Raw genomic sequence first — 52,880 nt, 5'->3', positions numbered from 1 at the left:
ACTGGGACCAGGGAAACTAATTTCGTTCCACCTCATATTATTACGTGTGAAATGACAATAAAGCTCCTTGAATCCTTGAATCTTCCTTGAATCCTTACCACTCTGTACAGCTACTACCATTGTTATTGTTACTGATATTGCTATCATAATCACCATAGTACCTTCTGTATACTTCATTGTCATTATCATTATCTACAGTTCCAATACTTCAGGTATTATTACTGCTGCTATGCTTCTCAGCAGGACCTGTATGATGGTAAGAAGCTAACGCCAGCCCAGCCTCCACCCAAACAGCTTTTACCAGCAGTGCCTGCATGTATGAAGGAGATGAGTTGTTACTGGCCCAGTCCCTTTCGGAGCAAGCTCCCAACCAAGGCTTGTTCCAAGCTGGAGATTCATGGGATGAGTGAGCTGCAGCTGACCGAACCCCCAGCTGTGGAGCCTTCAGTACCACCTCCATCTTAATCGCAGGTCAGTCTCAGCTTCTTCCAGCATTTCTCTGCCCAGTGAATCAGATTGCCTCACCACATCTGTTTACCAGGGGATGTTTAAGTATGCAGCACAGTCTGCTCCCTCAACGCTGTCACTGCTGTCAGTTTCATCAGGCTGAGATACTGGAGGAGATGGGTTGTCAGCTGGATTCACAGGCTCCAAACCCCCTCCTCTGGGATGAGATATGTGTGGTAAATGATCTTTTCCTATGCTCCTCCAAGGGGAGCAGTGCAGGGATGTAGCTGTGTCATAGGGCTAGCAGTCACAGGTTAGAGAGCTTTGTGGCTGAATTTGTCTGGCTTGAGTGATTCTCGGAAAGCTGAGATCATGGATGCAGCATACGACCCCACCAAGGATCTCTTTGTGCCAACTCTGGAGAAAATGAGAGAAACAAGCACTCACAGGAAGCGGGGGGGGCATTCAATCTATGCTTACCATGCAAACCCCAGCCACGCCCATCACAGCCTCCCAGTGCTGGCTTCCCAGATACAGCAGTGAGGAGGTCCCCAGGGGTGCAGAAGCCTGAGTCAACATCCTTGGTTTCTCTGTCAGCCTTTGCAGCAGTGGCTGCAAGGAACAGGCCGTCTTCCCACCCTGGGGAAGGGAAGAAGCAGCGTGCAACCTAGCGCAGTTCCCTCAATTTTTCCCCCTCACACAAAAAGAAGAAGGAAGTTTGGAAGCTCCTATTGTTCCCTGTTCTTCAGGAGCTCTCCTTCAGTCTCTCCACACAGATCCTGGGAGAGAAGACCCAGGGGCAAGTTACGCAGTGTCACTAAGCACTCACACAGTGTCACCACATGTTCCCAAGGTATCTGTTAGTACCACCAAAGCGAGGGAGACTGCATTCAGACAATGTCTCACACTTTTTCAGCTGGGAAATGTGGTGACATTCAGACTATTGCACCCCCTCCCCCCTTCTCACTGCGACAGACACTTTGTGATGACGTGGCCTGGAGCCTTGGAGCAGAAAGACTATTTGGACTTTGTGGCACATATACACGCGGGGGTGTTTGTAGTTCTTTATGGTGTTGGTTATGGAATATTTGTTAAAGTTATTGTGTGGTGTGTGAATATATGGTGTGTGGGTAAATGAAATGGTGCATTCTTTATTTTGGTATTATTTTATTATGATTAATAATATTGTATGAACCATTATGATTTTCGGTGACCTCCTCGATAATGGTTTGAACCAATTGGGCTCAACCAGCAGCCCTATTTAAGGGAGCCTCGTTTAGCTTCTTGTGATCTCGGAGGGAAGTACTATGACCTGCTGTGAGTTTATAAAAATAAAAGCCTTTTGCTTCCTAGCACCTGAAGCTTCCCTGCCTTCTGTTTCAAACCTCTTCCACCTGATTCTGAACTTCCCTAGATCCCTTTATTGGGGGAGACCACTCTGGTCCCTCACATTTGGTGGCAGCGGTGGGATCTGTGGCCATCGGAGAAGCTGGCGAGAAGAGGTAGAACAAGAAGATGAGCGGGGAAGCAAGGCCGTGGGGTGCAAGATGGCTGAGCTGGGGTGAGAATGGATTGCCCCAGGCAGACCCCAGATGAAAAAGAGGAGGAAGAGGAGGTGCAGACAGACAGACCAGCCCCTGCACCAAGAACCTGGTTCAGTACGGCGATCCCCACATTTGAGGAGGGGGATGACATCGAACAATACCTCACCACCTTTGAGCGGCTAGCCATGGCTTATCGCTGGCCAAGAGAGGACCGGGCAGTGATCCTGGTGACCTACCTCTCCGGCAAGGCACGTAGTGCATATGTGGCCATGGACATAAATTATGCTATGGACTATGATTGTGTGAAGGAGGCCATCCTGAATAAATATGAGATCAACGAGGAGGTGTACTGGAGGAGGTTCCGTGAACCAGATGTCAGGCCAGGAGAAATGCCTCAGGAGCTGTACACGCGCCTCAAAGATCTTTTAAACAAATGGATTTGGCCAGCAATGAAGACGATTGATGACGTGACAGAAATCCTTGTCTTGGAGCAGTTCCTGCGTACCCTGAACCCCGACATCATTGTGGGTGTAGGAGCACAATCTGCAGGATGGCCAGAGGGTGGAAGAACGAAGAACTGGTGGAGAACTTCATGGCAGCTCGGCGGGACCACAAGACCTTCCAGATGGAGCCACCACCAAGACCAGCAGCTCGAGGTAGGTCTGAGGGGTTTGGTCATGGGAGTGGTTCAAAGACTTGTGAACCCAGTAGACTGCCTGCCCGAGGTCCGTTGCCCACAGTTAGATCCGGAGATGCCCTTGAACAGAAACCTACAGCATCAGTGGTGTGCTATTACTGCCATCAAGAGGGCCACATTACGCCCGAGTGTCCTAACAGGATGCCCAAGCATTCCAGCCATTGCTGTTTCCCGAGATTAGAAGAGGGTGACACAGAATTTCTGTAACAAGGGCCCAGAGCTGGGCACAGGGTCCTGAAGAACCTGCTGATGAGGCTGAGTCCACTAGCCTGTCAGAGCTGCCATTTGCCAAGGACAATATCACTCCTCCGGCCAGAGTGAGGTGCAGGAAGACCCGCAGGCAGCGCCCGCAGGATAAGCTAGTGGGGACGGTACAGAGATATGAGGAGCTAACCAGCTGGATGATAAGTTGGGAAGATAATTTTGTCCAGACGAAGTCCCTCCTGCTTTGTCTGGGGAAAGTTATGTAGTGAGAGATGGACCGTTATATCATCAGCCATTAGAAGGCAGAACTGAGCAGCTAGTGGTGCCCAAACAGCTCAGGGAACAGGTGCTAGCTGTGGGTCACAAAATCCCTTGGGCTGCTCATCTGAGCAACACCAAAAGCAGTGAGAGGATTGCAGCCAGGTTTTATTGGCCAGGGCTCTATGGTGACGTGCTAAATTATTGTAAGACCTGTCCTGAATGCCAGTTGACGAGCAGCAGAAAGACTAGCCCTTATCCCCTTCAACAACTTCCTGTCATTGCTTTTACCCGCATTGCGATGGACATTGTAGGCCCCCTGGAGAGAACACAAGACTTAGACTTAGACTTTCTTTACTTAGACTTAGACTTTCTTGTCATTTGGATTTTCATCACAAACGAAATTTCGGTACAGTGGCTCAAGCATAGCAGGAATTACCGACATATTCTTTTTAAAAGAAAAAAAAGTAAAAAATATAATATATACACACAATAAATATGCAGTAAAAAAGTACTTGAAAGTGAGGTAATTTGTATAAAAGTCGGTCAGCATATATACATATGTAATTATTATTGCACAGTGAGTATTTGTAATAAATAGTACAAACAGGCTACAGATACATTCTGGTCGTCTGTGATTATGCTACCCATTACCCAGAGGCCTTCCCTCTGCGCAAGATATCGGCTCACCCCATAGCACAGGCATTGTTACAACTCTTCTCCAGAGTGGGCATCCCACAGGTCAGAAGGTTCTGCTTCTTCTGCCCACCACCAACAAGCTACTTGCCAGGTGGCAGGGGCCCTATGAGGTGGTGTGGAAGATGGGTCCAGCCACCTATGAGATTGACCTTCCTGGGAAGAGAAAACCCAGGCAAATCTTTCATGTAAGTCTTTTAAAGGAGTGGCATAAGAGGCAACCGGAGTTGCAGCTCACTATGCAGGCATTGGCGAAGAGGGAGGAGAGTCCTGAGTTCTTCCCCATCAGCCAGTAGTCAACCACTCTGGACCTGTCGCATCTGACTTCCCACCGGCAGAGAGAGCTGGAAGCGATCATCCCCGTGGGCCTCTTCCAAGAGAGACCGGGCTTCACGACAGTGGTTGAGCATTCCATACCCCTCAAAGACACAACTCAGATGCAACTCCGGTGCAGCAGCGGATGTACCGGGTGCCTGAGCGTCTCCTGCCATGCCTCAAGGCGGTGGTGGAGGAGATGTTGTCCTTGGGGGAGATTGAAAAATCCTCCAGTGAGTGGAGCAACCCAGTAGTGGTGCAGTTAGGGCTGCTTATGATGAGGGATTTTCAGCGATGGGTGGCATCTTTGCATCTCTGCTCTCAGCACCATTTACAGTGCAGTGCATTGGCACAGTGCATTGCAGCATACGTCTGGGGCGGTGTCGTCCAGGGTAACCATGACAATAGACGCCTCTCTTTTGGGGTGGGACGTGACATTATTGGGCAGGGCAGCCAACAGTGTGTGATCCAAGTGGATGGCACGACTTCACATAAATGTGCTACAGATGCATGCAGTGTTTTTGGCACTCAGACATCTTCTGCCTCACCTGTATTGCCATCATGTTAGTTAGTGAAGACAACTGCCTTATATCTTATATCAACTGTCAGAGTAGCACTTGCTCTCTGCAACTGCACACTGCTGTGTGGAGCAGTACATGGTTCCTGTCCCTCAGAGCAACCCATATAGCGGGGATTTTGAACAGGGGAGCAGACTTATTGTCCAGGGGTAACCCACTGTTCAGAGAGTGGAGGCTCCACCCACAGTTGGTAGCACAGATTTGGCCACTGTTTTTTTCCGTCAGGCATGAGCACACCACTAGGCGTGGATGCTCTGGCCCTTCCTTGGCGAAATGTTCTGCTGTATGCCTTTCCACCTCTCAGCCTGATTTCTCCAGCTCTGGCCAGAGTGCGAGCAGGGGTTGTCCCTAATTTCGGTGGCCCCTCAGTGGCTGTCCAAATACTGGATAGCAGAGATAATACAGCTTCTGGCAGATGAGCCATGGTCACTCCCTATACGCAGGGACCTTCTTTCCCAGGCTCGGGGTGAGATTTTTCACCCTCACCCGGAGCATTTGTCTCTTTGGGCCTGGCCAGTGAGAGGTGGAACTTGAATGCAGCAGGTCTGCCTCCTGAGGTCATTGACACTATTCAGAATGCCAGAGCCTCCTTCAACCACTCACTTTACAGTGGTACAGATTTTTGAGGATTGGTGCCAGGTTATTGGCACTATCCCTTTTCAGTGTTCAGTGGTGAAGGTGCTTTGTTTTCTACAGGAGTTGTTGGATAAAAGAAAGGCTTTCTCCACAATGAAGGTTTATTTGGCAGCAATTTCGGCTTGTCATGTGGGTTTTAGTGACAAGTTAGTGAGTGGGGCAGCACCCTTTGGTGTTTTGCTTTATGAAGGTGGTCCGCCGCAAGCTCCCAGTGTCTAGGCCACTGGTGCCATTGTGGGATTTGTTGCTAGTACTGGATGCCCTTTCTAAACACCCTTTTAAGCCCATTGAGGTGGTGGGGTTGAGATTTCTTTCAGTTAAGACTGCTTTGTTTCTGGCTCTGACCACTGCAAAGCACATGAGTGACTTACTGTACAGGCTTTGTCAGTCCATCTGTCTTGTTTGCAGTCAGCCAAGGTGAACAACAACTCCGGTTCAGTTGTTTGGATTAGGCCAAGGCTTGCCTACGGCCTAATCCTGTCATGCCTGGTGGTTTTCTGTCATGCCTGGTATTTTTTGGTTATGCTTTGTCTTTTGATTTCTGTCCATGTGCCATGTTCCATGTTTGTCTTGTGCTTCCATGTATTATGTTCAAGGTTTTTGTCATGTCCTGTTTTATTTTGAAAGTGTCTCTTCCCCTGTGTGCCCTGTATTCATGTAGCTTTACTTTGGTTTTCCTGATTGCTTTCTCCCTCCTGATGTGTGTCACCTGTGTCTCGTTGTCTTGTCTATTTAGTCCTTGTCTTCCCAGTCACTGTTGTCAGAGTGTCTGCATTTCTTCCCCATGCCATGCCAGGAACGTTTTTGTTGTTTTTGCCTTGCCATGCCATGCCATGCCATGCCATGCCATACCTTGTATTTTTGTAGATTTTCTGCCACGGTAAGAGTGAGCCTTTTGTTGGTTTTTGTTCTATTTAATTAAAAGACATTTGTTTTTGGACCTCCACCTTGCCTGCCAGCCTATTTGACTCTGCATCGGGGTTCAGCTATTTTCTGCGTCAGCGACGCCCGCCAATCGTGACAAATCCAGCATTCGTGCCTAAAATAATGCAGTCTTCTTTCAGATCCTCAACTTTAGAGCTGTTGGCTTTTCACCCTCCACCATTCACCTCGGAGGAGGACAACCTATGCCCCATATGGGCTCTGGGGGTGTATGTTAATAGAACGGCTGGGTTTGGGAGAACTGATCAGTTATTTGTTTCCTGGGCCACTCCTCATAAGGGTAAGCCATTGTCCCAGTGAGACTGTCACACTGGATTGTGGAGGCCATCTCTGTTGCTTACAGATGTAAGGGCTCTCAGCCTTCTCTGGGAGAGAGAGCCCACTCTACCAGAGGCATAGCCTCATCATGGGACTCAGAGGAGTGTCGGTTCAGGACATTTGCACAGCGGCAAGTTGGGCAACGGCTCACACGTTTTTGCTTTTTTATAGGCTCAGTGTTGTTCATCAGTCACTCTCTCATGGTGTGCTGGAGGCAGGTGTTACTGATCTAAGGTATAGGTCTCTCTTTAGTCATCAAGGGTCACGGCGTCAGGGAGCTGATGCAATTCGGGAGTGGGCTATATCTCCCATGGTGAAACACAGAGCGAAGCTAGAAAAAGAATGTAGGTTTACTTGCATAATCCCTGGTTCTTTGATAACAGAGTGAGGTCTTTCACCAACACTTCTCCACTTCTACTCCTGCACATTCCTTGCAGGGCACGGAAAGAAACCTGCTTAGAATGAGTAAGAGTGGTAGGCCAGCCGTGTTATTAAAAGGAGGGCGGGACTCTGAGCACAGCTCGACCGGTCTGTCACAGACAGATGTGATGTCATTGATGCTTCCGTAGTTGGTCATGCCCAAGGCAATTTCCCATAGTGACACACCTTACTCTGTTATCAAAGAACCAGGGATTATGTAAGTAACCCTACAATTTACAAGGTTCTTTCTGCAACGAGAGATCTGTTAAGTATGTAGGATCTAACCTGTTGAGTGATTTATGGACAACAAAAGATCCAGAGCAGGACTCTGGATCAGATGGGGGTATTTAATTAGTATCTCAAACACACCCTTTAACACTCCATGGTAGTTGTCCAGTCTGGTCAAGATAAAAAAAAAAGTTTCTCTATATCATGTTTTGGCATAAAGTCTTGTTTGTGTCCCCCTGCAGCATAGGCCTATAGCAGCATAGCTATGATAGAGATTAAAGATTAACAGTTAGTCAGAACTATTCTACCTGTGGCTATCTATATATCAAGGAGATGGAGCTATATCAAGGAGGAGCTATATCAAGGAGTGACTGTAACTATGCCTACCAGCCCTACACACTTTGTCCATACCCTGAATTTTTATTGGAATTTTGGAGTTTTTACCAAGCCCAGTCCTTAAAACAAATAAATTATTGTGGGTGATTTTAGTATCCATGTGGACAATAACAGTGATAGCCTTTGCACAGCATTTATCTCTTTATTAGACTTGATCTTCTGTCAGTGTGTACATAAACCAACTCATTGTTTAAATCCAGGGACGTGCAGAGACCTCCGGTGGGGCAGGGGCTCAGTTTTTTTCTTTACGAGGCATCTTTCCACTGCAGAATTCAATGTGTTTTATAGGTCAACATATAATGCATAAGAAACCTAGACACACTATAAACTAACTTGAAATTCTCCTTTATTAGCTAGACATCTTGGGCTTGACTTTTTTTTTTTTTTTTTTTTTTCTTTTTTAGAAATTTAGTAATATGTATTATGCTATTTAAATAATGATGACAGGATAGGGCTTTTTGACTGTTTGCAAAATAGTTGTATATGGGCTACTGGTGAATATTTTATGGATGTTCATATCCATGCACTTGGAAGAAGAATGAGCAGAGCAAAACCTGTTGTCAGTGCAAGATGAATCAGGGTATTACTAATAGCTGGTGATAGCTATAGACTGTATAGTAGCAGGGCATTGTATCTTAGTGATTTTTCAGAACCACTTTTTAGCCTTGTCATAGCCAAGTTCCAACTAGCTCTGTTGATAAGCTGGTGTCACAGTTTCACGTGATCCTATGTTCGTGACAAAGACGGGACGTGCGTAATGGAACAGAACAATTTGGAATCGGGTTCATTCAACTGTCATGCGTGCAGATTATCGTGTTATGGCGATTTAGAAAAGGTTTGCCTACTCCAACTGCTTTATGAATTAAGTCAACTAACTTAAGGTTAAGTCAGGGCTACTATAAAATGGTAGTAGAGCCTGGTTCATCTTTTAGAATATTCGAAGCTGCCACATTACTAAATCGATGAGGTTGCTCTACATTACACAACCCAATGCAAAAAACAGCCCTAAACAATGTATTAACTTGTCCTTTCACGAATCATACAACATGAATGGTCAGAAAAGGAATGAACACTGTGATTCACTGCGACCTTACCATGCGCCTCTCCTTCTTGCATCGTCTCACTTGATGGCCGCGTGCACACGCTTTCGATGGGTTTGCTGACCATGTGATGTCATGAATCGTGGCCGCAAGGTATTTAGGTGTAAAACGTTTTTCCCCCCAAATGTATAACTTCGCATATGATTTAGGAGACATTGTGGAGAACTTAGCTGTTGGAACTCATTTATTTATTTAAAAAAAATAATAATAATAATTAAAAAAAAAAACAAAACAAAAAAAAACAGCCCTGTCAAAAGGGCACTTTGAATGTCCATCAGGAAAAGGGCAGGTGCCTGAGCCCCTGTAGCCCCCCTTATCTGCACGTGCCTGTTTAAATCACGTTCTCGACCTTGTTCTGACATATGGCATTGACATAGAACAATTAATAGTCTCTTTTATCTGACCATTGTTTAGAAACTTTTGAATTTCTATTACCTGACTACAAGCACTTGGGAAAAATCCTACACTAGACATCTATCCAATAGTGCTGTGGAAGAATTTAAGGAATTGACGCCATCTGCATTTACTTCAGTATCATATCTCAGTATAACCAAACACGAGATTAGAAGAGGGTGACACAGAATTTCTGTAACAAGGGCCCAGAGCTGGGCACAGGGTCCTGAAGAACCTGCTGATGAGGCTGAGTCCACTAGCCTGTCAGAGCTGCCATTTGCCAAGGACAATATCACTCCTCCGGCCAGAGTGAGGTGCAGGAAGACCCGCAGGCAGCGCCCGCAGGATAAGCTAGTGGGGACGGTACAGAGATATGAGGAGCTAACCAGCTGGATGATAAGTTGGGAAGATAATTTTGTCCAGACGAAGTCCCTCCTGCTTTGTCTGGGGAAAGTTATGTAGTGAGAGATGGACCGTTATATCATCAGCCATTAGAAGGCAGAACTGAGCAGCTAGTGGTGCCCAAACAGCTCAGGGAACAGGTGCTAGCTGTGGGTCACAAAATCCCTTGGGCTGCTCATCTGAGCAACACCAAAAGCAGTGAGAGGATTGCAGCCAGGTTTTATTGGCCAGGGCTCTATGGTGACGTGCTAAATTATTGTAAGACCTGTCCTGAATGCCAGTTGACGAGCAGCAGAAAGACTAGCCCTTATCCCCTTCAACAACTTCCTGTCATTGCTTTTACCCGCATTGCGATGGACATTGTAGGCCCCCTGGAGAGAACACAAGACTTAGACTTAGACTTTCTTTACTTAGACTTAGACTTTCTTGTCATTTGGATTTTCATCACAAACGAAATTTCGGTACAGTGGCTCAAGCATAGCAGGAATTACCGACATATTCTTTTTAAAAGAAAAAAAAGTAAAAAATATAATATATACACACAATAAATATGCAGTAAAAAAGTACTTGAAAGTGAGGTAATTTGTATAAAAGTCGGTCAGCATATATACATATGTAATTATTATTGCACAGTGAGTATTTGTAATAAATAGTACAAACAGGCTACAGATACATTCTGGTCGTCTGTGATTATGCTACCCATTACCCAGAGGCCTTCCCTCTGCGCAAGATATCGGCTCACCCCATAGCACAGGCATTGTTACAACTCTTCTCCAGAGTGGGCATCCCACAGGTCAGAAGGTTCTGCTTCTTCTGCCCACCACCAACAAGCTACTTGCCAGGTGGCAGGGGCCCTATGAGGTGGTGTGGAAGATGGGTCCAGCCACCTATGAGATTGACCTTCCTGGGAAGAGAAAACCCAGGCAAATCTTTCATGTAAGTCTTTTAAAGGAGTGGCATAAGAGGCAACCGGAGTTGCAGCTCACTATGCAGGCATTGGCGAAGAGGGAGGAGAGTCCTGAGTTCTTCCCCATCAGCCAGTAGTCAACCACTCTGGACCTGTCGCATCTGACTTCCCACCGGCAGAGAGAGCTGGAAGCGATCATCCCCGTGGGCCTCTTCCAAGAGAGACCGGGCTTCACGACAGTGGTTGAGCATTCCATACCCCTCAAAGACACAACTCAGATGCAACTCCGGTGCAGCAGCGGATGTACCGGGTGCCTGAGCGTCTCCTGCCATGCCTCAAGGCGGTGGTGGAGGAGATGTTGTCCTTGGGGGAGATTGAAAAATCCTCCAGTGAGTGGAGCAACCCAGTAGTGGTGCAGTTAGGGCTGCTTATGATGAGGGATTTTCAGCGATGGGTGGCATCTTTGCATCTCTGCTCTCAGCACCATTTACAGTGCAGTGCATTGGCACAGTGCATTGCAGCATACGTCTGGGGCGGTGTCGTCCAGGGTAACCATGACAATAGACGCCTCTCTTTTGGGGTGGGACGTGACATTATTGGGCAGGGCAGCCAACAGTGTGTGATCCAAGTGGATGGCACGACTTCACATAAATGTGCTACAGATGCATGCAGTGTTTTTGGCACTCAGACATCTTCTGCCTCACCTGTATTGCCATCATGTTAGTTAGTGAAGACAACTGCCTTATATCTTATATCAACTGTCAGAGTAGCACTTGCTCTCTGCAACTGCACACTGCTGTGTGGAGCAGTACATGGTTCCTGTCCCTCAGAGCAACCCATATAGCGGGGATTTTGAACAGGGGAGCAGACTTATTGTCCAGGGGTAACCCACTGTTCAGAGAGTGGAGGCTCCACCCACAGTTGGTAGCACAGATTTGGCCACTGTTTTTTTCCGTCAGGCATGAGCACACCACTAGGCGTGGATGCTCTGGCCCTTCCTTGGCGAAATGTTCTGCTGTATGCCTTTCCACCTCTCAGCCTGATTTCTCCAGCTCTGGCCAGAGTGCGAGCAGGGGTTGTCCCTAATTTCGGTGGCCCCTCAGTGGCTGTCCAAATACTGGATAGCAGAGATAATACAGCTTCTGGCAGATGAGCCATGGTCACTCCCTATACGCAGGGACCTTCTTTCCCAGGCTCGGGGTGAGATTTTTCACCCTCACCCGGAGCATTTGTCTCTTTGGGCCTGGCCAGTGAGAGGTGGAACTTGAATGCAGCAGGTCTGCCTCCTGAGGTCATTGACACTATTCAGAATGCCAGAGCCTCCTTCAACCACTCACTTTACAGTGGTACAGATTTTTGAGGATTGGTGCCAGGTTATTGGCACTATCCCTTTTCAGTGTTCAGTGGTGAAGGTGCTTTGTTTTCTACAGGAGTTGTTGGATAAAAGAAAGGCTTTCTCCACAATGAAGGTTTATTTGGCAGCAATTTCGGCTTGTCATGTGGGTTTTAGTGACAAGTTAGTGAGTGGGGCAGCACCCTTTGGTGTTTTGCTTTATGAAGGTGGTCCGCCGCAAGCTCCCAGTGTCTAGGCCACTGGTGCCATTGTGGGATTTGTTGCTAGTACTGGATGCCCTTTCTAAACACCCTTTTAAGCCCATTGAGGTGGTGGGGTTGAGATTTCTTTCAGTTAAGACTGCTTTGTTTCTGGCTCTGACCACTGCAAAGCACATGAGTGACTTACTGTACAGGCTTTGTCAGTCCATCTGTCTTGTTTGCAGTCAGCCAAGGTGAACAACAACTCCGGTTCAGTTGTTTGGATTAGGCCAAGGCTTGCCTACGGCCTAATCCTGTCATGCCTGGTGGTTTTCTGTCATGCCTGGTATTTTTTGGTTATGCTTTGTCTTTTGATTTCTGTCCATGTGCCATGTTCCATGTTTGTCTTGTGCTTCCATGTATTATGTTCAAGGTTTTTGTCATGTCCTGTTTTATTTTGAAAGTGTCTCTTCCCCTGTGTGCCCTGTATTCATGTAGCTTTACTTTGGTTTTCCTGATTGCTTTCTCCCTCCTGATGTGTGTCACCTGTGTCTCGTTGTCTTGTCTATTTAGTCCTTGTCTTCCCAGTCACTGTTGTCAGAGTGTCTGCATTTCTTCCCCATGCCATGCCAGGAACGTTTTTGTTGTTTTTGCCTTGCCATGCCATGCCATGCCATGCCATGCCATACCTTGTATTTTTGTAGATTTTCTGCCACGGTAAGAGTGAGCCTTTTGTTGGTTTTTGTTCTATTTAATTAAAAGACATTTGTTTTTGGACCTCCACCTTGCCTGCCAGCCTATTTGACTCTGCATCGGGGTTCAGCTATTTTCTGCGTCAGCGACGCCCGCCAATCGTGACAAATCCAGCATTCGTGCCTAAAATAATGCAGTCTTCTTTCAGATCCTCAACTTTAGAGCTGTTGGCTTTTCACCCTCCACCATTCACCTCGGAGGAGGACAACCTATGCCCCATATGGGCTCTGGGGGTGTATGTTAATAGAACGGCTGGGTTTGGGAGAACTGATCAGTTATTTGTTTCCTGGGCCACTCCTCATAAGGGTAAGCCATTGTCCCAGTGAGACTGTCACACTGGATTGTGGAGGCCATCTCTGTTGCTTACAGATGTAAGGGCTCTCAGCCTTCTCTGGGAGAGAGAGCCCACTCTACCAGAGGCATAGCCTCATCATGGGACTCAGAGGAGTGTCGGTTCAGGACATTTGCACAGCGGCAAGTTGGGCAACGGCTCACACGTTTTTGCTTTTTTATAGGCTCAGTGTTGTTCATCAGTCACTCTCTCATGGTGTGCTGGAGGCAGGTGTTACTGATCTAAGGTATAGGTCTCTCTTTAGTCATCAAGGGTCACGGCGTCAGGGAGCTGATGCAATTCGGGAGTGGGCTATATCTCCCATGGTGAAACACAGAGCGAAGCTAGAAAAAGAATGTAGGTTTACTTGCATAATCCCTGGTTCTTTGATAACAGAGTGAGGTCTTTCACCAACACTTCTCCACTTCTACTCCTGCACATTCCTTGCAGGGCACGGAAAGAAACCTGCTTAGAATGAGTAAGAGTGGTAGGCCAGCCGTGTTATTAAAAGGAGGGCGGGACTCTGAGCACAGCTCGACCGGTCTGTCACAGACAGATGTGATGTCATTGATGCTTCCGTAGTTGGTCATGCCCAAGGCAATTTCCCATAGTGACACACCTTACTCTGTTATCAAAGAACCAGGGATTATGTAAGTAACCCTACAATTTACAAGGTTCTTTCTGCAACGAGAGATCTGTTAAGTATGTAGGATCTAACCTGTTGAGTGATTTATGGACAACAAAAGATCCAGAGCAGGACTCTGGATCAGATGGGGGTATTTAATTAGTATCTCAAACACACCCTTTAACACTCCATGGTAGTTGTCCAGTCTGGTCAAGATAAAAAAAAAAGTTTCTCTATATCATGTTTTGGCATAAAGTCTTGTTTGTGTCCCCCTGCAGCATAGGCCTATAGCAGCATAGCTATGATAGAGATTAAAGATTAACAGTTAGTCAGAACTATTCTACCTGTGGCTATCTATATATCAAGGAGATGGAGCTATATCAAGGAGGAGCTATATCAAGGAGTGACTGTAACTATGCCTACCAGCCCTACACACTTTGTCCATACCCTGAATTTTTATTGGAATTTTGGAGTTTTTACCAAGCCCAGTCCTTAAAACAAATAAATTATTGTGGGTGATTTTAGTATCCATGTGGACAATAACAGTGATAGCCTTTGCACAGCATTTATCTCTTTATTAGACTTGATCTTCTGTCAGTGTGTACATAAACCAACTCATTGTTTAAATCCAGGGACGTGCAGAGACCTCCGGTGGGGCAGGGGCTCAGTTTTTTTCTTTACGAGGCATCTTTCCACTGCAGAATTCAATGTGTTTTATAGGTCAACATATAATGCATAAGAAACCTAGACACACTATAAACTAACTTGAAATTCTCCTTTATTAGCTAGACATCTTGGGCTTGACTTTTTTTTTTTTTTTTTTTTTTCTTTTTTAGAAATTTAGTAATATGTATTATGCTATTTAAATAATGATGACAGGATAGGGCTTTTTGACTGTTTGCAAAATAGTTGTATATGGGCTACTGGTGAATATTTTATGGATGTTCATATCCATGCACTTGGAAGAAGAATGAGCAGAGCAAAACCTGTTGTCAGTGCAAGATGAATCAGGGTATTACTAATAGCTGGTGATAGCTATAGACTGTATAGTAGCAGGGCATTGTATCTTAGTGATTTTTCAGAACCACTTTTTAGCCTTGTCATAGCCAAGTTCCAACTAGCTCTGTTGATAAGCTGGTGTCACAGTTTCACGTGATCCTATGTTCGTGACAAAGACGGGACGTGCGTAATGGAACAGAACAATTTGGAATCGGGTTCATTCAACTGTCATGCGTGCAGATTATCGTGTTATGGCGATTTAGAAAAGGTTTGCCTACTCCAACTGCTTTATGAATTAAGTCAACTAACTTAAGGTTAAGTCAGGGCTACTATAAAATGGTAGTAGAGCCTGGTTCATCTTTTAGAATATTCGAAGCTGCCACATTACTAAATCGATGAGGTTGCTCTACATTACACAACCCAATGCAAAAAACAGCCCTAAACAATGTATTAACTTGTCCTTTCACGAATCATACAACATGAATGGTCAGAAAAGGAATGAACACTGTGATTCACTGCGACCTTACCATGCGCCTCTCCTTCTTGCATCGTCTCACTTGATGGCCGCGTGCACACGCTTTCGATGGGTTTGCTGACCATGTGATGTCATGAATCGTGGCCGCAAGGTATTTAGGTGTAAAACGTTTTTCCCCCCAAATGTATAACTTCGCATATGATTTAGGAGACATTGTGGAGAACTTAGCTGTTGGAACTCATTTATTTATTTAAAAAAAATAATAATAATAATTAAAAAAAAAAAACAAAACAAAAAAAAACAGCCCTGTCAAAAGGGCACTTTGAATGTCCATCAGGAAAAGGGCAGGTGCCTGAGCCCCTGTAGCCCCCCTTATCTGCACGTGCCTGTTTAAATCACGTTCTCGACCTTGTTCTGACATATGGCATTGACATAGAACAATTAATAGTCTCTTTTATCTGACCATTGTTTAGAAACTTTTGAATTTCTATTACCTGACTACAAGCACTTGGGAAAAATCCTACACTAGACATCTATCCAATAGTGCTGTGGAAGAATTTAAGGAATTGACGCCATCTGCATTTACTTCAGTATCATATCTCAGTATAACCAAACACGCCAATGCTAGGAAGAGTCTCAGGCTAATTACAGTCCCTTTTAAACTGATCTTTTTATTGACTGTGCTGCAAGCTCTCTGAGAATGACACTCGACTCTATTGCCCCCCTAAAGATGAAAAGGATAAAGCAAAAGATAACTCTTAAAATCGCAAATTAAAGCTAGATATGCAAAAACTTGAAAGGAAACAACAAACTAGAGGAATCTTGTCAAATCTGGCACGACAGTCAAACATGTTAAATAAATAAATAAAAGTGCTAAACAATATATACCAAATATAAAAGATCAAGAAAGGTTGGAAAATCTCAGTGATAGGTGAAAAGAAGTGCTGTTTAAATTACATAATAAGATCTGGGAAGAAGGATCCTTGCCTTCTCAGCGGAAAGAATCCATAATTGTCCCCATGTGCAAACCAGGTAAAGATCTACACTTGGCTGAGAAAAAGGCCAATAACTCTAACCACCCATGTAGGCAATGTTATGGAAAAAAATGATAAATGAAATATTATATTATCAAAGTAGCTTTAGAAAAAGGAAGAAGCACTACAGACCCTGCTCTGTGCTTAGAACATGAAATCAGGAAAGCCCAGGTAAACAAAGAAAGTGCGGTGACTGTATTTTTTAATGTTAAAAAGACTTATGGCATGATGTGGAGGAATTGTTATTAATCAAACTGTACGACAAGGGCATTAGAGGGAAAATGTATGGTTGGATCACAGTATTTAACTGATAAGATGACTTCAGTGTGAGTAGAGAACCACTGTAAAAAGTATTTAGTAGAGAATGGAACCCCTCAAGGTAGTATTGTAAGTCCAGTTTTGTTTTTGGTTATGATAAATGAAATATTTAGCAGTGTAGATATACCCACTGGAATCTCATTATTTTTAGATTATGGGGTTAAGTGAAAAAGGGGACGAAACATAACATTAATATTTGGGAAGTTACAACAAGCAATGGAGAAAGTACAAGCCTGGCCGCTGGAATGGGGTTTTAGATTTTCAGCTGCAAAAACAAAGGCAGTAGTTTTACAAAAAAGAAAATAGTTAATCAAATCAGTCTTAAACTGTATGTGCAGAACCTAGAAGTAGAGTAAGTGTAAAAAAGTAAGTGTAAAAAGATACAAAATACTATTAGATGTCTGAGGAGTAGAGAGCGGAGAGCAAATAGAGACAACTGTACACTGGCCTGGTTAGATAAGTTCTTGATCGTGAATGTATTATATGAGTCAACATCAAAAACATTGCCATAAAATTGGATGTAATAAAATGTCAAACTCTGAGACTGTGCTGTGGGGAATTGAGGACTACTCCAATAGCAGCATTACAGGTGGAGATGGGTGGAATGTCCTTGGAAATATGAAGAAAATGGATCGCATTAGAATATCGAGCAAACTTGAGGGAACATGAGGAGAATCATTCATGAGAAATACAGAGTTTTATGTGGACAACTGAGAACCGGACTGAAGAAGTTGTTCACCATGGACACTGGAAGAGTAATAAAGTCAGGAAATACACTGAAGAAAATTATTTACAGTATGTTAAAGTATATACAGATGGATCTAAGTCATTGGGTAATACAATAGGAGTAACTTTTGTAATTCCATAATTAAATGTAGTGTCAAGTAAGGGACTCAGTGATAATCTGGCAGTATATGTAGGAGAGCTGCTGGCTATTCTGCTGGTATTAGGTTGGACAGGAGGAGGAGGTCAGACCAATCAAAGTTTTAATATGATCAGACTCCAGCAGTGCAACAAGCATTGGAAACATCCACTCAGATAGAAGACAAGATACAGTACTTGAAACAGCTCAAACACTATTCAGAATTAAGAGGGCAGGAGTAGAAGTTCAGTTCATTAGGTTCCCAGCTCATATTGGTGTGGAAGAAAATGTACTGGTAAATAAGTTGAAGAAAGAAAAGAGAAATAGTGTGGCCATAAAGTATAGTCAGGCTGATATTAAAAGTATCATTGAATCAGAAAAGAAGAAAAATGGCAGGTAAAGGGGACTCAAGGAAGTAAAGGTTGACAACTCTACAATATCCAAAAAGTAGGAGAAGTAAGGGAAAGCAATAGAAGCAAAAAGGAAGAAAACATCATATGAAGGATGAGATTTGGTCATGCCGAAAAAAAAAAAAAGAAACACATTATACACTATGACGAAACATGCTACAGATAACTGTGAACACTATGAATTACAGGAAGCAGTGGTGGAGCATGTATTCTTGCAATGTCCAAGTTATCAACAACAGAGACAAACTCTCAAAACAGCACTCCAGAGGAACCAGGTGACTCTAAATTTAAGAGAATTGTTGCAAAGGAATTTAGGTGCTGTGGAATAGAGGGCTATTTCAGGTTTTTGAGAGCACAGAGATTATCTGAAGAGAGAGAATTTGAGGTAATTATGTAGTGTCTGCTCTATTCCATGCTCCAGTCCAGAAGGTGGTGGTAATGCATTTAAAAGTTGTTCACCAACCACCATTAAACATCAAAAGAAAAAGAAGAAAAAAAAGAAAAAAGAAATATGCCATTATTATGTCTAGTACACAGCTCCTCTATGGACAGCCTGTTCACTCGCTATTAATGCCATTGTACCGAAACTGGCTGCAAGTCACCTAGAGGCCACTTGCAAAGTAGTCCTCAATGAACGGGAGTGAATGAAGCTAACTGGTTAAAATAATTATTTACACCTACTGCTGGACAAAAAAAATGTTACGGGTGTACCCCGCCTGGACTGATCGCCAGTCAATCGCAGGGCCAACACACACAAAGACAGACAACCACACACTCTCACACCTAGGGGCAATTTAGAGTAGCTAATTAACCTAATGTGCATGTTTTTGGTATTGTGGGAGGAAGCCGGAGTACCCGGAGAAAACCCACGCAGGCACAGGGAGAACAGACCGGGATTCGAACCTGGAACCCTCTTGCTATGAGGCGACAGTGCTAACCACTGCCCCCCTAACGTACCATGGCTAGTCCTAAATCTTTAACCGACCAATCAGCATTAGCAGAATGTTTGTGCTTTATGAGCAAATCCGTCTGTCCTGTAAGAAAAATGAACAAGCATTAGTATTTTTTCTTTTCTGATATATAATCGACATTTCCAAAAGCTAAAATAGAATTTAGTTTTTGTCTAGAAGTAGGCATAAACAATTGTTTTAGCCAATTAGGTCCATTCACTCCCGCTAATTGCGGACTACTTCGCGAGTGTCCTCTAGGTAAATTGCAGCCAATTTTCAGTACAATGGCATTAATAGGGAGTGGACAGGCTGTCCTTAGAGGGGCTGTGCATAGACATAATAAAGAGTAGACGCCATCTTGAACCGGTCATTCTACCGTAAACTGCCACAGCAGCAAGATGCCTGAGCACTGTGCGGCATATTGCTGTACAAATCGGCGGACTATTGAAAACAGGGCTCAGAGGATTACTTTTCACAAGTAAGATTGAACATTATTATTGGTTGTACTTTATGAATAGAATATTACTGTGCTGTATTTATGCCCACCAGCAAAATCAGACAACAGAACATCTGACTGTAGAATAGTTTGCAAACTAGCTTACTCACAATTCCAGCAGCTTTGGTTCATTATCAACATCAAAATAGGAGTTTTGTTGAAGAACGTTTGAAGACATTTGAAGGAAGAAAATAGGAAGATGAAGTAAATAGGAATAATTGGAAATAGGAAGATGGGATATAGAAAAATAGGAAGAAGAAGGCAGAAAATAAGCTTGACTTCCTTTGTAAAATGTTTCTTCCAAATTTCCCATTTTCATTTTGAAGGTTTCCCAAAGACGAAGACATGAGGAAGAAGTGGGAAGTGGCTTTGAGGAGGGAAAGATTCACTGCAAGTGATTCATCTATGCTTTGCAGTGAACATTTTAAGCAGGAAGATTTTGATAGCATCGGTCAGATTGTCCGACTCAGAGATGGCGTTATTCCATCCATCTTCAGTTTCTCAATTCATCTTCAAAGAGTAGGTGTAACATCATAAGGCTATTAGCATTCATAAATGTGAATATTCTATTATCAATCATATTACTTTTCAAGTATTATGATTCTTCATTTTAGTTGGAAAAGGGCAGGACTACCTCCAGAAGAGCCTCTCAGGAGGCCCCAATAACTGCAACCTCACACCCACCACCTCAGCCTAATGATGTGAGTATTTCTGTTTTAAACATCGTATCATAATGGTCCTGAACATACTGAAATCTCACTTATTTGCTGCCACTCATGTTAAACACACTCACAAATAAACCTACACACACAATTGAAGACATGCTGAGCATGCATTCTTGGCACACACACACACACACAGGCTGGCAGTGGCTTTGACAGGTGATGACTATAAGAATGTGGGTCATACTCTAGTGGTGTCAAATTGATGTGTGTGAAGTGAGACAATTAAAGATTAAATTAAAGTGACATATTTTGTCATTGGAGGGAACTCACTCCAACGAAATTCGTGCTCTGCATTTAACCCACCCAAGTGACGTGCACACACACACAGCAAACCCGGGGCAGTGGGCGACCGCATGCAGCGCCCGGGGTTAGGTACCTTGCTCAAGGGTACCTCAGCCATGGACACCGGGACGGGGAATCGAACCAGCGATCCACCGGTTACGGGTCCGACACCCTAACCGCTGATCCACGACTGCCCATGTCCATCCCTCTTTCTACTAGGATCATGGCTATGCCTCGCCTGCCTCTCCTTTAACTCTTAAGGCCAGAGTCAATGAAGCCTTAGCAAGAGTAGAAAGTTCCAGACTTTCTACTACGAGAGAAGAACACCATGGCAAGAGAAAAGAGAGCAAAGATCACAGCAAAGAGTCTTTTGGGGGATTTGAGAGAAAATTTTAAAAAAATTAAAAAACTGTCATGATTAAAAAAAAAAAAATTGAAACTTTCATTAGCAACTTTGTGCATGTGTAAACATGGTTTGGGGCGAGGGGGCGTCAATTTCTTGTGTTTAACTTGAGAATCTACATTTTCATTCTCGTTCCATGTGTCTTGTATCACAGCTACATGTATGACGTTTGCAGCAAAAAACCTCGTCAAAATCAGTGAAGTATTCAGAGAGTTATGATTGATTAAATGACACTTCACTGCGCCTGCCAAACAGATTACACTGAGCGGAGCCAGCGGAGTGACCGGTCCAAGATGGCGGCCCCACGGCTCGTCAGCGCCAATAGGCAGTAGCTGTCTATGCGGCGTCTACTCTTTATTATGTCTATGGGGCTGTGTGCCATACCGAAAGAAGAACGGCGATAGCGTCACCCGGAAGTAGTCATCTTGGCAGGATAACCGGAACAAGAAGATGGCGGAGCATGAAGAGTTTCTGGTAGGCGAAAAGATACAATATATGTTATAATGTATAACATTATAACCATATCATGTTACGATCTGTTGTAACAAACAAAGGAGTTGAGATAGGCGCTTGGAATTGATAGGATAATACAGGGGACTTTTGTGTGAATGTGCATTTTCACATCAGACATCTTTTGTGTTACGTTCTTTAGCTGCAATGCTAAAGGTTTATCACTGGCCAGTCGCCATTAATTTCCTTGTTTACTCGCTGCAATTAGCTGACAACATACTCAAATATATTTTTGTTGTAGCCGCGTCGTAACGCTGTTATTGACGCTGTCATAAGTATGCAAACTAAGTTTTAAACGACTAAGTAATACGACCGATTTCTGCACGAAACTCATGACATGTAGCTATCGCAGTGAAGCAAAAGTGAACGCTGGGGTGCTTTACTATATTACATGGAAAAGTTATATGTAAGTTTACGCACGGGTTTAAAAGCCTTCTTTTCGGTTTTAACAATTCAGTGCTTACATCGTATACTTATGTCCAAACAGTACTCTTTTAATACGAAGAACACTTTTCAAAGACAAGGCTGAGTGAATTTCTGCTGCTCTTGAGATGATTGTTTACAAGCTTGCTTGCCGTCACATACCATTTAATTCAATATGAATGAATGCAGAAATAAATACATGTGCCTTTGAAATAAATACAAGTAAATCTGAATATTTAAATTAGTCAGTCCTTAAATAAATATGATCATAGAGTTTTGTCTCTATTAATACCTGATGTAATTATGAATGCTGTTTTATCTAATTAATGTCACTGTTTAATAAATCATGAAGCATGCTTTAAAATTGCTTCTAATATTATTTCAGTATGAACAGACTTAAAAACGAGGGAGATGCATAACTATCACTGGATACTGCTTTTAGGAGAGCTTTTACTCATCCTGGTGTCCCTTGTACATAGTGAGTGAGTTTCACCTCTAGGAAGAACAAATCAATCGATGTATGTTGAATAGGCCTGCATAGGGTCTTTGTATCATGTCTTCCAGGTGTTGTTTATTTCACAGATATGTGTTTCCCTGCATATTCTAATTGAATGGTTGCATTACATGCAGTTTTTCAGTGAAGTTACAGGACTGCACCCAGGAATGTCAATCCTCAATTGATTATCAGCATTGTTTGGCTTATTGCTGTCATCAACCCAGTCGTTAATTGTCGTGCTGATATTGTCAAGAAAATGCAAAGTTCTGTTTCCATATGCTTTAGCTGACTTACAGGTGTGTGAATTGACCTGGATATGAAGCATCCTGGCACAAAATAATTCAAGCTCTTCTCTCCTCGTGTTTTTTTTTTCTTCTTAAAAAAAAAACCAACAGCAGCAGTCATACTCAAGCAGGTGCACATAGGAGAAACACTGCTGTAGTTGGAGTCTTACTCAAAATCATTTAAAATGATCTTCACCATAAACAGCTACAACAGTAAAATCTTAATAATCTGATGATATAATACATATGTTAAAGTCGCACGCATTTTGGTATGTTGAGTACTTTTAATACCTAAGCGTATTTTCCTGATTTATACTGACACTTACTTTTAGAAAAATATGCATTCAAAATTTCTTAAAAAGTGAGTTTCACAACTCCGAAACTATCTTCAGCAAGCACTCAATCAGTGTGGAACCTGTGAGACGAAGTCACATTGGTGACATGCTTGATTACAGTTTTGATTACTTTAAAGGACTGTGATACGTAGAATTTTCGATACCGGTACCAATACGGATATCTTTACTTCGATACCGGTTCCTGAATGATCCTTTATTCGACACCAATTTTATAATATCAATTCTAACGAAAAGAAAATTACATTACACATTACAGTACAAATCTTGAGTTTTATTTTTCAGCTTTGGTGTTTTTCCACTCCAAGCAGTTTTCTTGCAAAAAAAAACAAACAACGAATAATTTTCAGTGCACAGTTGCAAAGGTGGAGATTTTGAGTCAGGCTGCTCGGTACGGTGGCTGACAAGTACAAATGCGCTGCAAACAGACAGGCGTTGCAAATACAGAAACGTGCTGCAAATAAGAAACAAATGCAAAAAGAAAACGCTGCATATCCAGTCATACAGCAGAAGTGCTTCAGGCTTCTAGGGGCAGTGCTGAGTGTCCACCCGAGAGACAGACAACGGATTGATCAATGTCAAAGAAAAAGAAAAAAAAATATGCAGTGCGTTTCTGTATTTGCAGCGCCTGTCTGTACATTGTGTTTGTACTTGTCGGCCTCCGTACGCTCTGGCTTTGTAACGTCCACAGGCGGACTTGAATGCTTAGAGGAGGAAGGCTGCGGTCCGCTCTTCTTGCAGTCAAACACGGAGCAACTTTCTGCTCTGAAATTGATTTCGTGCAGGGTCAGGTGCTTCATCAAATTAGTCGTGTTGCCGGCCTTAGCAACTATTACTTTTGTATATATTGCATCACGCGCTATTGGCATCAATCTTGCTAAAATGGAGCCACACCTTTGACCTCTGACATTTTTTTAACCGGCACACACAACTACAGTTTCCAACACAGATGCACTTGAACCCTGTCTGCATGTAACGTTACAGCCAGTCGCCGGCGGCATGATCAGGTCTTGATCACGTGATTAACGTCTGGGTACCGAAACTTGGCACCGAAAGACAAGGCATATTTCGATACTTGGTACTAGCGAAGCATTTCGGTCGGTGCCATAAAAGATCCGAAATTCGGTACCCAGCCCTACTCCTGCAGCTGTTTCCAAAGTTTCTGCATTTGGAGGTAGGTCAGTACCAGTTGAGGTTAGGAAATGTTGAATTTTGTCTCTAATAAATAAAATGTTATCATTAAAAAGGTCATAAAATCATGACTCCTAAGGGTTACAGGAATACAAGTTTCAGTAGTTTTATGACTGTCGATCTGGCTACAGTGCTGAAGAGATACCTGGGGTTGTTCTTATTTTCTTCAATTTATGCTATAGACTGTGATAGGCTATAGGCTACTATGGTACTCTGTAAGGCCTTTCTGTGTGATTTGAGACTATCATGCCAGAACAGAGTCGAGTGTTTTTCTCAATGAGCTTGCAGCACTGTCATCAGATCGGTTTTAGAGGGGCAGTAGTTAGCATGAGACTCTTCCTTAGCAGTGCAGTGTTGGTTATACTGAGATGTGGTACTGAAGTAAATGCAGATGGTATTACATCTTTAAATTTTGCCACAGTACTATCGGATAGACATCTAGTGTATTAATGTTTTCCTCGTGGCTTGTAGACGGGTAATAGAAATTCAAAAGTTATTAAGTGATTGTCAGATAAAAGAGGATTTTGTGGTGTGTGAAGACTATGCTATATGTCAGACCAAGGCCAAGAGTGTGATTAAAACAATGAGTCGGTTTATAAACACTGACAGAAGTCGATTTGAATCTATTAAAAAGATAAATGCTGTATTAAGGCTATCCTTGTTATTGTTCACATACATATTAAAATCACCCACAATAATTGGTATTGGCATATTGTAACAATTAAATTGGCTGCACTGTTTTTTAAGGTGAGTGTGAAAGGCTAAGAATAAGGCTCTCAAATGAATTGTGATTGAGAAATAGAGCCGTCGATTTCCAGAGTTGGTTTCTCAGCGGATTTGTCACTGAGTGGGGAAAATCTGTTCGAAACATGAACAGGTTGAGGGTGAACCGTGGGCTTTTGCTTAGGACTATACTTCCTTCGCACAGTTACCTAGCTTCCCTGACCCCTGGCAGCTCCCTAGCAGCTGGTCAACTAGGAGAAGCTGCAGTGATTTTGTTTCTATGGTGCCGACCCGGGTTTCCAATTTGCTGAGGCTCGCCAGCAACTCTTCTCCATTCCGGAGAGGGCAAATCCACCCTTTTCCGACTGAGAACCATGGCCTTGGATTTTGAGGTGCTGATCTTCATCCCAGCTCTGTCACAATCTGCTGCAAACCATCCCAGTGCGAACTGGAGATGACTGCTCGATGACACCAGTAGGACTACATCATCTACAAAAAGCCCTCCGCCACTTGGCTGCACCTAGAAATGCTGTCCGTAAAGATTATGAACAGAACTGGTGACCTAGGGCAACCCTGATGGAGTCCAATCCTAACTGGAAATGACTTTGACTTGTTGCCGACAAGTCCGCAAAACACATGTGGACTGGTTGGGCAAACTCCCATGACCCATCCAGCATTGCAAGGCTGTAGGACTGGTGCACTTATGTATGAACATCGTTTTAGTTATGGACAAACTTTGACTAGCACAGAAGTCCAATAACTGAACACCACACAAGTTCAGATCAGGCAGGCCGTTCCTCCCAGTCACACCCCTCTGGGTCACATTGTTGTTGCTCACGTGAGTGTTAAATTCCCCAGTAGAAGAATGGAATCCTTGGTAGGGGCATCTTTCAGCACCTGTCCCAAGGGTGGGTACTCTCTCCTCTCAAAGAGGCTGGTTCCAGAGCCCAAGGTGTGCGTAGATATGTAGCAGGTATCTCTCAACCTCTTGCACAAGTTCAGGCTCCTTACCCACCAGTGAGGTGACATCCCATGTCCCAACAGACTGCCAAGGTCTTTGTCTGCCACCCAATCCACACTGCACTGGACCCCTTTGACTTCTCCTGCAGGTGGTGGGCCCACTGGAGGACAGACCCATTTCGAAGGTCCGGCCAACAGGCGCTTGCCAATGGCCCCCTTCCCCAGGCCTGGCTCTGGGACGTGGCCCCGGTAACTCTCTGGGTAAGGTACACTTGTCCTTGGTTTTGCCATTCATAGAGGTCTCTGTGAACTGCACTTGGTCTCGCCCTTCCCCCAGGACCAATTTGTGTTGGGAGACTTTAGTAGGAGCAAAAAGCCCCTGACTACTTAGCTCCTGGGATCATTATTACGCTCAAACTCCACCACGATAAGGTGGTGGTTCAAGGAGGAGAGTTTCTTTACATGCTGCAAAATGTCATAGTGTACTGCAGGCCTTGAATGGTATCCTAGCATTCGTGACTTTTGAGTTTTCACTGAGAAAAATGACAAGCCGAATGGATTGCTTACCATAACAGTGCATCTTTTCGTGCTGAATGCAGTCAGTTTGATTTCTCAGTGGATGTGCACTGCGGATGTGTTGTACGTGTGCCTGGGGCGTATAGAATATAGTATATAGTAGAATATTATCTACTCACCTGGCAATTAAAAATCAAAAGTTTGGCTACGGTACTACGGTCAAGTCAGACTCAATCTGCAAAATGTGCCAAGCTGCTGTACACTACACAGGGAGTACCATAAACCTCATTAGTTACCTGAAACGACGGCACGGTGTGACTGTGGAGGCCTCCGCCAGTAACCCGGCGTCCCACGCAGTGGAGTCAGATGTGGCAGCTACGTCTATGAGCGGTGAGCGACGTATTGAAAGCTTTTTCCATGCTCCTCTGGCTAACAGCTCCGCTCGTGCAAGAACAATAAATGACGCTATAGCCTTCTTTATTTGTAAAGATATCCAGCCTTACAGTGTTATTGAGAATGAAGGCTTCAAATACCTCCTCGATGTCTTGGACCCACTGTACCAAATACCAAATAGGAACCTTTTCTCTGAAAATCTGCTCAATCTAGTTTACATGTTATGTTTTATAAGCAGCTATGGAAGCTCTCTTTGTGAGAGGGTAATTTATTTTCTTTTTTTAATACAAAGATGACTTAATTTTATTTGATTAATAAATAAACTTATGTAGTGCATCATGATTGAGTAGTGAGTAATATCGTGTTGCATCGAATCGCACTTTGTTGAATCAGATTTTGTTGAATTGCAGTGCACTGTGATCGAGTTGTGAATCGTATCATATCGCAATGGTAGGTGCTACACATGTATCTTTAATGTATCGGATTTGGACAGTGAATCGAGATGGGTATCGTATTGGCCTCTTGCCAGCCCTAATGTGCAGCCATCCTTTTTCCCCAGAGGCATTACTGTGTGGTGCTCAGCTGTTTTTGTAAAGCTTTGTTTTCAGCAAGTGTAAGCTTTGTTGAGCTTAGATCAAGAGGGTGCTTCTAAATAGTATATCATGGGTTCCAGTTTAAGGCAACACATTTTTCACTTTGGGCCTCTCACTGCTCAGCAACGACATTGAGCTTACACCATAGCTAGCTAACTTGTATTTTTAGCTTTTTCAAATGTCAAGTGCAGTGGGTTTTAGGCAGACAGTAGTTTTTTACACAAATCTCTCAAGACAAAATAAGTGATGTTTCATCATGTTAAATGATGATCTTCTTAGCCACCGGAAGGGTACACTTGATTTATCGTTCCCATTCTTGCTAAAGTTTTTTACTGCTTCCTTCCTCAGGATGTTATTTGCATCAGGCTGGTTTACAACAACAGTAGCAGCTAAAATCACAACACTATCTCTACAATGTGCTGTGCACTGTACTGTTGGATAAAAATGTAAATGTTTACCCAATGTCTTAAAATGTAATGACTGTCATTTATTACAGGACAAAGAATAACTATTTTAAATAGCATTACTTACATACTACTTGACATGGCTCCAGAGTGTGACCAAAAATTTTCAAGAATGTGACTAATATTTTTTCTAGGTTGCACTGGTGCACCTGATGCTGTCCCGGTGAAAACATAAATTAGCGCATCATCTCTCTGTGTTCTCCTGTGAGCGAACCACACTCATGGCAGGATTGTATCGTGGTCCAAACCAATAAGAGACAGAGCTCGGGCGCGTCTTTGCCTCTGATTGGCTGTCGTCCTGTTCACTGCTCTAAGTTGTGTGCGTTTTAAAATTTAGTTAGCGAGTTGCCGAACGGAAATCAAAAAGAAAATAAACGCAACATAATGAGGGAAAATGAAGAGAGGTTGATACATTGAAAGTTTTTTATTAAGAAAACTAAGCCTGCAACCAGCCCTACCATTGTCATTCAATCCATCCCCATTACTTCATCCAGCCAAGACATGGAGCTGTCAGTCCCTGGAGGTAATTCAATAGTGAGGTAGTACAGAGTGGAAGTAGTGTAAGTAAGTGAGGTAAGCAGTGCAAATGGTCAGCAGGTGGATCATGACATGAGCATAGATCAGTGACTGTACTGAAGTAGCTTAAGTGCAGAGCAGAATGTTAATCAGCTGGTGTTGAACAGTCCAACAGCAGAGGGGAAGAAGCTGTTCTTGTGGCGTAAGGTTTTGGTCCGAATGGACCGTAACCTCCTGCCTGAAGGGAGTTTCTCAAAGAGTCTGTGTCCAGGGTGAGAAGGGTCAGCTGTGATCTGACCTGCACACCTCAGAGTCCTGGAGATGTACAGGTCTTGGAGAGATGGAAGGCGCAGCCGATCACCTTCTCAGCGGAGTGCACAGCACACTGCAGTCTGTGCTTGTCCCTGGCAGTGGCCCCAGCGTATCACACGGTGATGGAGGAGGTGAGGATGGACTCAACGATGGCCGTGTAGAACTGAACCATCATCTTGACTGGCACATTGAGTTTCCTCAGCTGCTGCAGGAAGAACATCCTCTGCTGGGCCCTTTTGATGAGGGAGCTGATGGTCAGCTCCCACTTGAGGTCCCGGGAGATGGTGGTACCCAGGAAGCGGAAGGAGTCCGCCATGGAGATGGGGATGTCTGTCAGGGTGAGGGGGAGCGATGAAGCTGGCACTTTCTGAAAATGTATGATCACCTCCACTGTCTTCTGGGCGTTCAGCTCCAGGTTGTTGTTGCCACTCCAGGACACCAGACTCATTCCCGTCTGAGATGAGTCCGATGAGGGTGATGTCACCTGCAAACTTAATCAGCTTGACAGACTGGTGGCCGGAGGTGCAGCAGTTGGTGTAGAGGGAGAAGAGCAGAGGGGAAAGTACACAGCCCTGGGGGGTACCGGTGCTGATGGTCCGGGTGTCCGAGACATTCTTCCCCAGCCTCACATGCTGTTTCCTGTCTGTCAGGAAGTCAGTGATCCACCGGCAGATGGGGTCGGGCACATTCGGCAGGGACAGCTTGAGAGCAAAATATTTGAATTTTACATTTTGTGTTTAGGTCCACAGATATTGGAACAAGTTGAATTTGAAATGAAACACTCAAGATGTGAGCAATGGGAAAGGCTTTCAGCTTTAATTCAAGGGATTTAACAAATAGTGTGGCATTAACTGTTTAGGGATTACACCCATTTTTAGACTCCCACCCCTATTTTGATGGCTCATAAATGATGGGAGAAATGACTGACAAGTAGTTTCATGGCATGTTGCTTCATTAGTTCATGACAAATCAAGCAAATAAAGGTCTGGAGTTGGTTCTGGTTGTTACACATTTGCATTTGGTAGCTGCTCACTGGAACACTCAACATGAGGTCCAAAGAGGTGCCTGTTCAAGTGAAAGAGTTCAGCTGAAAATAGAAAAAACAACAACAAAATAAACCAGAACAAATAAATCAGAGCGATAGCAATAATATTGGGAGTGGCCAAAACAATAATTTGGAACATTCATAAAAAGAAAGAATTAACTAGCAACACCAGGCCTGGAAGACCACGAAAAACAACAAAAGTGAATGACCACAGAATTCTGTCATTGGTGAAGAAAAACTCTTTCACAATGTCTCGCCAAGTCAAGTGTTCAAAGCAAGAGAAATTGCTTGCGCAACATCCATTGCACGTCTGCCCATCCTGGGTGAGGGATCCCTCCTCTGTTGCTCATCTTGAGGTTTCTCCCATTTTTTCCTTGTAAAGGTTTTTCTGGGAGTTTTTTCGTAGTCAATGTGAGGGTCGAAGGGCAGAGGATGGTGGTATAATGTTATGTAAAGCCCTTTGAGACAAACTGCTTGTAAAAATGAGCTATACAAATAAAGTTGTCTCGTCAAGAACACTTTTGATGAGGTAGGTGTGTCATTGTCAAGAGACAGCTTCATGAATGTAAATAGAGAGGCTTCCCAACATGCAAACCCCCGGTGATGCTCAAGAACATAAGGTCAGATTAGATTTTGCCAGAAAACACCTAAAAAGCCTCCCCAGTTCTGTATTAAAATTCTTTGGACTGATAAAACCAAGATTAACTTGTACAAGAATGATGGCTATTGCAACTGAATTTTGTGAGTGGCTGATCTGGACGCAGGTAACGTATTTGGGGCCAGTGTACTCCTTTGTGTCTCCTCAGTGTCTTGCCACTTTGCTGACCATGGAGAGTCAGGAGCGGTTTGAGCAGATTGCGTGTAATTTATAGTGACTGACTTTTGTTGTACTGTTAGCATATTTTAATGTCAGTTTTATAGTTCTTTGTTTGTAGTATTTAGTAAGTTAATTAGCAATTTTAGATAGTTGTTAGGTTGTAGGATTTTTTCCCCCCATTTTAGTGGCTGTAGGTTAGCTTCAGCTCTTAGTTTAACTTTGTGTTTTTGAGAGCTGTTTTATTGAGCATCAGTTAGTTTTAGTTTTAGTATTTATTAGTTAGTGACCAGAATGGGTTGGCACTGTTGCTTTCTCTGCTCTAAAAACACCACTGGACTGCACAGATTTCCAGCCCCTCTGCCCTGTTACTCACTTTGTGCTGGTATATGTATTTTGTCTTATGTATTCCAGAGCAAGGTATCAAGTTTGAGTGCCCAAGTTTCAAATGTTACTGGGTATTCTTCACAACTCCCTCACAAACCTCTGAGGGATTAACATTAGCACTCTGAAGAGTGACCAGTGCAAAAGGGATAACTTGAGTGAATACTGGCATTTCTGTTAGCAGGAGTCAGTCCTGTAATGCGGCAACTTCAGCCTGTTGACTGGTGAAACAGCCCTGTGCCACAACACCAGAACCAGCATGAATCTACAGCAGCCGGCCCCTCTCATCCCCCCTGTCCACCCTGATGTGCAGATGAAGCCCCTGCCCTTCTATGATGTGCTGGACGTCCTAATCAAGCCTTCAAGTCTAGGTCTGTGGTGTTTTCTTTCTCTTTTGGTTTAGAGGACAACACTTAATCTGAGCCTTGTAACTCAAACCATCATGACATGGGCATGGGTATCGTGAAATTTTGAGTTTAAAAACATGTTTCTCAACATAGTACTTTCTCAAGTATACATATGTATATGTAAATATATATATGAGCATTTTTCCTACAAAATCTTTTTTCTTTTAACAATAAAAAACAATCTTCCAAAACAGACTTGGATGGTATCTATTTTTTCCGTACTGTCTTAGTATATGATGGTATTGAGGAAAGAAAAAAAGTTCATTGAAGTCATTGTAGCATGGATGACGTTGTCTTAGCCCACAATACTGTGTGTCCAGTGTGAAATTAGCTTCAGTCCTTATTAGAGATGCACTGATCGACTGGACAAGTAACTAAAGAGAAACTAAACCCCTAAACCACTTTTTTCTGCTGAAAATAAATTTAAATAGATATTTAGTAGTGCTACTGATTGATTCAGATCCAAATCTTGACATTTTAGTACAAAATATGGGAATTTTATGTTGTATGTTATAAATATGCATAGCGACTGCCCTCTTGAAACCCGGCTATTGCATCTGAATTTTGTGAGTGGCTGATCTGGAGACAGGTGACGTTTTTGGAAGCAGCCTGCGTCACCAACCACCCCATACCCCTCATCCATTTAAAACTATCCAAGTTAAGAGCGGTTTGAGATTGTGTGGATTTTAACTTGACTAACTTGTTTCGCTGTACTGTCTGCATGGATATTTTTGTGTCAGTTTTATAGTTAGTTCTGTGTTTGTAGTTTTGAGGAGGTTAGTAGGTTAATTACTGATTTTAGATAACAGCACTAGAATACATCAGCTTAATGCAGCATCTTCATTTCAGTTTCATAAAAAGAGGAGCTTCTGTGTTTTTGACCATTCTGGATTCTGGACCCTGATGTACTGTAATACCTTGATACTGCCCAAGCCTACTGCTTTTGGAAATGGCTGACCAGTAGATGATATTATCATATTAGAGTTATCATAATTACATGTTTCTGACAGAACTTTCACATCAATCTCCAAGATGCAGTTGTGACTGAGAAGATGTCTTTGAAAGCTCCATTATGTCCTATGATTTTGCACTTCTTTGACGACAAAACAAACATGGACTCCTCTCATCAGCCAGAGATTGTTGTTCTATGAAATTAAACCCAAATTTAATTGAAATAGAGTTCTATTGACATTGCACAGTATTTTGTCTGCAGTTCAGTAATAACACACCATCTTTATGATGTCTCTCAGAGATGAGAATGCACAGAGACACTGGGAAAGAAGTCAAGTTAGTGACATGCATTGATGGGACATTGATATGTGTGGAAGGAGAGTCAGAGGTGGAAAGAGAAGCTCAGTGCATCATGGGAGATCCCCGGCAGTCTAAGCCTACAGCAGCATAATTAGGGGCCAGTCTATGCCCTCCCTAACTATAATCTTTATCAAAAAGGAAGGTTCTAGGTCTACTCTTAAACCTAGAAAGGGTGTCTGCCTCCCGGCCCGAAGCTGGCAGATGATTCAAGAAGAAGAAGAAGAAGAAGAAGAAGAAGAATCAGCTTTATTGGCAGTATATATATTTTTACATGCACACACTTAATTCGTCTTCTGCGTTTGACCCATCCTTAGTTGAACCCACACATGCAACACCTGGCAAATTACATGTAGTGAAACACACACAGGAGCAGTGGGCAGCATCAAGCGCCTGGGGAGCATATTGGGGGGTTAAGCGCCTTGCTCAAGGGCACATCAGCCGGCTAATGGAGGGGTGGAGGCATTTTTTCGCATTAATCACTCCACCACACCCAAATTTTTCCTGCCCGTCCGGTGGGGGAATCGAATTGGTGACCCTCCGATCACAAGTCGCTTCTCCAACCTCTAGGCCACGGCTGGCCCCATAGGAAGAGAACTTGATAACTAAAGGCTCTGGTTCCTGTGCTACTTTTGCTGACTCAAGAAATCACAAGTAACCCAACATATACGTATAATGTCACCAATGGAGAGGATATATAGGGTGAATAATACTCTTCTAAGCACAGAACCTTGGGGGACTCCGTGACTGTATAAGGAGGAGTCATCATTAACTGAATGTCGATCTGATGTATAAGACTGAAACCAGCTTAGCCAGTCCCTTTGGATCACTGTTACACCACAATAAGCGGAGCATATCGTGCAGTGCCCCGCGCCGCTCTTGGTTTATCTCACCACGTCATGGTCCACCTGATTCCCACATACAGACAGAGGCTGAAGCTCGCCAAACCTGTGGTGAGAACATCTAAAAGGTGGGCCAGCCACCCCGTTGTTCCTGTTTGGATTCAACGGGGTCCAGGAGGGGCGCCGGTCTTCGGGTGAGACAGAACCAGGTGCTCAAATGACTTCATGACTACAGGCCTCAGTGCCACAGGTCTGTAGTCATTAAATCCAGTGATCCTCACCTTCTTGGGGACTGGAACTATGGTGGAGGATTTGAAGCAGGCTAGCATGTGGCATGACTCCAGAGAGGTCCAGAGAGTCAAGCAGATTGTGTAATCTTGCGTTCTCTGCTTCAGAGTTGAACTCCTTCTTCAGTGAGGTGATTTTCATTAGACTCAGCAAGTCGGATGTCAGAGCTGTGTATACACCCATTTTTCTTCTAATCTCTTGACTTGGTACAGTTTGCAGTTGTATGTTGTCAATTCAGATTGTAGTTTCTCAACCATGTCCATCATTTTGTACAGTTCACTCTCAGAGCATTCCTGCCTTAATGTTGTATGAGCATCTCTGACTTGGACCTTTCAGTTCTCATACACTGACTTGAATTTTCTTTCTCTTTGTGCTGATTCTTGCTCTTTAAACTCAAGAGTCTTAGGTGCCTCTCATGAGAGGACTTCCTTGTCTGGCCTACAGCCATATTGGGCATCACTACAGTCTTTTCTGTGCCAGCACTATCTTTAGCAAGATTCCCTATATTTTCTGTCTTTGTTGCATTAATCTTTGATAATCTGCTCAGCTAAATAATTGCTGTCACTATGAACTGACATTGTAGATTTCAGGTATTAACTCTTTCGAAAACAGGAGACTTAAACATAAGCATGTGAATTATAGCAATAGACAGTGAGGTACTCAGATTACACCTTAGTCATTGTAGTCTGTGACTTGAATGACAGTGGCTCTGATTGCACTCAAACAGTGATTTACGATGGTAAAAACTCTAACACCTGCCTGCATAGATATAGTAATAAGTAATAGTAATAATAGACGTTATAAAAGTTTGTCATCTCTACCGAAATATCACTAAATACAATTTTTAACATTTTTAACATTTAACACATTTTTTAAACATTTTTTTAACATGTAATAGTTTATGGCAACTTGAAGTACATAAATTGCACAAAATAAAATAAAAATGGACAGTAAAAAGAAAATCAACTTCCAATGTTATGGCAGCCTACATGCACCACTTTCATATCACCAGCTACAATAGGAAACCCTGAAAGTAACTTAATGACCCCTTATATCTCAAAGCACTTATCTGTTACTGTAGCAGCATGTTGGTACAGAAACAGCAAACCTGCGACACAGGCACACAAGGGTAGGGGGCAGTAAGGCTGTGGTTGTGCTTACTGAACTTTTAAAAAAATAGTAATGGTGCACTGACCAAGATTTGTTGGCCGCTTTCATCACTGTTGGCTTTGTAGTTGTTAGTGGCATACTAAAAAGACCATACAAAAGTTGAGGAAATAAATGATTATGTTTATTTTGTTTAAAAAAGAATTATCAGTAAATTGTAAAAAAAAAAACAAAAAAAAAAACAGACATTAAGAGAAAATAAATAGGACTCAGAATTTAGTAACACAGAAATTGCTAAAAAAAAAAAAACAGTTGTCTTTGCACTGTGCTCTGAAGCAATAATTAGTAATTAATAGTAACTATATTAATTCATGTGTCTATTGTTTGTCTTGATAGACAGAGGGACAATCAAGTACTTGGACTTTGCTTAAGAAAAAGTACTATGACCACACTGTGCAATTTACAATAATTCTGATCATAAAAATATTGGTTGAAATATGTTTTGAACGGTAAATTTATTTTCAGCTCATCAGCCATTACAGATCATCCAAAAAGCACATTTTGAACTATGCCCAGAAGTAGCTTTTTTCTGTTAGTGAACTAGGTAAACAGTGGAAATTTAAATTTTTTTTCATAACCGACTTGATTCTTACTTTATTACTGTTTTGCCCAGCTGCTTTCCTTTGAAGACCATTGCTAGTTTTATTTGGTTCATTCTTCTGCTAAAACTGGAATTTGTGCACTGTTTTGTTGTTAAATGAATAGTTTATGTTAATTGTGTTATTGTAGACTTTATCTGTTGTTATTACTGGTAGAATAAATGCTATACACATAAAGTTGTCCTCTTTGTTTTCTGTATTTTTACATTGGTCACTTGACGTGTGCTGATTCCTGTGCCTTTGATCTCCTGATTTAAAGCTAACTACCAGGTGGATAAAATGATGCTATTTATATGTCATCATATGTGTTTCCAGGTGCAAGTACTACACAGAGGTATCACCAAGAAAAATATTTTATCTTTGCCTTGACACCACAGCAAGTTCGAGAAGTATGCATATCCAGGTGGGACTGTTTGTCAATAGCCCGATTATTCGGGTTATTCCTGAGTAAAACATACTTTTGTCTTTGATGTAAATAACAAAATGATAAATACATGTTTTTAACTTTGTTTGTTTACAGGGATTTTCTACCAGGTGGCAGAAGGGACTATATGGTTCAAATTCAGCTGAGGTGAGCAGGTTGAGTTTTCTGACCATAGAATATTAGGTCTTGAGTTTCTTTTTTATTCTTTCTTTTTTTTTTTTTTTTTTTTTTTATAATTTATAGTGCAGTACACGGTGAGAACACATATTCAAACAATACAAGGGTGCAGCATATATAATCGACAAACCACAGCACAGAGCATACAAACAAGACATAAAATAGGCAAACAGATAGGACATTGAAAAAAAAAAAAAAAAACCCTCTCAAATAGTAATAATAATGAAGATAGTAATTATTGTATAATGAGAGACTCTAGTCTTGTGAGTTATATAAAAGCAGCAACCTAAGCCAGAATAATTATGACAATCAGCAATAGTAATTATAACTATTATAATGTTGTTCTGAAGCTATGATGTGTTGGGCGTGTGTGTGTGTGTGTGTGTGTGTGTGTGTGTGTGTGTGTAGGGGGGGTCTTTAGAAGGTTGATGACTGAAGTCCAAATGGAGAGGGGTTCAGTTGTATTGGGTGGAATATTCCATGGAGATGTAATTATTGAGTAGGTTTTTCCTTTTTCTTTTTTTTTTTGTTTGTTGGATTTCCAGTTTATGAGGATGGTTTTCTTGGCGATAGTTAGGGCAGTGAGGATTAATTTAGTATTTGAACTTATCAGTTTACTGTTGATGTGTCACCCAGTAGGCAGAGGGAAGGAGATAGGGGGATGTGGCAGCCCAGAAGATTAGACAGCGACTTGATGACCTCAGATCAAAATTGCTGAACAGGTGTGCAGTACCAAATAGCATAGATGTAGGTGTCTGATTTTTTTCCTTGCAGTTGGTACAACTATCTGAAGAGTAACTCATTTTTGACATTTTCTGTCTTGTATTATATTAACTGTAAGTTGTATTGTAAGTGTACTGTAAGCATTTTTTTGTGATGTGATGGATGTTTTGGGCAGATTTGATTCCAGAAATTGCCATCAGAAACAATCAATAAATCTTTTTCCCATTTGATTGTTGGTAAGGAGATTGTATTATCTGGGTGTGAAATAATTCTATATATTTTAGAAAGAAGTTTTTTTTGTTGATTGGATGTTAATTAGGTCTGGGCATGATGGGGGAGGATTCAGGTTATTAGTTATTATGTCAAATGCCATTTGAATTGATGATTTGAGTTGTAGGTATTCGAAAAATTGATTGCTCCTGATGCCATGTTCCTGGACCAGGTGCTCGAATGAAACTAGTGTGTTATTCTGGAAGATGTGATTTAAATGGGTGATTCCTTTTCTAAACCATGTATGGAAGAGAAGTGGCTTCTTGTTGCTAAGAAAATCAGGATTGTTCCAGATCGGAGTGAATTTAAATGGACCCAATGTAGAATTTGTGATTTTGTGGGATTTCCACCAGGCTGTCAGAGTTGCTGATATTGTCGTTATTTTGAAACGTTGGTGGTATTTAACAGAATGACTGAGAAGTGGTAGGTCCGAGCTAATGTTTTTTTTTTGCAAAAAGGTCTTGAGATTCTTGACAACTTAGAAAATAAAAAAGATATTGAGCTAGGAGGTTTAACCTCCATTTGTTAATATAAAGTGGTTCAAAGCAAAGCTCTATTTGCCTGCTTAGGTTGGTGATGTCATGTACAACAACAAAGTACATTGTGCGCAAAAGATCAAATTCTTAATTAAATCTTTTACAAGGGCTCTGAATGATTGTCGCCCTATTCAGAAGCTTTGAGATCCATCCTTGAACTTGTTTCTTTTTTTAACACAACAATAATAATGTCTTCCATGACTATCCATGGCAATCCATGATACCTCGAGAAAGTGCATCGACCAATCAGAATATTCATAACCTGTTCACCACGTAGTGGCGAAGTTTCTGGCTGTTTGGCAGCACTGTGAAATATCCTAATATCCTCCTATCTCCTATCCTCCTGTCTTTTGAGCTATACTATTAATGCGGTGTCTGAAATAACAAGGAGAACAGCATAAATGTAATAAATAGATTGTAGATTCTCCTTTGTGGATTTGGATGGGATTGTGAAGCACATAGAGCTTTCTTATTGGAATGCTGTCGTTGTTCAGTTACCTGCTCTTCAGGGGCAGTAATGTTTCACATGAACACTAATGCACTGATGGAAGAGCTATCATTTGAGTGCAATACCATGTATACGCTGTAGGCAGACCAGGCAGGTCAGTCAGACTACGCGCTGTAAGTGTAAGCAAATCACATTAAATAACTTAATGAATGTTTTCTTGATGACTACACCTTCCTACATGAATGTGTCAACATCTCCTGACATCACAGGTAATTTGAGTCTTTTTTTTTTTTTTTTAAGAAATATTCAGGCTCTTAAATGTTTCTTTGTTGTTTTTTTTTGTTTGTTTGTTTTTTTTGTCTAGATTTTGCTTGTCAGAGACAAGTTGCCCTCAAGAGGATAATTACCCTAACAGTCTTTGTATAAAGGTTAATGGAAAACTTTTTCCTTTGCCAGTAAGTGCTTCTTTTAGTCCACAACAGTAATAATATTCCAATATATAATTTAAGTATCCTGAAATTAGTATGCTAACAAAGTATTTTATTCCTGTAGGGTTATGCACCACCACCAAAAAACGGCGTGGAACAAAAGAAACCTGGAAGACCTCTAAACATTACCTCCCTTGTCCGACTGTCCTCTGCGGTACCCAATCAGATTTCAGTGACATGGGCACCTGAAATTGGAAAAGTGAGAACGTCACTGGAACTCTTGTCAGCTTGTTCTGTTTCCTCTTCTTTTTCCAGTCCTTGAATTGGACATCATGTTTGGGGACATAAGGAATGACATTTCTGTTGTTTGATCATATTGTCTTTCAGACCTATTCTATGTCTGTGTACTTGGTAAGGCAGCTGACGTCACCACTGCTCCTACAGAGGCTGAGGATGAAGGGTATCAGAAACCCAGACCACTCCAGAGCATTAAGTAACTAAAATCAAAACTTACATGACGTGAATCACCCATCAGTATGATTAAATGCACAAAAGAAATTAGGTTACACAGTTAAAAAAGTAACATAGGTAACTGGACAATACATCGCTGAAAATCTTAATACATCTAGGCCAGCGCCTGTCTCTTAAAAAAAGTACCAAAAAAGTGTCATCTGTATTCAAGATCAAGTGCAGAGCTGTTATGTGTTTGTTATTTAGCTTGGGTTCATAGAACTGGAAAGCTTAAGTTCTGTTTGGTTTGGTTTATGTTTGGTTTTGGCATGTTCTGTATGTAAATGATTTTTTTTCTTTTCCTGTGCTCTTCCCCTGCTTTCTGTGTTCCAGTTAAAGAGAAGCTAACAGCAGATCCAGACAGTGAGATTGCTACAACAAGCCTTCGAGTTTCACTTATGTGCCCGGTAAATGAACAATCATCTGACGAATGTTTATGTTGTTACAGTAAATTTCAAGTTACTCTGACAATATAAATTATAGTTTGTAGTGAAATGAAACGCCTTCAAAACAGGTTCACTGCTGCATACATTGCTTTCTGCCATAGTTTCTCTTTTGAATCTACCATTAGGAGTTCTCAAACTTAGAAAACTTGCATAACAGGCAGGCAGGTTGGAGCAGCGTCTGCTGTGATGTGGACACTGCACTGGTCTGTCATGGTGAAGAGAGAGTTGAACTGAAAGGTGACACTCTTGATTTATCGGTCAGTCTATGCCCCAACCCCCACTTGTGGTCACAAGCTGTGGGTAGAGACCATAAGAACAAGATCTTGGATCCAGGTGGTCGAAATGAGTTTCCGGCCTCAGTCTTAGAGATAGGTTGAGGGGCAGTTCAGGTTGTTCAGGCTCCTGGTTAGGAAGCCTCCCAGATGTCTCGCTGGGGAGTTGTGTCGGGCATGTCTATCCGGGAGGAGACCCTGGGGCAGACCCAGGACACGATGAAGGGATTATATCTCTCGTCTGGCCTGGGAACATCTTGGTATTCCCTTGAATGAGCTGGTGGAAGTGGCTGGGGAGAGGACAGTCTGGGCTTACCCGCTGAAGCTGCTATCTGGAATCAGATAAGCGGAGGAAGATGAGATGAGACACGACCTTTTTAGGACAGGATGCAGTAGCTGCCATATGAATATCTGCACAGATCCATACAGCAAAAATGCAGGGGCTAGATAACACTTAGGGTTTTCAGTCAGGCTTTAGTTGATCTGATACAAGCAGAATGGGGATCTGCAGTTGTGTGTGTATGTGTATGTATGTGATGCATAGATCATGGGATGATGGAAGTATATCAAAAAACAAACAAAGAGATAAATCAATAAATGCAGTGTAAGCTACACTATAGAGACAGAAGGATTAGGGCACCTGACCATACCAATAGGGTCTTCAGTGACATAGCATTCTAAATACGTAGACAGCTTTGCAACTGTAACAGCTTCCACTCTTCTGGGAAGGCTTTGCACAAGATTTTGAATTGTATCTGTGGGTGCAGTAGAGCAATAGTGAGGTCAATCACTGATGTTGGACAGAAAGGCCTGGCTTGCAATTTTTGTTCCAGTTCATCCGAAAGGTGTTTGATGGGATTGAGGTCAGGAATCTGTGGGCCAGTCAAGTTCTTCCACACCAAAATCGTCCAACCATGTCCTTTGTCCATATAGACATGTTGGATGGAAGAGCAATCATGCTGAAGCAGAAAACTGTTGCCACAAAGTTGGAAGCATATCATTGTTCAAAAATTCTTGGTGTGGAGAAGCATTAAGATTTCCCTTCACTGAAAGTAAGGGGCCTAGCCCAACCCCTGAAAAACAGCTGCATAAAGAGGTGTGTCTGGATACTTTTGTCTTTATAGTGTATGTAGCATTAAACTTGTGTTTATGCTTCAAAGTTTGCATTGCAATTAGTTCAGTGAAGAAACATTTGTACATTAAACACAGGGAGCACTGTACAGCACAGCATGCAATCTTTCATCACGTCATTAACTGGTAGTGTTAGCAAAGACCACTGTGATGCTACCAGGGTAGAGACGATAAGCCAGGCACACTAGCCTTCAGCGTTAATAAGCCCTTGTGATGTGTAACCAGTCAGATAGTCTTTTGAATTATTGTTCAATCCCTAACATCAAATCAGTACAAGTGATCGACATGCCACTGTTATTCTAGTGTCATTGTGAGTGATGTGGTCCTTTTGATTTTTGGCAATAATAAGCAGTATATCGTGTTCCATATACTGCTTCTCTGTGACTTAGAGCCCCATTTCCAAATAAATCAGGTCTCTACGTGAACATAAATAAAGATAAAATGGAGTCATTTGAAAATGAACTGTGTTTGCCAACAACAGATCTGCAAAGCCTTCCCAAGCCTTCTCCTTGTACAATGATCTGTATGTGGTGAACCTAATCCCTAGCTTGTGAATGACTGAGCCTTTTCTGGTTGCCAATGAGCCGGTTTATCTGCAGAATGTTCCAAATGGGTATAGCATTCTACAACTTTCTCAGTCTTTTCTCGCTTGTGTCTCAACAATCCTGAATTATTTTTGCTGCTTTGGTCAACCAGTACATGGCACATGAAAACAGAACGTCACTTGCTTTCCACTGCCAGTGCCACTCTCCAAGGGCTATGGTAATTTCTGGTTTATGCTTCAGTTGTGTACTACGTTGTTATGCCAAGCCTAGGAGGAACCTGTGCATAACATAAAAATGGACTCAGATGCAGTCTAAACAAAGTAGATTTAGTTTCATCTAACCATCAGCAAATGAAAACCCCTGTTTTGTCAAGATGAGCATGGCCAAAAAAAAACCCAAACAAAACAATCTTGAATAACCCAAACCGTCTTACCTACAAATACAAGCAGCTTAAATAGCCCCTTAACTGGAAACAGGAGAAAAAAGGAGAATTAAACAAGAAGGGCTTGCCACCCCTACAGCTAACTGGACTGCTTGATTTAAAGACCTTTTACAGTATGTACAACCCCCCCCCCCAAAAAAAAAAAAAAACAAGAAGTGTGAGAGTGTATGATTGTCTGTATTTGTGTGTTGGCCCTGTGATTGACCAGTCCAGGGTGTCCCCGCCTCTCGCCCGTAGTCAGCTGGGATGGGCTCCAGCTCCCCCACGACCCTGACGGATAAGTGGTATAGAAAATGGATGGATGTTCTGACTGACCTCAGCGTGTTTTGTCCTATAGCTGGGAAAGATGCGACTGACAGTGCCATGCCGGGCAGTTACCTGCTCTCACCTGCAGTGTTTCGATGCTGCCCTCTACCTGCAGATGAATGAGAAGAAACCCACCTGGATCTGTCCTGTGTGTGACAAGAAGGCTGCATACGAGAGTCTCATCATTGATGGGTTAGACTGAGATTTTGGTAGATCATCTAGTTAGTCAGGTGCCTTGTGCCTCTGTGCTTTATCTGAAAAATTCAGATATATACTCAGAGGTTCTTTCTGAATTTCACAAATTGATTTTTATTGATATTACATACATATCGTAATTTAATACCAGATATTTGCTTTGATTTTGGATATCATTAAATTGTGATATAGCAAAGTGTTGTTTTCTCCTGGTTATAACAGCTGTATTACAGTAAAGTGATCTTCTGAACTTACTTGACTGTTCTAGCTAGAAGGATTGGTATCTGATGAACTAAAGCAGATCAGTTTCTTAACCGAACTCTGCTATATTTCGTCCCCCTCACCTACTAAGCCTTGTTCTCCTTAATCCGTAAGCATTTCACTGCCCGCAAGACTGAAAATTAGTGTTAATGAATGTGAAAATTTAATTGGTTGCATCCATGATTGACTGTGTTATCTCTTCTCTGTTTTATCAGCTTCTAACTATTAATCGGTCATATCAGCTGTTGCTAATTAAACTTAATCCTGTGAACCATTGTGTCTATGACAAGGATATCAGCAGAGAATTGTGATTTGAGCACCAGTTTGGTGGGGACATCCCTGATGTAACAAAAAATAAATTAGTTTGTCTAGATTATTTGTTCTTATGTACATTAAAAGTCAGATGGGATCATGAAGTCCTAATTCAAGGGCAGTTAAATGTTCAGTTACTGTATGCTGTAGATTTGAGTGTTTTATTCTTTTCTTTTCTATTCTTTTTTTTCTTTTATTCAGTTTATTTTTAGAGATCCTGAATGACTGTTCAGATGTAGATGAAATTAAGTTCCAGGAGGATGGAACATGGTGTCCCATGAGACCAAAGAAAGAGTCCGTCAAGGTTCCCTCTCAGTCATTTCCAAAAATTGAGAGTAAGTATGTCATCTCTTAAATTGACTGTACCAACCAGCTAATTGTACAAGAGTAATAATAACTAGTATTTTGTGTGTATTAAAGCCTGATACACAAACACTGTCCTGTCCAAAATATTTGTTATAGGACTGCATGTGTGTTAATCTGGTGCTGAAATGAATCCCTAACAAATGCACTGTTTGAGTAATGTTAAGATGTTAAAAACTACAGCGGCCACCTCAGGGAAAGTACATTTATGGTTTTGGTCTTTTGACAGTAAAATATTTTTTGAACAAACCTTTGTCTTTCAGCATCAGCTCCTTTGCGGCAGTCTTCAGTGGTCCCCCATTCTGCTGAGCCCAGCTCCGCCAAGAAAGCTGATGTGATTGATCTTACTCTAGAAAGCTCCTCTTCTGATGACGAAGAAGAGGACACAGTCCCTCCACTGAAGAAACGATGTGTTTACATTTCCAAGAACGAGGAGATGCATGCAAAGGGGTGAGCAAGCCTCTCTGTGTTGACGGACACACCTGCATGTACTAACCTTTTTCCCAAATAAACAATAAAAAGTAGACGTGCACCGATTGCAATTGTCTTGGCCGATTCCGATTTCTGATTATTTTTTTTTTAGTTTGACCTGGCGATAACAATTTTTGCCAATTCCGATTTTCTTTCTAAGAACTATAATTGATTGACAGCATATACAAACAAAAATCAATTTTTCTTCAATGCAATCAGATGTTACTTTCCTAATAAAAAAAATTATTAAACTTTACAATTTCCTCTCAAGATACAGCAAATGGAAAGAGCTGCAAATAACAATCAACTGAAAATGAGCTGACACCCAACTTTATCAGACATATGCAGCAAATTTAATAACATAACAAATGTCAGTCAATTTACAATATGCTTATAAGTTCACCAGAGCTGACGTAATCTATCAGCTTTCTGAGCCCTCTTTTTGACCTTTTCTCTGCTTAGTTTCTGGACTGTCTGGGGCCAAAGTTAACTTCTGCTTCTGGGCTGACTCCTTCACTTTACAAACAGTGGTGAAACAGCACACGGGAGCTCTGCTTGTTCTTGAGAAGTCATAGTATTTATTTACCGACTGACCGTGACTTGCACCGGACATTTACGGTCAACTCGAGCTTATGGCTAACTGTGTACACTTCTGCTCTCCTGCACACATGCCACTCTCTTGTTCCCGCTCCACTACTCACTCGCATACGTACGTGCTACGTGCGCTATTTCTTAAAGGAGCCACGCTACTCTGGCAACACTATTCTCAACTATGGAGAATGGCTGTTCAAACTACAAGTTACTGCCTGCACCGCTGTGCGTACGACGTGTGCCACATGCGTAATACGGACCGGCTTGGGATCAGATATACAGCCCTTCTAAGGACAGCCTGTTCACGTTCTGTTAAAACCCACTGTACCAAAGGTGGGCTGCAGTTCACCTAGGGGGCACTGGCGAGATACTCCTCAGTGAACCAGAGTGAATGGAGCTAAGTGGTTAAAATAATTATTTATACCTGCTTCTAATCCAAAATGCCCAGATTTTATTTTAGTTTTTTCAAATATAATATTGATTATATATCAGAATTGAAAAGAAAAAATACTAATACCCATTGTTTTTTTCTTAGAGGGCATGCTGTTTTGCCTATGGAGCACTAGCATTCTGCTAATGTATGCTGATTAGTCAGTTAAAGATTTACGATTAGCAGTGTTATGTTATGGTAAGTAGTAAGGTATGGTACTTCAACAAAACCACAATAATATGGTTTCAGTTTTGTGTATTATAGTAGTATATATTATAGTATGTATTTTCCTAACGAGAGCTGCAGTAAATGTTAGAGGTGTAGTTAAAACAAAATACGAACTTGAGCTTGATTGATGTGTGAAACCAAAATGGCGAATGCCATAAACTGGCACATATGCTGCAAATACTTGAATAATCGCGTAAAGCCACGAAAATTTAAACTAATAGAACTGTATCAATTGTCTTTACCGTTCAAACCGAAAACACAAAAAATGTTAGCAGAAAAACTTTTTTTGCGCCATAAAAGTTATATTTTGGGGCTCCATCTCCATAAGCCGCCATTCATTTTGGACTATTAATATACTCTATATAGAAAGAACTCCCACTCTCTTACAGTTGCGGTTATCGTGGGGGGTGCTCGCAAAATAGTCCTAAATGAATGGGGGCCTATGGAGCTGTTGCCCCAAAATGTAACTTTCACGGTGCAAAAAAAGTTTTCTGGACTTTCCAGGCCAGGCCAAGTATGCAGAAAAGCTTTTCTGTATGGCGTAACGAATAATGTTTCCACATAAAGCATGTCCTCAGAGATTGTTGTTTTCTCTCAGAGTGTTGACCTACCAGCCTGCTGTGTGTGTGCCAAACGTCCAGGCTCTGGACCCATCGTATCTGACCTCTGCGCTTGCTGACTATGCAGTCCCCTTCCACCCTTCTACCCTGGGCACCATCCCGACAGACATGCAGAGTGAGTCATTTGGATGAAATGACTTCAGGCATTATAGCTGGCCACTATGTGTTACTGTCGATGATTTTTTCATTCTCTTTCTTCTAGGTCTGGATTTGTTTTCCTTAATTCAAGCAGATCCTCAGGTATGTTAGTTACAGTTTTCTGCTGTTAAGGCCTGTACAGTACATGATTTCTAGATCATCTTGTCTAAAGAACAGATTTGCCAACCTGTATGCATATTGCATAGCAGACATCAAAATATACTGGTATGATTTGTAACTCTAAACTATGCATAAAGCAGGTGCAGTGCTCAAGTCTAACTGCAAGAGGCGGTAGTATCTAGCCTGGAAAAAAGCAAAAGAAGAAGAAGAGTTTGACCGTCATATGGTCGTGGGATTCATTCCCCTGCCTTCAACCAAATTCCAAGAAGGGATGATCAGTAATCATGGTTGACAAATGCTTAACATCATTTCAAGAGACTGCAACCTAATTTTTTTATCCCTCTGTTGCCCTCCTCACTCCAGCTGAATGGTTCTTCAAATGGTCTTTAGAATTTCATTTATCCCCAGACTTGGGGATATGTGGAAAATTGGAAGACCTGCCAACAATTAACTTAATGTTACATAATTCGCTAGCTTGCTCGCTTATTTACCAGGCATTTCAGTTGGCAAAGTATTGTTATATTGACTTTTCATAATATTGTATTCATAATTATTTTTGCAGCCAAACCTGCAACCTTAAAGAAAGGAGCAGATCATGGCAGCATGAGAACAAGTGCATGTGCTGCAGAAAATATTACCTTGACATTTACAGAGGGGTGGGTGTGTATGTGTATCTCAAAAGTTCACTGGAAAATGTCAGGAGCAAAACTGTTGCATCATGCATTTTGCACATTGTGTAATTATGATTTTGACATTACCAAGAAGCAGGCAGATTTCTCAACTAACCATGTAGCTCGAAGTGACAAAGTCAAGGGATGGACTCAGTTTATCTGAGAGACGAGTAGGAGGGCTCCAACTGAACAAAAACTGGGGAACCACTCATGAGATATTGGCTGTTTGGTTTGACCTCTGACTCAGGCAGTTACCTGAAAGAACATGTTCTCGTAAGTCTTGTTGGACTAGTTAGTAAAAGGGTCTGTATTTTCCAGTTCACTATGATTCAATATTGGCATGTAGATGTCTTCAGCCTTTGACTTTTGTCAAATGTGAAATTTGGAACAGATCAAACCCTGTGGAGTTGAGTTACAGCAATTTTTTTCCACTGAATTTTGTCACACAAACACGGCAACACTGTTTGGTGAAATCTCACAATTTTCTCAATAAACCATCATCATGGTCTTAAAGGTGCAACATGTAAGATATGGCCAGAATTTTAGCTATAAACATTGATAAAAATTAACATTATCAACAGCTTGCAAAGGAACAACAACCTTCAAGGCTGCGAGAAAAAAAACATACTGAATTTTAGAGGCTTGCTTGCTTGCCATTTGGTGCCATTAAATCACTCAATAATTAAGGAAGATGCAGCGTCTTCTCAACTATGTAGTGTTACAATAATCTAACTTTAACCCAAAAACAGTTGTCCCAGCAGGCACACACAGCACAGTAGTTGTATTCTGAGTTAATGTTACATAGTAACTTTAACTCAGAATACATTTTAAAGTGCTTCATTTTGTTACTTTTCAAGCAAGTGCTTTTAATTGTAATTGTACTGAATATAATACTTCAGTACTCTTTGCACCTCTGGGTTTAGATTATGCCACCAAGAGGATTTTTTTTGTAGATCTTTAGGGGTACAAGCCCCCACAGGTTTGTACTCCTGGTAGTGCTGTCTTAACACCAAAGTTAATGCACAAATGTGGTTTGGCTGACGAAACAACATGAAAGAGGGATTACAAGTGAGAATGATAATTAATGTAACTATATTGACAGCAGGTTATGCCATTGAGTTCGTGATTAATGGTAATAACATGGTGAAATATTTTTGACTAAAATTTGAAAATCAAGATTGTAGAAACCGAATTGGTGGATGTTCAGGATTTACAGAACTGTCACACACTGAACAGGAAAAGTTGTACTGTAGCAGTAAATGATGTTGATCCCGATCAACTTGTTTTTACTGGTCAGCATTACCGGCCACCGATGTTCCTGGACAACCTGACAGGCGGCATGCAAAGTGCAGCTGCAGCCAGCACCAGCTCAACCCTGGTTTCTTCCTCCAGCAGCCATTATGACACTAGCACCCATGCTGCCAGCTCCATCCATGAGACCCGGGTCATCACAGGAGGAGGCGGGGGCACTGGAGGAGGGACTGATGGCAGCATATCAGATATCATTTCACTAGACTGAGCCACATCTCACTCAACCTTTTCAGGCCGGTTTTCCTGTGTCCTTTTTAGCCCAGATCTCATATGACATTACATGTACATGGCATGTTGAATTTTACACAGAAGCACCCAGATTGGTTTACATGAGCACTTTGATGTAGAGGTGCACTGATTGCAATTTTCTTGGCTGATTCTGATTTATTTGTGTGTGTGTGTGTGTGTGTGTGTATGTGTGTCTGTGACCTGCCAATACTGTTTGTTTTTTTTTGCCTATTCCTATTTTCTCTCTTATAACTATAACTGACAGCACATATAAACAAAAATCAACTTTTTCCTTTTTCATTTTGAATTTTCCTTTCATAATAAAAAGAATTATTAAATTTTACAATTTCCTCTTAAAATAAAGCAACTAGAAAGAACTACAAATAACAATCAACTGAAAATGAGCTTTACACTCAACTTTATCTGGCATACTTTACCAAACACAAGCAGGTGCAACAGATTTATATAACAAAACAAATATCAGTTATTTATGTCATTTTACAGTATGCTTATAAATTCACCAGGGTTGAAGTAATTTATCAGTTTTCTGAAGCCTGGAGGATGGCTGGTCATCCGTGGTCATAAATTCAATAATTTTCCTCATAATTGCTTTGGTCTTTTCACTACTCATACCAAGGAAAGATAGGAGCACTGCTGGCTTGTGTCTGGCACTGAGCTCTGGCTTTAACTTTAGCTTTAGTGGCTTTTCCTTTGCTGGCTTCTTCAAACTGAGTATGTTCAGCTGAGTGATGATGTTTTAAGTGTCTGATTAGGTTTGTTGTTCCAGACATTTTGTGGTTGTGAAAATCGGCCGATTCCTATCCCTGATTGGTCGATCATCGCATCTTGCAAATACACACCATCAATTTGGAATCTCATCTTTATATATTAGATCAGTGCACCTCTACTTTGATGACCTGAACTTTTTCACAATGTTACAAATTTTATCTAGGCATGTTTCCTTTTGCCCTTGGGTTTTTGCAATTACCTATCTGCTATGGTAGGGAATGGTTTGATTGCCAAGGATAACATTGCATTTAAGTGCCATTTCCTTTGAAGTTCTCTTGACTTCAGCATTTGGGAAATATTCTTTTTTGATTTAGGCTTTGTTACTTGCTTTAGCCCTGATTTAATCCAATATTCATGTTTTAGCCCTGGTCTGCCATATACTTGGGAAAATCTCTAGTACAAGATGGTAAAGTTACGCCATTTTCCACATCACTATTCTTTACAAAATGCCCAAACATGGAATGGTGGAAAGGGGGATGCATTGTTGTCCTGCCTTAACATTGACAACAGAGGTAGTACCACAGCTGAATCAATGTCTGTAAAAAGGATGGGACTGCTAGATGCTGCTACATCCGAAATCACAAAAACTGAAGCAGCATTATACTGATGGTGTTTGGATCAGTGTAAAAAAGCAAGACTGACATAATGACAAGTCGGCTTAATGGAAGTATTGCAGGATCTCTGTTTAAAAAGGGCTTCTATCTCTTTCTGGCTTGGAAAATCTTTTTTTTTTTCACCAACCATTCAGTGACTTCAGCTCAACACTATTTTGTAATGAGCAGGGAGCATACAGTCTGTGGAATCAGTGAAACCTGCAACCTTTCACATCACAGGGTCATTTATTTCAGTGTTCATATCAAAAATATAGCTAAGGGAACTTTAATTTGTAGTTTCTTTATATCTCATTAGTCTTTTGGCCACCCATATATATAGGTGTAGAAATGTTTTAATAACCTTTCCACCCTCACTTTGCAGATGTTTTCCTGGCAGAAAGTTAAAAGTTTTCTTCCAGTTGCTCCAGTGTTGGAAATATTTAAACATTGAACTCTTTGTTTATACCAGTCATCCTATTCTGGCTTGGTTGACCCAAACTATGTGCCTAATTGTTATGGGACAGTCAGGTCAAGTGGAAGAAGAGCTTGGACTCCCTGCTATTAGCAGATGTTTCACAAAACATCCAATCCAGTGAACTGATAGTTTGAAGTAGGCAGTCCCTCTGTCTAAAAGACTTGTGAACTGATGAACAGAATATTGACTGCGGTGGTGTCTGACTTTTTCAAACACCATGAACAGGGCTGTTTATGTATGTTTTTACTGTATCTGTGTTTGCCCTCTAAGTCCTTGTTTTACCTTTGATTCACACAAATGGGAATCATAGAAGGCAGGTCAGTAATCCAAGTGTTGTCATTGGTTCTAAAAGCTATTAGTCAGTGATTTCATGAGGTTTGTTACAGGGCAGCTTTTATGTCACACCAATATAAAATGTCTATTTGTTCTTTTGTAATTTAGTCAGAGCAATAATAATTTAACTTGTGTTAGGTTAAATAAAATTGTAAATGTAATTCAGATACTCAGTAAAGGATTCCATCTGATTCGTACAACTCTGCCACTCTGCTTTTCAAATTGTGACCCTTTCCTTCGTGTATAGTCAGCTTATTAGCTTATATAATTTGCAATCATGATTTATTTTGTTAGAGATATATCCTCTAAGTAATAGTTCAAAATGTAGCCAAATAATTCATTTGCTTTCTTTCAGCAAGTGCTATTTTCAGATGGATATCAGTCTCATGTCTGTGTTAAACACAGACCTGGAGTCAGTGGTGTCACAATTGTCCAGATCCACAATTCAATATGACTTTGTTTCTCAAGGTCACAATTTCATTTGATTTTCAATTTAAGCATTTCTTTCAGCACTGACAGTTATTATCTCATCTGTATTTGTAAAGATCAACAGATCACCAGTTTTATGGCCTGACAACTTTCAGTAAATGTTTCTAAGTCTTCTTTAAAAAGACAGCTTGACTTTATCTGAAGTTTAGGGATAGGCAAGAATCCAGAGTTCAACAAAAATATGCTGCCCCTCTGGAATTCAACAATAAATAAAATCTGTCTAAGTAAACCCCCTTCACAAACAATCGGTAAAGGATATCTGGCGATGTTATCAGTTCAGTTCTTCACCCATGAGTAAGCCCTGTCCCCAAATATATCAAGGATCTCTGAAAAAGAAAATGAACCCAACATCTCTGAAGCTATTGGAGTTATCTAAAATGCCTGATATTCATTATTGAAATTAAAAGCTCATTTTGATCGATTTCTGATTTAGAATCAAAATCATGACACCTCTAATAAATACATCTGCTAACACTGAAGTTCACTGCTGTTTTTGGATTTTGTTGTATGTTGATGATGCTGTTTGGTATGGGATTGATGGGCATGACATTAACTTTTGCTCAGTGTTAAAACCTACACTAAAGTCCACTTTCTCACAGCTGACAAAAAGCAGTAACATAAAGAGGGACACAACAGGGCAGCTACTGTATGATACCTATATTATCTGAATTGCTTGCTGTGTAAGTGGACTCCCAGCCATCAGGAGCTCAATCTCAGGGACCTACACTCCACTTTTCTGGGCTTGATGGTCTGAGTTAATTAAAAAAAACTGACACAGACAAAACAGTGGCAACATCTGTAACTGAAATGCAGATCTTGATGTAAAAGTTTGGGGAATGTGTAATACTTTTAGGTGAGTATCTGTTTTATTCAAACATTAAGCTAATGAACAGTTTCGAGTTGACATATTAAGGTTGTGATAAGGAGCGGTTCATGTAAATTATGGGGGGAAAAAAATCTTGATTGGGCCCACTGTGAAAACAGCCAGTAAAACGTTGCTAAATTCCATTTCCCTTCATTTAATTGGGGTAGAGGCAAAAGTTGCCAATACAGACATCTAAAAACCTGGATAAATAAAAGCACAACTATAACACGAAAAAGAGCAAACCCTTCGTAAATATAACATAATAGATAAAAAAGTAAAAATATGCAAGATCAGCAACACCACGAAATTCTTTCCTCAACTTTAGAGAACCTTTGCTGACAGCAAATATAAAAAGTGTAGAGTGCTTGCCGAGAGGACACTCTTTTGTGAAATTAGTGATGAGCACTGTCTCCATTCACCCGAACCAACCAACCAGTTCACCCCACAAAAACCCAACCCCAACACTTTTCTTTTTTCATATTTTGTACTCTTCATACATGAATGGATTTTAAAACAGAATCCGGATCACTTGGATGTTTCTCTTATGACGCAATGTTAACAGACTCAGAGAAATGTACTAATTTTTGTTTGCTTCAAATTCATGAGATTTATTATGCGGTTGAGTTATTATAAAACTGTCTGTTTTCCTGTATCTGTAAATTTGCAGCATTTTCAATTGTGATACTATGTATGGGTGTATTTTAATTATTAAATGTTTTCTTTTTATACAGTGATTTTATTGCTAATTCAGCATCTTATTATTATTATCCTGGTCTGTATTATTATTTGGGTCTGAATATATTCACAACCTATGTTCTTATTACAAATATATATTCACAACCACAACCCACATTTTTATTACAAATATACAGAAATCATTACACGGCCATGTTTTGTGACTCTTTCCACAGTTTTCAACATAGAAACTTCATTTAAATATAAAAATATTCAGCTCATTAGGGACATGATTCCTACTTCTTTTCTCATTAACACCTATTTCTTTCAGAATATTCTGTGTTTTCTGGGAAATGTTCCCCGTCCAAATGAATGGACGAAATCTTCAAAATCTCACATATTCACTTTTTGAAGCATTTTCAACTCTTTGCAACTTTTCCACATTGTAGGTATTAATAAACTTTCAAAACATTCAGTGTATTTCACTGAATGTTAAGCTAAAGTTGAAGAAAGCTGTGCAATACTATAAACTACTCCAATCTCTAGTAGTTCATTGAGATGAGGTTATTGTGGTTTGAGACAGACAGACCCACATGTACAGCACATTCACATTTTCTGATAGAATCTTTATAAATTCCACAGTTAGTTCCACGTTGTTTTTAGCTTTATTCTACTTTCAATTCTCATTCAGACCTTTTACCACTTTTCCATTCCTTCACACAATCTTAGCTCCATACAGCTTCAAGCCAGAAATGCAGTTCCACTCCCAGGTATTGGTGAAGCAGTATAATTTAGGTCT

The 52,880-nt window shown here is 41.5% G+C and overlaps 1 protein-coding gene and 1 pseudogene across 7 annotated transcripts; both read left to right on the top strand.

Annotated features, from left to right (window-relative positions):
* The first annotated feature begins 19,128 nt into the window (after positions 1–19,128).
* On the top strand, positions 19,129–20,694 carry LOC124057828 (annotated as a pseudogene).
* A 317-nt stretch (positions 20,695–21,011) lies between these two features.
* Positions 21,012–52,140, top strand: pias2 (protein inhibitor of activated STAT, 2). 7 transcript variants are annotated; one of them, XM_046386074.1, is made up of 14 exons: positions 21,012–21,151; positions 30,839–31,025; positions 35,581–35,668; positions 35,786–35,836; positions 38,208–38,298; positions 38,396–38,530; positions 38,659–38,764; positions 39,115–39,188; positions 41,955–42,115; positions 42,893–43,026; positions 43,318–43,504; positions 45,373–45,509; positions 45,597–45,634; positions 47,621–52,140. In XM_046386074.1, the coding sequence occupies exons 2-14, from the start codon at positions 30,914–30,916 to the stop codon at positions 47,840–47,842; spliced, it is 1,536 nt and encodes a 511-aa protein (XP_046242030.1). In that variant the 5' UTR covers positions 21,012–21,151; positions 30,839–30,913; the 3' UTR covers positions 47,843–52,140. The 7 variants fall into 7 exon arrangements, with proteins under 7 accessions (XP_046242030.1, XP_046242029.1, XP_046242032.1 ...); XM_046386073.1 differs by having other exon boundaries at positions 21,045–21,151; positions 30,836–31,025; XM_046386076.1 differs by lacking the exon at positions 47,621–52,140 and adding an exon at positions 45,793–47,127 and having other exon boundaries at positions 21,045–21,151; positions 30,836–31,025.
* Positions 52,141–52,880: the final 740 nt, after the last annotated feature.

Source organism: Scatophagus argus, chromosome 4 (assembly GCF_020382885.2).
Source record: "Scatophagus argus isolate fScaArg1 chromosome 4, fScaArg1.pri, whole genome shotgun sequence".
Taxonomy (NCBI): domain Eukaryota; kingdom Metazoa; phylum Chordata; class Actinopteri; family Scatophagidae; genus Scatophagus; species Scatophagus argus.
Note: the sequence above shows the minus strand (reverse complement) of the source record. Positions and strands in the feature narration are given on the sequence as shown.

What these genes read in the sequence shown, in the direction of transcription:
- pias2 (XM_046386074.1), top strand. Translation starts at nt 30,914, where the DNA reads ATGAATCTACAGCAGCCGGCCCCTCTCATCCCCCCTGTCCACCCTGAT. An exon ending in AATCAAGCCTTCAAGTCTAG is followed by an intron (nt 31,026 to 35,580) that starts GTCTGTGGTGTT and finishes ATGTGTTTCCAG; the next exon opens with GTGCAAGTACTACACAGAGG. An exon ending in ATGGTTCAAATTCAGCTGAG is followed by an intron (nt 35,837 to 38,207) that starts GTGAGCAGGTTG and finishes TTTTTTGTCTAG; the next exon opens with ATTTTGCTTGTCAGAGACAA.